Genomic DNA, 72,089 nt, shown 5'->3' with positions numbered 1-72,089 from the left:
GTGCCTGTGATGACTAACAATATAATAACTTTTTTTTTTTTTTTTAATCTTATTCGGATCAAACTTGGTTGATTTGAGGATCACCTAGAAGCTTGACATACCGATTTTTAAAATAAGTCGAAGGTCAAGGTCACATGGTGAGGTCGACTTAAATAGATTTTGCCCGATGAAGACTGATATCTATGGAGGGTTCAGGTTTAAATAAAGATAAAGTGATTTATGAAGCCAATCAGTCAAAGATCAACATCACAGGGAAAGTTAGCGATTAAGGTCACCGGGGCAAGTCAACTGTACCAGTGTTGATCTGAAATAAATCAAAGTTGGTGGAAGGGTCATGGTTTCGACAAAAATGAAGTAATTTGATTTTGAGAAAAATCTGTCGGATACCAAGGTCACAGGGTAAAGTTATACGAGTAGATATGGCCCTTAGCCTGAACAATGGTTGAGGATGTTGCACTCTCTGGGTTCTCTTTCTTGTCCTTATTATTGATTTTTTTTTTTTTTTTTTTTTTTGCAGAGAGAGAATTATCCTAATTTTCCTAAGACAGTGAAATACGGAGGCACCAAAATATTAAGAGATAATGAAAAACTGAGCTGTGTGCATTGAATTCAGATGAAAGACTGTTGAGTTGAGAGAAACTGGATTTCTGTCCCAAGCAGTTTAAATGAGATAAAAAAGAATCTTATGGCGACAGTGACTGGGAAGATGAAAGTACTGTAAGTGAGAGGACATAATCTTCACTAACACCACTGTTGATAATTTTGGAAGAGAAAAAGTGGCCATCAACTTCTGCAGCTATAGCATGATATAACACACAGAAAGAGGGATAGTAACTGTAGCAGACTGTTTTGATAATCATAGTTTGTGTCAAACTCTGCTGAAGGCCTTCATGGTGTATAAGACAACAGGAAAGGATTCATCAATAAAAAGATGGAATCATGAATGTAAGATCACCAGTGAAATATTCGTGACTGAACCAATAATGACTAAGAGAAAGAAATACGAGTATATGGAATGAAAAATGCCTCAATAATATCCTGAGCAGGAAAAATTAAAACACTTTTGAGACCCAGGATACTAAGTGGCTGGGAGATAAGAGGCTGGGATTGGTCACCCGTCTTTTTAACAGGCTACATGAAAGCACACTTCAGGCAACAAGAAAAGTTGCAAATTGACGGACAAAGGTGAGAGTGTATCTATGCAGGATGACAGCAAGCAAAGTGACGTTAGTGAGAACAACATGAGGGTCACCATCATGGCCATGCGCCTAAATAAGAGGACATTAAGGGCAAACAGTGTATCTACCTTACGAGCTTAATTTCTTAGCCTGCCCCATTGCTCCTTCTTCCTTTCCTTCTCATCTTCAATCCTTCATCCCTCCCTCTCTCCCTCCCTTCCCATCACCATGTCTTTTTTTTTTCTTTTTTTTTAATGTGTCCGACTCTGGGCATAAGCTTCACAGCCTGCTCCCAAGGCCCAGTAGTCCTCCTAAATACCATACACCTCTACATGTCATCATTTCGGCGCTAATATCCACCATCCATATTGAATACATGCCAGGGCTGTCTCGTACAGGACTGGTGTATTGGTATTAGTGGGGGTGTTTTTACGACATGTTGGCGGGTCCTCTGGTAGATCAGTAAAGTCTGTTTTTATTAAATTCAAAATCCCCTGCCCCAGCGGGGATTTGAACTTGGGTCCGGTAGGACTCCAGGCCACCTCTATACCGACTGAGCCACTGCCACCATCTCATTTCCTCTCTCTTCCTTTCCTGACCTATGTACTTTCCTCCCTGTTTTCATTCTTCCTACTTAACCCTCCGTGCCACTCCAAACCTGCTTTCCTCCCTCACTCCCTCTTCCTTCTTTCCCCCCTCCCTCATTCCTCTCCCCGTTGCTCGTATATATTCCCCAACCACTTTCGAACTCAACTGTCTCCCTTCCCTCCTCCCACGATCCTTAACCCGCCGCGTGCCAGACACCCCAGACATTAAATGGCACGCCAGTGTCGGCCAATTTTCGATTTTTTTTTTAAGTCTTAAATGATAGATTTTGATGTGAAAAAAAAAAAAAAAAAACGAATATGACCATTAAAAGACTCACCAAAGGCCACAAGTGTGTTTTCTGGAAGTCCCCGGTCCGCCCCTCAGGTGTGGTTTCCCAGAACTGCAGCGAAAGTGAGAGAAAACCTCGTTTTCTATGAAGGTAAACTCAGATATTCCGGCAAACGTTACTCTGGGAAGGTCTAGGAATTTTTTTTACACTTTTCAGTTCACTTCATATGCATAAATTTTTTTTTTTTTCACTGGATTTCATACAGAAAACATCATTTTTTCCCATATAAATCACTTAGCACTGCAACACCTGTCACCTGTCACATATTTCATTGTGCATCCTTCGTCTTACATTTACGGCAACTTACATACAACTTTACTTCACTATGTACTGCACTTACACTTACGGTAAATTATTTACAACATGCCTTTAGTATACACTGACACTGTAAGAGTATTTCTGAGTGTCTCAATGTGAGTATCTCACTGCACGCTCAAAGGCAGCAAAGGCGTTAGTTGGGGCAACAATTCTCAATACAAAGACCACATTAAAGAACTTTCTGAAGAAATCCACCCTACTTGAAGTTGGGGTTAGTTCAGGTGCAGTACACACAGCAACACACTCGTATGTGAACGGGTGTATTTCTGGAACAAAGTCACTCCCATCCTCCTACTCACTCGTCAGTTCCTCCTCATCACCATCATCACCTCTCGCATCCAAGGGTCGTGAGGAAGTGTGGGGAAGGAAGGAAAAGTCTCACTGGTGGTGCTGGGAAGTGTGGGGGATAGGGGAACACTTTCCCTCGATGTGCTGGGAAATGTAGCAAAAGGAGGAACACTTTCATGAGATGTGCTGGGTGTGGGAAATTGGGGAACACTTTCTGTGGATGTGCTGGGTGCGGGGAATGGTGGAACACTTTGTCCTGACGTGCTAGGGCTGGCTGGGTCACGTGGGTGCGAGGGATAGTGCGGGCGAGCTGACTCACCCATGTCCCCAGTCAGTGGAATATTCCCAAATCTCCCTCGCTTCCTCCTAACACTTCCAACTCCACGTGGGGAAATCCTCGACTTCCCGAGCCACCCAGGAATACTAGAAACCTCACCTTCCTCCTCTGAAACCTCCTCCTTGCCACGTAGGGCTAGGCGACGACGTGCTGTTGGCCTCATCCCTCGGGTACTAGCATACCCTGCATACCTGGATTTCCTTGGTGTGGGTGTTTCCTCCTCACTAGTACTTTCATCTTCTGGCTGCACATAATCCTTATCTTGCACGTCGTCGTCAACGTTGCTTTCACCAGTGCAGGGCACCTTCAGGAGCTCCTGAATCTCCTCGTCAGAGACCCCACGGTGAGACATGACTGTATAGTATGAGTGGTACAAGCAGAGTGTAGCAGAGCTAGGGCGATGACTCAGCGCGTGGGTGTATAGGCCTGAGCGCCTGAGGGAAGGTTGTGGAAGAGTTGACATACATCCTCATCAATTTTTGCACGCCTAGTTTGAAAATTGCGCTCTCCATAATTTTTGGGAAAAAATGATGTTATAAAATGGCACTGGCATGGGGCGGGTTAACTTCTTCTCTCCCATATCCTCTCTCTCCCCTTCCTTCACTCACGCACCTTCATTAATAATATCCTTATATCAGAGAGAGAGAGAGAGACAGAGAGGCAGTTCTCTCTTTTCATGCCACAAAAATCACGGTGACCAATCTCACTGTGATGCTATTTATCAGAAAAAATAAAGAGAAAGTAGGATCATATTTGAAGCATATGTTGCCAGTAAACAAACCTAACATTTTTCTTTCGGCAACAGCTACAACAAGAAGGTAGCAGTGCCAACAATTAACATACGCTGGACGGCATACTGACAGTAAAAATGAGATGGCTAAAATTATCAACACTTTCTTTGTTTCTATATTTACGTGAAAAAAAAAAAAATCCAGGGAAGGCAGTGGCTGCATCGGTAGAGAGGTGGTCCGCAGTCCTAACGGATCCAGGTTCGAATTCCGTCTGGGGAGAGGGAAGAGTTTAAGGATTTGAATTACATTAACTTTACTGATCTACCAGAAGACCGCCGACATGTAAAAATACCCCCACCAATACCAACACACCAGTCATGTATATGACAGCCCTAGCATGTATTCAATATGGACGGTGGGTGTCAGCACTGAAGTGTTGACATGTAGAGGTGTATGATATGTAGGAGGACTACTGGGTCTTGGGAGCAGGCTGTGAAGCCTATGCCCAGAATCGAGCACATAATATATATATATATATATATATATATATATATATATATGTATATACATATATATATATATATATATATATATATATATATATATATATATATATATATATATATATGTATATGATACAAAGAAACACGCATTTTGTAAAATATTCATATTTGCTGATGGGTGTAAATTGGAAACATTTTTAACATTGCAAGGAGTTCAGAGACCTGAACCGACTGATTTATTGGCCTATACATGCCAAGTACCTTTCAGTGTTAATAAATGCTGTGCTAAACACTGGCAACAGTAAACGAAAAAGCTATCTATTCTGTAAATTATATTCAGCATGATACTGTAAAGTACAATACAGGCTTAGGAATTATAACAGCATATATGAAACCAAAGAAATGCTGTATAGGGGATGTGAAAGAGCCAACAAATTTGATCTATAGGTAGAGTGTTAATATGTGCATGCATTTAGAACACTGTTTTGGTGTGACCAATTTTCTGAAAGAAAAAATGAAAGAGTACTGGGATGGGTGACAAAATTTAAACCTAGGCTGAGAAATAACCCATTATTGGAAAATTTAGATGAGATTAATCTGTTCACCTTGACTAAGCACAGATTACGAGGGCATAAAAAAAAAAAAAAATTCAAAAGTGGCTGACAGTACAGGTGTCGAATAAAGTATTTTATAGAGGACTTGATACAAATATAACAAATCTTCAGAGACCTAGAAAACTTTGCTTTCGAATAATACTTCTCACTAGATTGGTCGAATTATAGAGGAATAATGATCATATAAATTGTTGGCAAACAATTCTCGTCACATTAAACTAAGTATTTTTCAGTAGATTTGTAATTATGTGGAACAAATTACCTCCCAGTGTTGTAAACTGTGGTGCAATACTAACCTTTAACCCCTAAACCGCGGCGTTGTTTTGGCTCGACTTGCGTGTCCTGCTAGGATATTTGCGCTCCAACAGGCTTTGTAAAAATATTTGCCAAAAATCAGTAATTAGTCCTAGAATATTATTATTATTTTTTTCATATGGCACATACCTTTAGCTTTCTCCTGGGATGTTTGTTGAGCCTTCGTCGAGTACTGTAGGGCTTGTGGAGACTTCTGAATTTGGGTAACAAAGTCTCCACTTTACACTTCCCGACACCCCGTAATATGATTACCACAGCCTGATAATATCACTAGAAACATTATTCTATGATTTTCAAATAATTTGGAATCCATACTCCGAAAAAAAAAATACTGTGAAAGCAATGACTATGCTGATGATATGGTACTGATTTGCGGAAGTATTTGCGAGATGCAGAGGGTGCTTGATTGTCTGGTGGAGGAAGGAGAAAAAGTGGGATTGGTAATAAATTGTGGAAAACTGAAATTATTAATATGAACGTGGAGAACCAAATCGATTGTGTAATTGGGAATAATGTGGTGAAGAATGTAGAAAACTTTAAATATCTGGGAACGATTGTATCATCTACTGGATTATTAAACAATGAAATTAAGGAGAGGATTAGACAGGCTTGGCGAGCTGTTGGAATGTTAAAATCTGTTTGGAATAATAATATGCTTTCGGGACATACTAAAGTGAAAATTTACAAGTCCATGGTTAGACCAATTTTAATTTACGGGCATGAGTCATGGTACAGTACAATTGCAACAGATCAGAAAGTATTAGGATTTGAGAATAAAATACTGAGAAGGATTCTTTGGGTAATGTGGCAAGACAGAGTTACAAATGCAAGAGTAAGGGATATTACGAGAGTGGACCCAGTTAATGAATATGTGAGACTGTCTCGCTGGAAGTGGCTGTGGCACGTATACAGAAAAGAAGGTAGTTTAATACAGGATGTGCCAGAGTGGACTGCTAGAGGAAGAAGAGGTAGAGGTAGGCCGAGGGAAATCTGGTTGAGGACAATGAAAAAAGAAGCAGGAGAGGAGTGTTGGTGGGACCTGAAGGAGATGGCAAGAGACAAATATTGGTGGAGAGAGTTCATTGAGGCCCTATGCATCCTGTGGGGTGCCACAGGAAATGACTGATTGATTGACTGATTGAAAGCACTGACAAGTAGAAGCGCGTATGACATTCCCACTTGCTCTCGTTTGCCGCTGGTATTCTGTCATTTATTATTCATAATAACACTCACACTTTAAATTTCTGTTACTATATAACACTTATATATATCTGCAGTCTTTATCCATAAGTTTCCTTCAGTAATAGTAGTTTATTGTCACTGTAGACATTCAATTTCTCTTTCAGTAAAATAGGTAGCATTCACTTTCTCGTCCTGTATACTAGCGTTGAGAGCGAATGTGTCACTTTCACTTCCACTTTCATAACTCAGTGTGTTCATACATGCTAGAATGAAACTCACTTTCATTACTCCTAGTATATATACTCGTATTCTTATATTATTACTCATTGCCATTTCCATTTACATTCTCTATTTTATTTACATTATTTACATTTCTATTTTATTTACACTGTGTTATGCACTGTCACTTGCATTAACTTATCAAACTATTTTCCACTGTTCACTTATATTTACATTCGTTGCTTTCACTTGCTGTTTACACATTATTTACACATTATTTACATTTCCACTTGCACTGTTTTACTCGCCAGAAAGATCGTAGTCACTGTCCATCATTTTCATTGGTAAATTAGCCAGTTCACGTTCCACAGCAGTCACTTAGCCCTTTACCCCTTTCCACATGAGGTTTAGTACGGGTAGAGGTCACAGGTCCCTTTGCATGGTGCTAAAGAGCTGCGGAATTGGACAGGCGCGAATCCGACGTGGTTTCACCTTAAAAGACAACAGTAAACTGAATGGTGTGGTGGCCTAGGGGGAGTGCAATGCTACCAATGTCAGCGTGGTGACAGCTGCTAATATATACGCTATGAAATGATGGGCAGGAAATCTAGACAATACATAATAAATTAGGTAGTTCCAGGTGAATGTAAATATCACTTAGGCTTCTCCCTTCCTTTCTTATATATATTTTTATTACGAGAATAGATTATACGGCATATTTCAAGGGGAAATAAACAGTTAAAATTAGCAAACGAGTGCACGTGAGATATTGTCAGGTGATAATTAGCCAATTCCAGGTGTATGGCCCTATCACTTACCTTATTTCTTTTTTGTATATATTATTTGGTATAAGAATAGGGCATAGGGCTTCTGCAATGGATAAAATCAGTGGAAAATTCCGGGGAAGATTTACTTAACGCAGCGTGGCCGGGCAGGCTAGAGGAGAGGGTAATGGAGGGGAGGTAGGGAGGGGAGTCAAAAACGGGGAGAAATGGCTAAATTGTCAACAATGGATGGTAGTACAGATGAGATTAGGAGTGCTGATTAGTGTTGGACATTGGCAGTACTGATAGATGATACAAGCCACCACTTGAAAGGCCGGGCGAATTCAAAATAACACAGAATCACAAAAGTGACGCCCCGCGGTATGATTCCTTGCTCCCAAGCTTCACGAAAGTGACGCCCCACGGTTAAGGGGTTAAAAACTGCTTAGATAATTTTTTGGTCTTTTACTTGGCAGATAAATATGTTTTCTCTCAAATTATGTATTTCTATTGTATTTTTAACAGTTCAGAGCCGGAAAAGACAAGATTGGGGAACTGTCAAAGGCCGCCAGATGTCAAGATTATGTGGCCTTTATTTTGTTATAGAGAGAAAAGATGTATCATCCTGTCTGGTTGATTGAAGAGACCCAGGGAGAGAAAGAGTAAAAGTTGGAGATGTAGGACAACGTCAGGGTAGGTCGTCTCTTTCCTGTTATCCTCTTCATATTTTTAAGTGAAGGTGAGGTAATGAAATAGACGGACTGGGGCCGATGGAGTTTTATTGTGAGACAGTTGTTTGAAAAGTTTAAGAGTTTGATGTGACCCGTGTTTGGCTAGTAACAGTTTGTACTTGCTAACGTCTTCCCACTCTCTCTTTAGCTCCTACTCTCCTTGTTCTTCCATCTTCCCTGGCTATTTCTGGTGTCAATTTCTCTGGCTCTCTGAATCTCTTACATATGATTTCGGACTTATACCCTCTCCGAATCTCTTACATGTGATTTCGGACTTATTTCCTCCTTTGACTTTCATGTAAAGTGTGTGGGCGTACGTATGTGCGTGGGTGTGTGTGGGTCACGTTTCCAGCACCTGATCAGGTGTTTGGCATTCTTGATTAGTCTAAGCTAGAGGATGTGTAGTTGTCTCTTCCTGGAGAGCTTCAGGCATATCTGTTTCACATATTGTTACCTACAGCTATATAGTTACATAGTTACATATTACATACAGTATTGTGTCATAACATATTAATGCCTACATATCGCTTGGTCACGCCAAACTGTCGTACCCACGATGTCTGACTACATTATAATTTTACAAAGCTTATAGTGATATATTGTTACGTTCCCATCCCACACTGCCACACGCTCCAACAGCAGTATTTCAGTATAAGAAGGACATTGCCCAGTGAGTTGTTCTTCTTAGGCAGCCTTTAGGTTTACAACAACACAGATTCGCTCAGGCGTTGTAAACAAACACTGGCTTCTTAGGTTCATTGTCTTTATTTTCCAAATAATTACAATTAAATGCTTGCCAACTACACTGTTTTCACAAGTGCCAGAGCCATAGAGCCTTGACTAACTGCAATTACACTTAACTGACACTGAACTAAACTGAAACTGAACTGCACTGACACTGAAGCTGAAATGGCACTGAAAGTCCCTAGGCTCTTCCACCTCCTTTTAAAACCTTGCATTCTCCAACATTCTAGAATGTGCAGGTACCTAACAACAACTGTTGTCAAACTGGAGACATAAAAAATTTCAGGTTTTACCTTGCAGTACATAACACTCTAAATTAATCAGCATACAAAGTGAGATAAAATTACATAGTTTAACAAACAGCCACATAAATAAAGCCTGATAGAGAAAAAGAGCACAGAAATTAAGGTACAACTTACAAAATAACTCCGCTGACAAATAACAGGCCAATTGGCAACTCTGACACATAGTGAAAAAAATTGAAAAACGTCGGGAATACTACCTAAGTGGTAAATATCGCTACTAGACAATATGGTACAATGATCCAATCTGAGTTTTCTATGCTGCCAAATAGGGTTCTTTTAATCGTGGACACGTCAGCTGTAATTTCACTCATATCATGAGAAGTGTGTGTTTGTTTGATGAGATCTACGATTTTATGTAATTTTGGAGCTACCCCTGTTACATAATTTTTACCTCCAAAGATTTTTTTTGTGATTTCTGTTTTAAATTCATTATATGTCCCAGCTTGCAAGAGTTTATCAGATTTGAGCAAGATTCCAGCTGGACATCTTTCTCGATTAATTCTAGATGCAGAGCATGTTTTTTTTTCTCTCTCTCATGTTATACTTCTCTAACAAATAGCTGATCACACTCATTAATGACTGTTGACATCAATTCTAAGTGCCTGAAAATTAAAGAACTTTTGTCTCCGTGATACACATATATATTGGAAGTTGATTTCTATGTGGATTGGGTGGATTTTGTGAGGAATGCAAGTCAGTGTCACCTGTTGCACTACCCATTGTGTTTGTTTGTTTGTACAAGTTTACTTGAATTGTCGTGCTATTATAATATTGGACTATCATATTCATTTCAAGATCTGTGTACTCTGTTGTTTAAAATGTTTGGGTTTACTAAAATTTCATAATTAGGTAAGATTTGTCGATAATCATTGCTATCTAGAGGGGGAGGCAGTGGCTCAATCGGTAGAGAGGTGGCCTGCAGTCCTAACGGACCCAGGTTCAAATCCCGCTGTGGCAGGGAACAGTTTAAGAATTTGAATTTCATAGAAATCAGACTTTACTGATCTACCAGAAGACCCGCCGACATGTCGTAAAAATACCCCCGCTAATACCAATACACCAGTCCTGTATGAGACAGCCCTAGCATGAATTCAGTATGGACGGTGAGTGTTAGCGCCGAAGTGGTGACATGTAGAGGTGTACGGTACGTAGGAGGACTACTGGGCCTTGAAAGCAGGCTGTGAAGCCTATGCCCAGAGTTGAACACATTAAAAAAAAAAAAAATGGTCATGATATGTCATCCTCAATTACTCCTACGGGTGATGTGTTTGTTTCTTGATCACATGTTTGTGGATAGTTATGTGTGTTATTTCTGTTTTCCTCTCATTCTGCTAGCTGTGGGTCGTTATTTGCTTGTTGGGAATATATTACAGAAGTACTCATTCCCTCTAATTGTGTATTGTCTTAGGGTATCTCTAATGCTGTTTTTTTTTTTTTTTTAACATACCGTAATAATACTAATCACTAGATTTCCATAATAAGCACATATTGCTTATGAGTGTTGCCTAGGTATACTTGTAAAACATTTTTTTTTTTTTTTTAATGCTTGTGTCAAATGTATAATTGTGTATCGCTTATGCATAGGTAAGAATAAGATTTAATGTTTATATAAGCTGGGAATAAATGAATGATATAAAGTGTTGTACGTGTAGGTCGGATAAATAGCCTACTGGGAAGAACAAATGTAAAAGTTCATTCAGCTCACTGATGTCAGCAGATATGCATTGCATTGGCTCCTGTCGTCAGCAGATGTCATCATCAATTAGGCTGGAAAGTCTGTAGGCAGTCAGTCACGCACGCAGGCAGGAAGACAGGTGCAGGATGGCAGGATGGTGTTGTCAGGCTCTTGGAATGCTTGGTGTGTTGTGCTGCTTTTAGCAAATGATGACACTGCTGAGTCGCTGCGTCAATCTGATAGTTGTGGTGAAGATGGTGGTGGTGGGGAAAAGTGGTGGAGGTGGGGAAGAGTGGTGGAGATCGTGCTAGAAGGTGGAGGAGGTTAGAGGAGGAAGGAATGGTCTGTTGTGTTGATGCTTCTTCACCACGCTGGGTCAATACTATTCGCACGGTACAGACGCACTTCCTCGTTTCTCACTTTGCTTGTTGTTGCTTGTAGTTGCTCACTTCGTTTGTAGTTTTGTTCTCACTGTATTCACGTGTAGTTTGATGATTGCTACTTGTAGAGCACTTGTAGATTGTTTTGATTGTGAAGCTGACGTTTAATTTGTTCGTTGATTGTTGATAAAATCGTTAATTGGCCTCGTTTACTGCTTCCATATAAAGTCTTGAGGCAAAGATTGATGGGTCGCTTTTACCAAGTGTAGCTGCCAACAGTGTCAACGGACATAGCCAAGGGGTTTAATCAGATGGAGAGAGATATTGTAGATGTATCATAGATATACGGCGTCCCTCTATCACCAATAGTTAGGAACATGGGCGGCTGCCAGTAAAATGGTTGGCGTCGAGTAGAGTGAATAGATAGCTCTCTATCTCACTTTCCCTCTCTGTGTATTCTTTTATCATAAGTGAGGCGAGTTATAGTCACTTCTTGGGTTACGGTGTTTTATTGTACAGAAGTTATATAGAGATGTGACTGACGGCGTAACGTAACGTGACGACGAACCTCATGGCTGACCCTATCTCCTGCCTGGTGCCCCCCCCTCTCTCTCTCTCTCTCTCTCTCTTCTGCTCTCCTTGTCCTTCCTTCTTCCCTGGCCATCTCTGGTGTTGATCTCTCTGGCTCTCTGAATCTCCTACATGTCATTTCAGACTTATATCTCCCTCTGACTTCCGGCTAAAGTGTGTTAGCGTGTGTGTATGTATGAACGTGTGTGTGTGTGTGTGTGTCGGTCACGCTTCCAGCACCTGACCAGAAGGTTTTTGGCGTTCTTGATTATTCTAGGCTAGGGGATATATAGTTGTCTCTTCCTGGAGAACTTCAGACATAACTACCTGTTTAACATATTGTTACCTATAGTTAAATGCTTACACAGTTACATATTACATACAGTATTGTGTCATAACATATTAATGCCTACAGGACAACATCGATATAAAAGTGACTGACAACGATAATTTCACTTTAAGTAATGTTTGTGCAGAACACGATTCCTATTTCTCTTATCATATGTAAACTCCAAGACAACAATGTTGCATGGTAATCCATCTAAATATTGCTTGCCAGCTTCGGCCGGAGGGTTTGGAGAATTGAAGGGAGCCTTCCTGCCTTTCTGGCCTTGCTTTTAATTCATAGATCAGTTGCGTTAAGTATAACTTAAAGCATCACCATCAATGTGGCCATTTGGTGGAGAGTAGAGAAAGCAAATAGACAGATACATGTTATTGCATTTTAATGTGAATGTGACGGCTTCTAGAGTAGAATTTAGAACCACTTTCATTTGTGGGTGTGATTTGCATGCGTATATGGAAACTCTGATAAAAATAATTTCACCCATACTGAATGCTCTGAACTCTCCATCTTGAATTCTTCATGCTCCTGTGGGATCTTGACAGAAACTTTTCTGATAAATTTACCTCCTTATCCTTCCCTCCTCTTTTTCACTCTGATGGCTCTATAACTATGGCTTCTACTGATAAAGCAGGTTTCTTTCCTCAGACTTTCTCCTCCAGTTTCATCTTAGACGATTATGGTGCTGTTCCTCTGTCACTTCCCCCTTGTGACTTACTCTTAGCTGTTGTTCTCAAGAACTGTGCTTCGGTGCTTACACCCTGCCTAGGTAAGCTCTTTTGCCTTCGTCTATAAACATTTACCTTTCCTTCTTGCTGGAAGTTTGCTATCATAAAGCCAGTCCCAAAGAATGGTGATCATTCCCAACCCTCTAATTATCACCCAATAGCTTTAACATCCTGTATGGCAAAAGTTTTCTAGTCTAATTTTTAAGAAAAAAAAATTAAGCATATCTTCTATGACAACCTTCTTTCTGATAGTCAGCATGGGTTCTGTCAGGGACGCAACACTGGCAATCTTCTTACCTTCCTTACGGACTCGTGTTCACCCTCCTTTCGGGACTTCGCAAAAGAGTTGCCATTATATGACATCTCAAAGGCTTTCGATCGAGTCTGGCATAAATTTTTAATTTCCAAACTGCCGTCTTAAGGTTTCTATCCTTCCATCTGCACCTTCATCTCCAGCTTCCTTTTTGGTCGTTCTACAGCTGCTGTTGTAGGCGGCCATCATTCTTCTCCTAGATCTATCAGTAGTGGTGTTCCACAGGGCTCAGTTCTATCACCGACTCTCTTCCTTTAGTTCATCAATGATCTTCTAAGGTGTACATCTAACCATATTCACTCATAAGCCGATGATTCCAGCTTTCACCTTGCCATTCGCTTCCTGCAGCGTTCATCTCAGCAGTTACTCTGACAAACAAGGGATGAGGCTATGGCACACCCAATGTCTGGCTTGGCTTGTATTGCTGACTGGGGTGAAAGTAATACTTTTGTTTTTAATGCATCAAAAACTCAGTTCTAACATCTATCAACCCAACAAAATCTTCCACAGCAGTACCCCCTACTGCTAAATAATATCCAGCTCAATTATGTATCATCTTTAGACATACATGGGGTTTAATTCCCGCAGGATTAATCTTCGAAAGATCATATTACTTCTCTTCTAAAATCTTCTTCCAAGTCAGTAGGTGTGCAAAGCCGTCTCTGTACGTTCTTTACCCCTGCACAGTTGTTAACTTTATACATGGGTTTTATTGGCCCGAATACAACTCTCATGTGTGGGGAGGCTCCCCACATATGGTACAGCTCTTTTCAAAAAGGTAGAGTCAAAGGCTTTTTGTCTCATTAATTCTCCTCCTCTTACTGGCTCCCTTCAACGTCTGTTGAAGGATGCCGCATGCATCCTTATCTCTTTTCTATCACTACTTCAATGGTCACTACTCCTCTGAACTATCTGCTTGCCCCACTCCACCACTACAATGGGCACATAGCATCCATCTAGCAACAAACTTTCATCCCTCTTCTGTCCATCTCTCTAATGCAAGAGTTAACTGTTATTCTCAGTCCTTCATTTATGCAACAGGTAAACTATGAAACAGTCTCCCTCTGTCTGTATTTCCTACTTTCTATGATCTCCAGTCTCTCAAACACAGTGTGTCCAGGCATCTCGAAATGAACGGATCTTGAATTTGGCTCTCTATTGTATTGTTTTTGTTTTTTCTTAGAAGGAACGGTCTGCAGGCTCTGGCCTTTGGTTCCATGTTCGTTGCATTAAAAAAAAAAAAAAAAAAACTCAGTGACCATCATAATTATCTCCTTTGGTATGGTAGCGTTTGAATTGTGGAGGAACAGGGTGATCCTCCAAGCATGTCCTCTGTGAAGATTAATTTTAACTTCTGGCCTTTGATAGATAGCAATATTGCTCTATTTTGTGATTTATTACCGAGAACAATTCCTCTAAAACACAGTGAATGAGATGGTTTATGACTAACATGTGGGGCCAGCGTGCTTAGCACTTTTGTCGCCTACTCTCAGATAAGCGACCACAGGGAACTTTTTCTAGTGCTTGCAAGTGGAAACCTCCATTGTCTCATCAATAAGGAGGCAACCAGACTCCTCCAAGGAAGAACTACTTCTTCTCTCCCAAACTGGAGCAGGAACAGGTAAGACAATAGGATGTGGCCTGGGGGAAAAGTGGGTAACATTTACCTTATTTGACCTGGTAGACTTCTATTCCTGCTTAACTGAAGTGAAAGCAGCAACTTTGAAATAGGAAGAAACAACAAGGATATCAGTAAGAGAATTGAACTCACAAGGTAAGCAGACATTGTAGCACAGCAAGTTGTAAGAGTGATGCAGATAGGGTCAGTTTTCATCTCAACAGTGCACATCACGGGACGGGACATAACTGCTGATGCATAAGATACATTTGACTTGGCAGCGGCATGCAACTCCCTCCCCTTCTTCCTAGCATCATCATAGGACATGTCCTCCATTGTCTTCACCGTGCAGATCTCATTCTTCTCCTTCCACTTGGGATTATTCCTCCAGGAAATGGAATGAGCACACTTGCAATGAAAGCAACATTCATTTCTAGATGTACAGTTATCCTCATCGTTATCCACAGCAGTGCACTTTGCCTTGCACTAAGTTGTAGCCTGGCAAGACTTTTTCATTACATAAAATTGGCATTTGGAGAAGTGAAGTGGGTTTAGGGATATAAGGCCTTACATTTTTAGATTCATAACCAATTTTGACATGTTTACGAGGTGAAGTTTTGCCAAATGTCAAGACAATCATTATGGTCTTCTTCCTGTTGCTTTCTGAGAAACTAATAATAAATCTAGCATCTACAGCATCATGCTGAACAAGTTCACATATGATTTCATCCTCATTCTTAAACATGAGATCTCTCAAGATGACACTGCCTATTCAGGAATTCCGGGAATTCAGTGATCCTTGGCACAACATCATAACAGTGAAACTTATGCACCTTCAAGAAATCCTTAACCTAGGAGGAAGTGACAACCTTACCCCTTATCCACCTGAGATTTCCCGCCATTGTCCACTCCTCCTTACGGGGAATTTCAGAGATTTTTGCAAAAAAAACCCTTACTTCAAACCCTAATATCTGCCAAACTATTATACCTAGAGAGAGAGAGAAAAAAATTCCTTTTTCAAATGAAAGTATCCCGAGGTCTCAAGGTGATCGCGTCGATGACTAAGTTAAAGGTGACTGGTTTTCCATGTTTGGGTAGGCTAATCTAGTTGCACACCGCTGCCAGTGGCCTTGGACTCGCTGGCTAGCATTGACAGCACTGACCAGAGTGGTGATTGTAACACTGCCCTGCCTCTTAGAATATTACACTCATTTTTTCAACTTTTCTTTACTGACCATCGTAAGGGTGAGTCATCACCCTTTCCATGTGGCTCCCCATAGGGTTTTCCGCCCATTCCATAGCGCCACTATGCTCCATAGATGAATGGGAAAAGAACAGCTCTTTATTTTTTATTACTTCTTGCATTAATTATAATAATTCCCCTCCACTACGGCAGTTATATTTGCACTTGACATCACAATTACGGGTAATTGCACTTTGAGACGTAAATGCTCTGGCTGTTTCGTGTAGTATGGTTGGGTATGAGGTAATCACTTGTACAGAACTTGTGACTAATTTGTACGCTAATCCTAACATATTCAACATTATTTCTGAGTAATGAGGGAAAGAAGTTAGTTACAGCCAACCACATAATTTTCTTTCTCTCATGCGCTTATATATATATATATATATATATATATATATATATATATATATATCTATATATATATATATATATAAACAGTTCTTTGCATATCTGTTTACTATTTACAATTTCCCCTACAGCTGCTTAGTCACTGAGCCCTTTCCCCGGCGGTAAGGGCAGAACTTTTGTGGGGATCGATGATGCAACCAGCCCCGCATATGGAGGAACGGAATCGGACGAGGAGGATAAGGAAGACATCACTCTATACTCTACCAGTTCCGCTTACAGACTAACCGTGTATCAGTGGGGTACCTTGGGTACCCACCTACCCTATGGTTTTCGTAGACAATGGCCGCAAATGCAAAGGGTGGCGGGAAGGTGTTTGTGGCATATCCCATCAACCGGCGGCGTTCCACACCCTGAATCATGGCAGCTGTACACATCAGCCGGCGTGTAGGGGTTAATCAAGAGATCTCCATTCGTAAGTCCTTTTTCCTTGCCCTACCTCACCAGCAAAGACATAATCATCATCTTGATGATAAAGGAGTAAGACTGAACAGGCAAATAGAACCAACAGCTTGAAAAAGTACAAATGCATCATTATCTACATTAATGTCATGCTTGGCTTGAGTCTGGCGTTAGTCAGTCTGGGTGTTAGTTTGCGTCAAGAGGTTGTCAGAGCCACACCCTCCCTAAGGGAGGGAGGAGAAGAAGGAGAGGTGAACATTGAAATACACACCTCCGCCGCCGCCGGACCAACCACCCTGCCACCCCCCACCCTACCACCTCACCACCACCTCACCACCACCCCAAGAGTGCCACTCCCCACCCTACCACCGAGCCACCGCCTCACCACCACCCCAGGAGGACACCACGGCAGGCTGGGTCACTGGGAGACTGACCTGGAGTAAGAAGGGCGCCGGGCCTCCCCTGTCCTAAGTCCCTCTTCCACCCACCCGGTCCGACAGCGACCACGCAGGAAAATGACATGACCCTGCAGGTGGGGCAGCCTTCACCAGGTTCGGGGTGGGACTGAGCCAGATTCAGTACCAATCAACACCGCGGTACGGCCACCGTACGTGCCGGGGAGGGTACGGACACTGTATGCCCCTCAGTTGCTTTCCCTCTGTAGCGCCGCCACAATGGCCACTGTACATGTGGGGGAAGGTACGGCCACTGTACGCCCTTCAGCTACAGCCACATCTGGAGACGGCCTCGGAGTGTTAGCTATTGAGCGCACTCCGACTGGCAAAGAAAGGAGGAGTAGAACCACGATAACAGCCACTGTACGTGTCGAGGAGGGTACGGCCACTGTACACCCCTTATCCACTACCTCCTCCTACAGGAGTAACACCACCGGAGTGTTAGCTACTGAGCGCACTCCGGCTGGCAAAGGAAGTAGGAGTGGAACCGCGATAACGGCCACTGTACATGTTGGGGAGAGTACGGCCACTGTACACCCCTCATCTACTACCTCTTCCTCCTACGGGAGTAACACCGCAGTAATGGCCACTGTACGTGCTGGGGAAGGAGTGGCCACTGTACGCCCTTCAGTTACTTCCCGTGGGGCAGGCGGACCCACGGTAACGGCCACTGTACATGCCAGGGAGGGAGCAGCCACTGTGTGCCCTTCATCTGCCTCTTCCTCCTTCGGGAGCAGCACCGCCACAACGGCCACTGTACATGTGGGGGAAGGAATTGCCACTGTACGCCCTACAGCTGTGGACCCTGTGGATTAAGGAACTGCCACAACGGCCACTGTACGTGTGGGGGAAGGAGCGGCCACTGTACGCCTTTTATCTGTGACTCCTGAGGTCCTCCCGGAGAAGGAGGTCCCTTGTGCGGCCGGTCTTTCACCTCTCGGCTGCGTGGGACGCCCCTCTCTTACTCCCTCCAGGTGTGGTTCCATGGAGGTGCTGCCGGAGTGGTGGCACGGCCCTGTGTCAGTCCTGTCGCATACCCCTGGTCGGCCCCGGTCCCTGACGGATGCCAGACAGAAGAGGTGCCGCAGTCTGCCCCTGACAGCACCCCTCCCTACAGGCGACCGCAGCACCCAGGCTCCCAGACCGGACCGGCGGGCCCCAGAGCCAAGCTATTTGGTCTCCACTCCCCCACGGCTCTCCGCCCGGAATAAGAGGCGACAGGCCTGTCTCCTGCAGCTGTTCAGCCTCAGTCCCGAGGGCCGCCCTTCAGGTCGAGGCCCCCAGGTCAGAGGGCCTCCCTGCACCCCACTGACGAGGCTCCAGCATGAGGGCCTCTCAGGTCGAGGCCCCTAAACAGGAGAGCCTCCCTGCACCCCCCTGACGAAGAACGCCCGGGCAGTGACACCCCTACGGGTAGTGCACTGTCTCCTGCAGGAGGGCTCCCCAGTAGAGCCCCCTCCCACGCCCAGGCGCCTCCTGTGTTAAGCCCAGGAAACAAGGGCAATTAATGACTTTAACGCATTTCGTGTGCCTTGGAAAACCACAGAGACAGGAGTGAACAGTAACAGTGAAAGAGTGAGGCTAGAATAATATAAGTGACACACAGTGAGACAAATACCCAGGCAGAACAGAAAAGACTAGTGAGCAAGAACATAGAGCCATATGAGAATGGCAAGAGCGCGAGGAAAAGCCAAAAGCCTGTGAACAATTTCTCTGCGACTAAGTAACTATCCCGAGTGTCGCATCTCGCGCTCTGACAAGTTATAGTAATATTCACTCTCTCGACCCCTGGCCCTCTTTACCCCTAATGGATCTGGTTGAGACTATTAAATACTAATTCTGCCTATGGACACAATACGGGTATATAGAACTTACAACTCACCATCAAGGTATAATCGCAGAACTCCACTCTCTGCCTGTGCTGTGTGATACAGTATATTGGGGAGCTAACTCTGTAAACCTGTCTCCATCATATCCTGTAACTCTTTGTTTTTATATTGTAACAGTGTATTGAAATAAGCCAATAGATGTGTTAAGGTGTACTGCCTAGTTTTTATGCCCTGTTCCTTTGTAAGTGTTCTATTTCCGGTCCGGAAAGATGACCCTGCTCAGTCGCAGGCGTTTTTAGCACGAGAAGTCGGGCTAAAAACATCCCGCATAACACTGGTGGCCAGTGGTGGTTCTGGATCCGAGTAAAGCACAGAGGAAGATAAAAGGGAAACTTGCACAATGGCAGCCAAACCTCACATCCAGTTGCCAAAGTTCAGTCTTGAACAATATGACATTGACATTAACTTGGATATGATAAAACCCCTCCTAGACATTGGGTTTGACAACGACAGAGAGAAAATAGCTGTCACACTACCCAACCTGGGCAACATAATCGTTACTGTAGCTCCGAAAATCGTCCCGAGACTAAAATGGGATCAATTCAAACAAATTGTGAAACAGGCAGTGATGTCATCTCTGGGCACAGTTGTAGCCTTATTGCAACTAGACGCTCTCACATACAACGCAAGCCTCGATTACACATTCATCCAGGCTAGGCGGCTCGTCACCGCTGCATACCTGGACACAGATGCAAAATCTCGGGAACAACTTATATTCCACAAACTCCTCAGGATCCTCCCCGGTTTCATTAAAGAACATTTTATAGTACATGAACTGACGAGAGACCTGGATAAAGAAATCAATTTAATAAGGTGCCTTCTAGCCATCCACTCCACCCCCCAATGCATCGGCGAAATCAAGCAATTCCCCACGGATCTCATCGCCGTAAACCCGTGGGAATTTTCTCCTTGCTGCCCTGAGTGCCCAATCCATGACATCCATGAGCAGCTAAAAGCTGCCCGGTGCAGCAAAACAACACAAGAGCACCTACAAGCCTCCCCACCATACGCCGATTGCCCCAAGCCTCAAAGAAGGAAAATAAGATGAGGAAGGCACAGAAGGTGCCCTCCCACTGCCCCTGCATCCCACTGTAATGACGGGGGCCACCTCACATCTCCCCCAATCTACGACAGGGGGAAACGTCATGTCTCCTTTTCCTCTCCTCTCACTATCTCTTCTAGTTTGCCTTCCCCTGTTCCTACCCCTATTCCTAACCTTCCCACCTCACACACCACGTTCTCCACCACTATCGCCTCCCCCCTTCCTATTCCTCCACAACACAAAGCCTGCCTCCCCCATCACAGGCCTCCTAGAACCCTTACCTCATCTTCCCCTAACCTACTTCCCAAAACCACTTCCTCCTATCTACTTCCTTCCACCTACCACCCCACACCACCCACCACCATCACTTCCCCACCACTCATTTTCCCCGCCAACACGGCCAACTCTTTCGTCTTCCCTATCACACCCTCCTCCTCCTCACTCTCACCCGCCTCTCTTTCCTCACTCACATCCCCCACCCCACCCTCAACCTCACCATACCCATGAACCCCCTCCCCCACTTCACCTTCACTTGATCCACCACCACCTTCCTCCGATTCTGATCCTTCACCAACCTCACCTCCACCTACATCTCCTACGACTACCCCACCTCCTCCAAACAACCACTCCCAATCACCACCCACTATGCCCACCACCAACATCGCACCACACAACCCAGCACCAACTCCCACCTTCACCACAGCGGAAACAACCACCACCACCATACCACCACAACTCCCAACCCACCCCACCCACACCCCACCACGCACCGACCCACGCAACACATCACCCACCAACCCCCCACGTGCACCAACCCCACCTGCCACCCACTCCACCCACTCATCCACTCCTGGCCACCCATAACCCACCGACCACGCCCACTACACATGACACCCCACACCACCAACAACAACCGCCCACAACCATGACGGGAAGCCCAAGCCATCATGTGCCTCCCCACCTTGACCACCAACACCAATTTCCACTACCACGACCACAAGATCAGGACACCTCTCCTGCTATCCGGCCCACTAGACATCCACCATCAGCACATACTACCTCGAGTCACGGGGCCGTGACTTTTTGACTGCGGAAAGTGGTGAAATACACACCTCTGCCGCCGCCGGACCGATCACCCCGCCACTCCCTACCCTACCACCGAGCCACCACCTCACCACCACCCCAAGAGCGCCACCCACCACCCTACCACCGAGCCACCGCCTCACCACCACCCCAGGAGGACACCACGGCAGGCCGGTCATTGGGAGACTGACCCGGAGTAAGAAGGGCGCCGGGGCTTCCCTGTCCTAAGTCCCTCTTCCACCCACCCGGTCCGACAGCGACCACGCAGGAAAATGACAAGACCCTGCGGGTGGGGAAGCCTTCACCAGGTTCAGGGTGGGACTGAGCCAGATTCAGTCCTAAGCAACACCGCGGTACGACCACTGTATGTGCTGGGGAGGGTACGGCCACTGTATGCCCCTCAGTTGCTTTCCCCCTGTAGCGCCGCCACAACGGCCACTGTACGTGTGGGGGAAGGTATGGCCACTGTACACCCTTCAGCTACAGCCACATCTGGAGACGGCCTCGGAGTGTTAGCTATTGAGCGCACTCCGACTGGCAAAGAAAGGAAGAGTGGAACCGCGATAATGGCCACTGTACGTGTCAGTGAGGGTACCGCCACTGTACGCCCCTCATCCACTACCTCCTCCTCCTACGGAAGTAACACCACCGGAGTGTTAGCTATTGAGCGCACTCCGGCTGGCAAAGGAAGCAGGAGTGGAACCGCGATAACGGCCACTGTACGTGTCGGGGAGGGTACGGCCACTGTACGCCCCTCATCCACTACCTCCTCCTCCTACGGGAGTAACACCACCAGAGTGTTAGCTATTGAGCGCACTCCAGCTGGCAAAGGAAGCAGGAGTGGAACCGCGATAACGGCCACCATACGTGTCGGGAAGGGTACGGCCACTGTACGCTCCTCATCCACTACCTCTTCCTCCTACGGGAGTAAAACCGCGGTAACAGCCACTGTATGTGCCGGGGAGGGAACGGCCACTGTGTGCCCCTCATCTGTCTCTTCCTCCTTCGGGAGCAGCACCGCCACAACGGCCAAAGTATGTGTGGGGGAAGGAGCGGCCATTGTATGCCCTTCAGCTGTGGACCCTGGGGATTACAGAACCGCCACAACGGCCACTGTACATGTGGGGGAAGGAGCAGCGACTGTACGCCCTTCATCCGTGACTTCTGAGGTCCTCCCAGAGAAGGAGGTCCCTTGCGCGGCCGGTCTTTCACCTCTCGGCTGCGTGGGATGCCCCTTTCTTACTCCCTCCAGATGTGGTTCCCTGGAGGTGCTGCCGGAGTGGCGGCACAGCCCTGTGTCGGTCCTGCTGCCTACCCCTGGTCGGCCCTGGTCCCTGACGGATGCTAGACAGAAGAAGTGCCGCAGTCTGCCCCTGACAGCACCCCTCCCTACAGGCGACCGTGCACCCAGGCTCCCAGACCGGACTGGCGGGCCCCAGAGCCAAGCTGTTTGGGCTCCACTCCACCATGGCTCTCCGAGGTCCTCCCTGCACCCCACGGACGAGACTCCAGCATGAAGGCCTCTCAGGTCAAGGCCCCAAAACAGGAGAGCCTCCCTGCACCCCCTGACGAAGAAAGCCCGGGCGGTGACACTCCTACGGGTAGTGCATTGTCTCCTGCAGGAGGGCTCCCCAGTAGAGCCCCTCCCATGCCTGGGCGCCTCCTGTGTTAAGCCCAGGAAACAAGGGCAAGTAGTGACTTTAACGCATCTTGTGTGCCTAGGAAAACCACAGAGACGGGAGTGAACAGTGACAGTGAAAGAGTGAGGCCAGAATAATATAAGTGACACACAGTGAGACAAATACCCAGGCAGAACAGAAAAGACTAGTGAGCACGGACATAGAGCCACATGGAAACGGCAAGAGCGCGAGGAAAAGTCAAAAGCCTGTGAACAGTGTCTCCGCAACTAAGTAACTATCCCAAGTGTCGCGACTCGCACTCTGACAAGTTATAGTAATATTCACTCTCTCGACCCCTGGCCCTCTTTACCCCTAATGCATCTGGTTGAGACTATTAAATACTAATTCTGCCTATGGACATAATACGGGTATATAGAACTTACAACTCACCATCGAGGTATAATTGCAGAACTCCACTCTCTGCCTGTGCTGTGTGTGATACACTATACTGGGGAGCTGACTCAATAAACCTGTCTCCATCATATCCTGTAACTCTGTTTTTATACTGTAACAGTGTATTGAAATAAGCCAATAGATGTGTTAAGGTGTACTGCCTAGTTTTTATGCCCTGTTCCTTTGTAAGTGTTTTATTTCCGGTCCGGAAAGAGGACCTCGCTCAGTCGCGGGCGTTTTTAGCACGAGAAGTCGGGCTAAAAACATCCCGCATAACAAACATAGTAACCACTTTCCCCTCTGCGCGGAGTGGGAAGAAAAAGAAATGCGAACAAGGGAATGTAAACCAGACGGTGCTTTCCGATATTCCTTTGCGAAGACTTGCTTGTCTTCTTCTAGTGGTGTTGTTTAGGTTCTTGCCACCTTCTTTTGTTAAATTTCAAGTACTTTATAATGATGATCTATGCATTCTCAACAGTTTTTTTAATGTTGATAAAATTTGCATCAATAAATAAAACAAAATGCAAAAGTAATGTAACAGAGAACACTAGTAAATCATACCTGATATAAAGTCTCATTAAGATGAATAGAATATGACCCCTAGCAGACAGCATTGTCACGTTTCACAAGATTTGACTAACCTTAATCCAGTGAGAGTGATAGTCCTCATTTGAGACTTACCAGAGTCGAAAGCAATAGGCCTCAAATGAGTGCGATTTTCAAAGGTGTACCAAAACCGCGCCACGAGGAGTAGGTGGTTGAAATTTGTATGGAAAATAAGAGCAGGTAGCAACTCTTGATACCACCCGTGCACTGCCACATATACGCTCAGAATACGCGCGCGCGCGCGGACACCATCGAGCGCACACTAATTTTTCTCCTGAGACGCCGCCAACCTCGCACCAGGCACTAGAGGATCTACACACACACACACACACACACACACACACACACACACACACACACATGAGAGAGAGAGAGAGGGAGAGAGAGAAACAGGATCTGCACGCACGTGCACACACACACACACACACACACACACACACACACACTGTAAAGACATAGAGGAACATAAAAGATTAGGGAAATACGAGAGAAGCAAGTCAAGACCCCTAAAGGTAACCTTCCAGAGTGTAAACACCATGGAGGAGATACTAAAAAATGCAAAGAATCTTATGGAAAAAGAGGAGTTCAAAAATGTATGGATAAAAAGATGCCTAACACAAGAGGAACTGGAACTACTGAAAGAGAAGAGGGAGGAAGTAAAACCAAAGAATGGGGGAAGATCAGAGGAGGAAAAGAATACATTTTTTTTTACAAGGTAAATACATTGCAGGTACAAAAGTGGTACATAAACAGGAGGGAATAAAAAGGAGGAAGGTAGCAGAACCAAGTCATGACAAGTATAATAAACAATATAAGTAGATGTACTCAAATGTGGATAGAATGGTATCTGTATTATTAGAGATGAATGAATGAATATGTCACAGAAAATGAACCACATATAATATGCCTAACTGAAACAAAATTAACACCAAGGATATCAAATGACATCCTAAACTTAGAGGAATATAATATATGGAGAAGAGACAGGAACTTAAAAAAAGGAGGAGGAATTATAATATTAACTAAGAAAAATCTAAAGTCAAAGAAACAGAACTAGATATACCCTCACAAGTAGAACTGATTGCAGTAGAGATCAATACATCTGAAGGGAAAGTAATTGTAGCCAATTTGTACATGCCACCCAGATCGAACACATGGGAAAGAGACGAATTTGAGGACCTGGCAGGGAGTACAAGTCAGAGTTTAAGAGCATTACTACATAAAATGGAAGAGAAATCGGAAATAATTATACTAACTGGAGATTTTAATACAAATATAAATTAAAATACTATAGATATAATAAGCCAAGAATGTTGTTGGGACCAAAAGCTCCTGGATGTCGTGCAAGAGTTTTTCCTAACACAACATGTAAGGGAAACCACCAGAAAAAGATGACTCGATGTACCCCCAGTGCTAGATCTTATATTTACTAGGCAAGAAAACGATATTGACAATTTAATATATCACCCTTCATTCGGCAAAAGCGGCCATGCAGTACTATATTGCAACTTCAGGATTGCATATGACATAGTTAACAGCAATGAAAGTTACAAAAAGAGCCTAAACTATAAAAAGGGAAAGTATCATGACCTAAAGAAGTATTTCTTAGAAATTGATTGGGAAAAAGAGCTTAGAGTACAAGACTTAAAGGCTAAATACAAAAAATTCTGTGAACTTTATGAAATAGGAGTCCAGAAGTACATCCCACAGCACAAAGAAGCAGAAAAGAAAATAAAGAAATGGGTCAATAGAGAATGTAAGAAATCAAAAGAAAAAAGAGATTTGTTGTGGAATAGATACAGACGACACAATGGTGAAAGGGCATAATTACAAACAGGCAAGAAACGATTATACAAGAATAAGGAGGGAAGCCCAAAAACAGTTTGAGGAAGATATCATAAATAAAAGTAGTGATCAACCGAAGCCATTTTACAACTACATCAGAAGCAAACCCAAGGTAAAAGATAAAATACAATCCATTACGGACGAGGGAATCAGCTATACACAAGGGAAGGATATTTGTGAAGCATTAAACAAGAATTTCCAATCAGTTCTTAACAGAGGAAAAAAATTTTGAGAGGGATTATGTGGCACATGCATGCCCACACATACTACCAGATATACAAACATCAGAAGAAATAATACAGGAGGAGCTAAGTAAATTAGACAAAGGAAAAGCAAATGGTCCTGATGAAATTTCATGTTGGGTGCTACGTGAATGTGCAAAGGAGCTAAGTAAACCATTATTTTTGATGGTTTACTTAACCCGCCCCATCCCAGAGACGTGAATTCACGTCCTCACATGATGTGCACTCATACCTTCGAGACGTAAATTAACGCGGCATCATTGCAAGGACATTGCAAGGTCCCTAATTTGCACAATTTTCAATTTTCGTGAGTGATTTTTGGCACGTATACACGGGACACCTTCCTCTACAAGATGCCAGGCAGGAACTATGCCTTACCCAGCATGACCTCCTCCCCCCCCCTGGATGACCTTTTCTCAGCAATTCACCTGTTATCAGTGACTTGGCCAGTAATGGTACGAAATTCAGGGCCAGAGTGATTCCCCAATCGATAACAATGTGGAGGACAATCATTAGAGGAAGAAACAGTCAGAAATGATGATCAGGTAATGTGGCAAAAAAAAGGTTAGGAATGGTAATGAGTTAGTGAGTAAAACAATGCTTATAATGCCTATATTACCGTTTGAAAACCAATATACTCTCGTACTACATATAAATTCGTACCAAATGAATAAATAAATACCGTTTATGAGTGGTGTAGAATAGTTATCCTCCCATAGAACTCGTTTTCTTTTCAGCCAGCCTGATAGAAAACCCTGTAAGGTAAGGAGGTACTCCTACCTGGATCGAGTATTTTAAACCTCAGGTGAGCGATTTCTCTATGAATTTTCGATGTTTCTCACCAAAAGCGGATGTTTGAGAGAGGAAAAAAAAAAAAGGTCCAAAAATGTTGGGACTGGGGAGTACCACTGACCAGAAAACGTCGGGATGGGGCGGGTTAAAATCCTTTGATTCAAGGTAAACTACCTGATATTTAGAAGAAAGCAAACATTGTTCCCTTATTCAAGAAAGGGAATAGACAAAATCCACTCAACTACCGACCAGTATCACTAACCAGTGTTGTAAGCAAGGTATTAGAAAAGCTTATAAGAAAAGTTTGGGTAAATCATCTAGAAGAACACAATATGATAACAGAAAGACAGTTTGGTTTCAGAAAAGGAAAATCATGTGTTACTAATCTGTTGAGCTACTATGACAGAGTAACAGACACATTACAGGAAAGAGAAGAATGGGTGGACAGTATCTATTTAGATTTCAAGAAAGCATTTGACACAGTACCACACCAAAAGACTTTTATGGAAACTGTACCATCAGGAAGGAATTCGAGGTAAACTGTATTGTTGGATGCAAGATTTTCTCATAAAAAGAGAAATGAGAACAGTACTAAGGGGAAATTACTCATCATGGAAAGAAGTGACCAGTCGAGTACCACAGGGCTCAGTGCTGGCACCAATCATGTTTTTTGTGTATATAAATGATTCAGACAGTAATACTGGAAATGAAAGCTATCTAAATATGTTTGCAGATGATGCAAAAATACAAAGGAGAATTACTAACACAGACTCTTGTAAAGAGCTACAAGAAGAATTAAATATACTTCATGAATGGAGTAATACATGGCAAATGGAATTCAATGTGGACAAGTGTCATGTAATCAAGTTTGATAAAAGTGGAAAAAGACCTGATTGGGATTATACGTTAGGAAATAAAACCCTACACACATCAGAAAGAGAGAAGGACCTAGGTGTGATTATCAATAACAGACTATCTCAGGCTGACCACATCAGTGAGAAGGTACAGTAAGTATATACACTGCTTGCAAATATGAGAATAGCGTTAACATACATACATGAAGACATGCTAAGAAAGATAATAACATCATTCATAAGACCAACCTTGGATTATGCATCAGTAGTCTGGAGTCCTTATCTCAAAAAACACATAGATAAGATTGAGAAAGTTCAAAGGACCGCTACAAGACGGGTACCAAGCTTAAGGGATCTAAGCTACGAAGAAAGACTAAATAAACTGAATCTACCAACACTACAGGAGAGAAGGAAAAGAGGTGACATGATTATGCTCTATAAATGCATATCACGGAAGGAGAAAATAGACATAAATGATTACTTAACCTATGGGGAAGCATCAGCAAGAGGACTCTGCAAAAAAACTGCATAAGAAGATAGGTGATAAATCGTAAGGAAATTTAATTTCCCAAAAAGAGCAATTGATCAGTTGAATGCACTACCGAATGAAATAATGTGTGCCAAAACAATTCACAAATTTGAGGATATGTACGATAAATATGGTTTAAGACACGGGTCAGTACGAGCTTGACTCATTCCTGTTAAGATACAATTAGGTAAACACACACACACACACACACACACGCAACCCAAAGTTCGTCAGAGATTCAGTAGATATCAACAAATCTATAGTAATCACTGGTATAGAAGAGGAAGAAGTAAAAAACAAGATCACAAGAGACAAAAAGGAGATGGCAAATGTAATGAGCTTACTGAAAAAAGTATCAGAGGAAATCTGTAGTAAAGACATAGAGGAACACAAAAGGTTAGGGAAATACGAGAAAAGCAAGACAAGACCTCTAAAGGTGACTTTCCAGAGTGTAAACACTGTGGAGGAGATACTAAAAAATGCAAAGAATCTTATGGAAAAAGAGAAGTTCAAAAATGTATGGATAAAAAGATGCCTAACACAAGAGGAACTGAAATTACTGAAAGAGAAGAGGGAGGAAGCAAAAACAAAACATGAGGGAAGATCAGAAGAGGGGAAGAACACATTTTTTTTTTTTTTACAAAGTAATAGGATTGCAGGTAGGAAAGTGGTACACAAACAGGAGGGAATAAAAAGGAGGAAGGTAGTAGAACCGTGTCATGACAAGTATATAAACAAGATAATAAAAGTTGATGTACTCAAATGTGGATAGAATGGTATCTAAATTACTAGAGATGAATGATTATGTCAGAGAAAATGAACCACAAATAATATGCCTAACTAAAACAAAATTAACACCAAGGATATCCAATGACATACTAAACTTAGAGGAATACAATATATGAAGAAGAGACAGAAATATAAAAAAAAGGAGGAGGAATTATAATATTAACTAAGAAAAATCTAAAAGTCAATGAAATAAAACTAGATATACCCTCACAAGTAGAACTGATTGCAGTAGAGATCAACACATCTGAAGGGAAAGTAATTTTTGCCAACTTGTACATGCCACCCAGATCAAAAACATGGGAAAGAGACGAATATGAGGACCTGGCAGAGAGTACAATTCAAAGTTTAAGATCATTACTACATAAAATGGAAGAGAAGTCGGAAAGAATTATACTAACTGGAGATTTTAATACAAATAAAAATTGGCATACTCTAGATTTAATTTGCCAAGAAAGCTGTTGGGACCAAGAGCTCCTGGATGTCGTGCAAGAGTTTTTCCTAACGCAACATGTGAGGGAAACCACCAGAAAAAGAGGACTCGATGTACCTTCAATGCTAGATCTAATATTTAATAGGCAAGAAAATTATATTGACAGTTTAATATATCACCCTCCACTCAGCAAAAGCGATCATGCAGTACTAAATCACAACTTCAGGATAGCATATGACATAGTTAACAGCAATGAAAGTTACAAAAAGAGCCTAAACTATAAAAAGGGAAATTATCAAGACCTAAAGAAGTATTTCTTAGAAGTTGATTGGGAAAATGAGCTTAGAGGACAAGATTTAAATGCTGTATATAAAAAATTTTGTGAATCTTATGAAATAGGAGTCCAGAAGTACATTCCACAGCACAAAGAAGCAGATAAGAAAATACAGAAATGGTTCAATACAGAAGGTAAAAAATTAAAAGAAAGAAGAGATTTGTTGTGGAATAGATACAGAAGACACAATAGTGAAAGGGCGTATAATAATTACAAACAGGCAAGAAACGATTATACAAGAATAAGGAGGGAAGCTCAAAAACAGTTTGAGGAGGATATAATAAATAAAAGTAGTGATCAACCAGTGTTGTTGAACAGCTACATCAGAAGCAAAGCCAAAGTAAAAGATATAATACAATCCATTACGGATGAGGGAATCACTATACGCAAGAGAAAGATATTTGTGAAGTGCTAAATAAGAATTTCCAATTAGTTTTTACAGAAGAAAAAAAATTTGAGAGGGACTATGTGGAACATGTATGCCCACACATACTACCAGATATACAAATAGTAGAAAAAGTAATACAGGAGGAGTTAAGTAAATTAGACAGAGGAAAAGCAAGTGGTCCTGATGAAATTTCATGTTGGGTACTACGAGAATGTGCAAAGGAGTTGAGTAAACCATTATTTTTAATTTTCAAGAAATCCTTGAGTCAAGGTAAACTACCTAATATTTGGAAGAAAGCAAATATTGTTCCCTTATTCAAGAAAGGAAATAGACAAAATCCACTCAACTACCGACCAGTATCACTGACCAGTGTTGTAAGCAAGGTATTAGAAAAGCTTATAAGAAAAGTTTGGGTAAATCATCTAGAAGAACACAATATGATAACAGAAAGACAGTTTGGTTTCAGAAAAGGAAAATCATGTTACTAATATGTTGAGCTACTATGACAGAGTAACATACACAATACAGGAAAGAGAAGGATGGGTGGACAGTATCTATTTAGATTTCAAGAAAGCATTTGACACAGTACCACACCAAAGACTTTTATGGAAACTGTACCATCAAGGAGGAATTCGAGGCAAACTGTTTTGTTGGATGCAAGATTTTCTCATAAAAAGGGAAATGAGAACAGTACTAAGAGGAAACTACTCATCATGGAAAGAAGTGACTAGTAGAGTACCACAGAGTTCAGTGCTGGCACCAATCATGTTTTTAGTGTATATAAATGATATAAACAGTAACACTGGAAATGGAAGCTATCTGAATATGTTTCCAGATGATGCAAAAATACAAAGGAGAATTACTAACACAGACTCTTGTAAAGAGCTACAAGAAGAATTAAATAAACTTCATGAATGGAGTAATACATGGCAAATGGAATTCAGTGTGGACAAGTGTCATGTAATCAAGTTTGGTAAAAGTGGAAAAAGACCTGATTGAGATTATACGTTAGGAAATAAAACCTTATACACATCAGAAAGAGAGAAGGACCTAGGTGTGATTATCAATAACAGACTATCTCAGGCTGACCACATCTACGAGAAGGTACGGAACATGTATACACTGCTTTTTTTTTTTTATGCGAGGAAGAAGGAACCAAAGGCCATGAGCCCGCAGTAACAGTTCCCTCCAAGAAAAAAACATAATACAATAGAGAGCCAAATTCAAGATCCGATCATTTTGAGATGCCTGGACACACTGCGTTTGAAAGACTGGAGATCATAGGCAGCAGGAAATACAGACAGAGGGAGACAGTTCCAGAGCTGACCTGTTGCATAAATGAAAGACTGGGAGTAATGGTTAACTCTTGCATTAGAGAGTTGGACAGAAAAGGGATGAGAGTTTGCTGCCAGACGGGTGCTATGCTCCCGTCGTAGAGGTGGAGGAGTGCAAGCAGACAGTTCAGAGGAGCAGTGACCATTAAAGTAGAGATAGAAAAGAGATAAAGATGCAACAGTGCGGCGAAGAGACAGAGTTTGAAGGGAGTCAGTAAGAGGAGGAGAGTTAATGAGACGAAAAGCCTTTGACTCCACCCTATTGAGAAAAGCTGTATGTGGGGAGCCTCCCCACACATGAGAGTTGTACTCCACACACGGGCGGATAAAGCCCCTGTATAGAGTCAACAATTGTGCAGGGGTAAAGAAAGAGCGGAGTCGGCTTAGCACACCCAATCTCTTGGAAGCAGATTTTACAAGAGATGTAATATGATCTTTCCAAGATAAGTCCCGAGTAAATGAAACCCCAAGCATGTTCAAGGATGATGCAGGATTAAGCTGAATATTATTAAACATTAGTGGGTATACCTGTGGAAGATTTTGTCGGGTTGATAGGTGTAAAAACTGAGGCTTAGATGCATTAAAAACAACCATATTATTTTTACCTCAGACAGAGATACGAGCTAAGTCAGACATTAGGTGTGCCATAGCCTCATCCCTTGTTTGTTGAAGTAACTTTTGAGATGGGTGTTGCGGGAACCGAATGGAAAGGTGAAGGGTGGAGTCATCAGCGTATGAGTGGATAGGGTTAGATGTACAGCTTAGAAGATCACTGATGAATAAAAGGAAGAGAGTTGGTGATAGGACAGAGCCCTGAGGAACAGCACTGTTGATAGATCTAGGAGAAGAACGATGGCCGTCTACAACAGCTGCTATAGAATGACCAGAAAGGAAGCTAGCAATGAAGACACAGACAGAAGGATAGAAACCGTAGGGGGGCAGTTTGGAAATTAAAGATTTATGCCAGACTCAATCGAAAGCCTTTGAAATGTCAAGTGCAATGGCAAAGCTTTCGCTAAAGTCTCGAAAGGAGGATGACCAGGAGTCTGAAAGGTAGGTGAGAAGATCGCCAGTGGAGCGTCCCTGCTGACGATCGGAAAGAAGGTTGTGATAGGAAAGATGCCTTAAAATTTTTCTATTGAGAATTGACTCGAAAACTTTTAAAATACAGGACGTTAAAGCAATTGGACGATAGTTGGAGGGTTGGAAGTAGTCACCCTTCTTTGGGACTGGCTGAATGAGAGCAAACTTCCAGCAAGAAGGAAAGGTACAAGTTGACAGACAAAGGCGAAAGAGTTTGCCTAGGCAGGGTGTAAGCACAGAATCACAATTCTTGAGAACAACAGGAGGGACTCCATCAGGCCCATATGCCTTGTTAGTACTGAGGCCAGTGATGGCAGAAAATATATCAACTGAAGAAATTTTAATGTCAGCCATTAGGAAGTCAGAGGGAAGAGATGGAGGAACAGCACCGGAATCGTCTAAGGTGGAATTGGAGGAGAAAGTCTGTGCGAAGAGATCTGCTTTATCAGTAGAAGAAATAGCTACAGAACCATCAGAGTAGAAAAGAGGAGGGAAGGATTATGAGGTAAAGTTGTTAGAAAGATTTTTGGCAAGGTGCCAGAAGGAGTGGGAAGAATTCGAGTTGGAGAGTTGAGAGCATTTAGTATGGATGAAATTATTTTTAGTAGAGCGAAGAACAGACTTAGCACGATTCCGGGCAGAAACGTAAAGATGATGTGATTAAGGGGTGGGTTGGCTCCCGTACCTTTTGTAGGCCCTCTCCTTGTTGCAGACAGCATTAGAACAAGCGTGATTAAACCAAGGCTTTCTTGTGTTAGTCAAAGGATATGAGAAAGGAATGTATGCTTCCATGCCCAAGAGAATAACCTCCGTAATGCGCAAGGCACACTCAGATGGCTCACGGCCATGGATGCAATAATCATTCCAGGGAAAATCAAAGAAGTACTGCCTGAGGACCTCCCAGTCCGCGGCTCCAAAATGCCACAGACGACGTTTCCCTGGAGGGTCTACAGGCCGTACCGGAGTGATAGTACAGGTTAAGGTAATAAGGTTGTGATTGGAGGAGCCCAGCGGAGAGAAAAGATTAACAGAGTAAGCAGAAGGATTAGTTGTGAGGAAGAGGTCAAGTATGTTGGAGCTCTCTCCAAGGCGGTCAGGGATACAGGTAGGATGCAGTACAAGCTGCTCTAGGTCATTAAGGATAGAAAAGATGTTGGCTTGTTCACCAGGTGGATCCGTGAAAGGAGAGGAGAGCCAAAGGTGGTGGTGAACATTGAAATCTCCTAGAATGGAGATTTCAGAGAAAGGAGAAATGGATAGAATGTGTTCCATCGTAGAAGTAAGATAGTCAAAGAATTTTTGATAGTAGAATTAGGGGATAAGTAAACAGCACAGATATATTTAGTCAGAGAATGACACGAAAGCTGAAGCCAGAGTGTAGAGAATTCAGAAGAATCGAGTTCAGGAACACGAGAGCAAGATAAGTCGTTGCGTATATATACACAAGAGCCACCTTTGGCTTTGAAATGAGTATAGAGAAAGTAGGAGGATACAGAAAAGGGTTTGCTGTCAGTTGCCTCAGACAGCTGAGTCTTCGTTAGAAAAAGGTGAGGTTTAGAGGAGGAGAGGTGGTGCTCAACAGAGCAAAAGTTAGAGGAAAGGAAGCGAATGCTGCAGAAATGAGGAAGAAGAGAGTCAGACAGTGGTTCCAGGCACCTCGAGTTGTCACCGGGAGAGGGGCGGATGGTTGGGGGATTTATGTTCCCCCCCCCCCGAGGACTCCGAGGCTTGGTGAAGAGACGCCATTTTAGTTGAATTTGAATAGGAAGTGTAGTGTGTACTGTGCATGTAGATTGGTGTAGATAGAGAAATTTGTACTGGAGAGCATGCTGGCCTACTCTCTGTGTAACTGAGACACTGAAAATGTTCAGCAAAGGGGGATGGTCAGGAACTAGTCCTGAGGGCTGATGAAACGGGAGCTCCAGCACTCCCTGTCATCAGGTTTCCATCCACCTCGGGAGTACTGCCCTGCTCGACTGGTGCTATAGTCTACTTCTCAATTATGAGAATAGCTTGCAAATATGAGAATAGCATTCACATCCATAAATGAAGACATGCTAAGAAGGATAATAACATCATTCATTAGACCAACCCTGGAATATGCATCAATAGTCTGGAGTCCTCATCTCAAAAAACACATAGACAAGATTGAAAAAGTTCAAAGGGCCGCTACAAGATGGATACCAAGCTTAAGGGACCTAAGCTACGAAGAAAGACTCAGTAAACTGAATCTACCAACACTACAGGAGAGAAGGAAAAGAGGTGACATGATAATGCTATACAAGTGCATATCAGGGAAGGAGAAAATAGACATAAATGATTACTTAACATATGGAGAAGCATCAGCAAGAGGACACTGCAAAAAAACTGCATAAGAAGAGAGGTGATAAAGACGTAAGGAAATTCAGTTTCCCAAACAGAGCAATTGATCAATGGAATGCACTACCGAATGAAATAGTGTGTGCCAAAACAATTCACAAATTTAAGGATATGTACGATAAATATGGTTTAAGACACGGGACAGTACGAGCTTGACTCATTCCTGTAAAGCTACAATTAGGTAAGAACAATTAGGTAAGAACACACACACACACACACACACACACATACACACACACACACAAACGAGAGAGAGAGAGAGAGAGAGAGAGAGAGAGAGAGAGAGAGAGAGAGAGAGAGAGAGAGAATAAATACTGGAATGGCAAAGGAGTCCCTTTGAGTGAGGAAATAAGGCATAAACGTCGTCCCTCTTCTCTCTCTGATTCTCCATTACCTCCCTCCTCTCTTATTCTCCATTCCCTCCCTCCTCTGTCGAAGAGAGAGAGAGAGAGAGAGAGAGAGAGAGAGAGAGAGAGAGAGAGAGAGAGAGAGAGAGAGTGTTAGAGTTGATACAGTAATCACGTGATCTTTGCCAATGCCTTAGTAAATATAAGCTGTTTTTCCCGGGCAGTGACCTACCTCAATCACCGCGGGTGGTTGGCGGGTTGCTTGAGCCACCAGCTGTTCATCTTCTGACCATTTTATCTCACCACCACGTGACTTTATGTGGTCATATATATATATATATATATATACTGCCAGATGCGCGCGAACATGTCATTCAGTTCTGTAAGACTCGAAATTTCAGCCAAATCGTCGCTTGGTGCCCAGTACCTACGGAAGCATGGTCACTCTCCACGGGTTACTTTTCGAAGAAGCACGGAGTGAGGAAGATTCACACACACACACACAAACTGTGTGTGTGTGAGAGAGAGAGAGAGAGAGAGAGAGAGAGAGAGAGAGAGAGAGAGAGAGAGAGAGAGAGAGAGAGAGGGGGGAGTGGGAGAGGGGGGACCCTACTTCCTTGTGTGAGCCTCTTTTCGGTGTTACAATTTTGGTGGATTTTCTGCTATATCTTGCGGTTTCGGGCCCCCATCTGGTCGCTAATTTTGCTATATATATATATATTTTCGGGCCTACGATGACCATGGCAGTTTTTTCTTTGTAAACATACCCATATAATTTGTGTACACTTAGATCTATAGGTTATTAAATGAACTTGGTTTTTGTACTAGGCAATGTAAGATTTTATTTTTAATTAAAAATTTTTCATGCTTAAATTGCTACGCTGTGTCCTATCTGACTGGTCACGAGGCACGATTGTAGGGACTAGTCTATGAACACTCGTCTTTAGTGGTGGATATACGTAAGATTCCCAATACAACGTGAATATGCCTAAGTCACAATGAACAAAGAAATTTTGAAAACAGTTGTTGGAGTACCATTCATTAAAGGACTGGTTGGTTAAAAAAAAAAGTTGTGGTACAGTTCTACCAGAGTAGGTTTTATTAGTCTCAACCCAAAACCAAGCGATTTGAACGCAAGAAACACCAAGTTAATGAAAAAACTATGAATTCTAGGTGATTGGAGATTTCATATCTCTTATCAGCTTATATATATATATATATATATATATATATATATATATATATATATATATATATATATAGAGAGAGAGAGAGAGAGAGAGAGAGAGAGAGAGAGAGAGAGAGAATGTCTGCGTGTGTGCTGGTCATTGGGTGGTAATTCAAGCGGTTTTTGCAAATCCTAGAATATCTAAATCTGATATACATGTGTACACAATTACTATGTTCAGTGAATGCCAAAGGAATATGAATCTTGCGGATTAAGGGGTAAATCTAGCGGAATTTGGAAGCTGATCTGGCGGAATTGTAACTTTGTGGTTGGCAGCAGCTGCAGCACTGCAGGCTCTACTGATCTACTTCAGTCTTCGTGCAGTAACGTTCTTAAGCTGAACCGCTCACATCGCTCCAGCCAAACCACTCTCGCAGGTGAATATTTTCTGCGTGGTGACAATTGGCCTATCTTTGCTGGTGGACTTTGTGGTGATTAATATTGTGTTGTGTGGTAATGCTTGTCTTTGTGCTTTTGTGGTGATGATGTATGTGGGAATGTACAGACGTCGGAATAAGTTCGTTTCCATTTCCGTGTTTTTAACACCGCTCGATGGAGATCTATCCCCTCCTCCTCCCCTCCTCATAGTCCCACACTCCAGCCGAACCCCCCCAATTTTCTCTCCGACCCTATAACCCCACCTGGTACCCTCCATACTCTCGTTCACAGCCAGCTAGGGGTTTCTGTACTTCAAGCACCTCTCTGATTATGTGTAGTCCGAACAAATAATGAAGGAATAGTACTGTATATATCATAAACCAAGTTAGGAAAAGGTTTACTACACTGTGTGTGTGTGTGTGTGTGTGTGTGAGAGAGAGAGAGAGAGAGAGTTACAGGGAAATGTTAGAATCTTAATGACTATACAGCCCATACCGTGGAGATACTTCTTGTTTGCCTGGGAATGTATATCTAATTCACATTTATTCTAGTGTAAGATCCTGACGATGAATCCCTTAAACTTCTCTACTGTAGTGTTAACAACGTCCATGATGAGCAAGGTCCATGTGGAGCAGATCTTGCACGTGAAATAGTTTTCAGGTAATTCCGCCGGTAAATTTTTTCATTTACAGCTTCCAGTCATGGTTGTGTGCCGAGTCCGTATTAAGAGTAAGCAACTTTGTATGTAATGACTGTGAAACCCATTCAGATTTTAAACACTTTAATGAGCTGACCTCGTAGTCTACGAGTTTCTACTAAAAATGTCCCACAGCCCTCAGGCGAACCTGTTATTTAGTCTCCTGAACTCTTTTTAAGTCGACGTATGTCTTTTTCAAGTGACCAAAATTCCACAGCAACTCAGGAAGTGGTCGTATTAAGGAGATATATACTATGAGAACAATCTCTTTTTACCGAGAGAGAGAGAGAGAGAGAGAGAGAGAGAGAGAGAATGATGTAAGACGGGGAAGAGAAAGAGAGGTGGAAAGAAGAGTGAGAAGGAAAGGAGGGGAAGAAGAGAACACTGCTAGAGAGAGAGAGAGAGAGAGAGAGAGACTTGGAATGATAAAAACAATCAGGAGAAATACTGATAAAAAACTGTGAGTGAGAGAAGAAACTGAAGGAGAGAGGAAAAAACACGCAGGTGAAAAAATGGAACAGTGTTATAGGTGTGACACAGGGAAGGGAAGCACACACACACACACACACACACACACACACACACACACACACACACACACACTTTCTGAATATTTGTCGACCTATCTGTCTGTGCCTGTCTGTGTACTGCCCCCCTCTCTCTCTCTCTGGATCCTTTGTCTCATCCCCAGTTTCCTTTCCCCTCCTTCCCCTTTCTTTATAGCTATCTGCTCAGTTCCTACCTTCCTCCCTCTCTCTTTCCTTTCCTTCGTCTCTCTCCCCCTCTGTCACTCCCTCCTTACCTCACTCATCTTTTCTTTCTCCCTCCCTGTGTCACAACTTTGTCATACTATTTTCATCTGTCACATATCTTACCTTTTTTTCTCCATTACTCTTTCCCTATTTCTTTACTTGTATTAAATCCATTTCCTTCACTGCTTTCTTCCCCCAGTAATAACTGCATGCTCTTTTTCTCTCTCCTCTCTCCGTCTTTCTCTGTCACCCAAAATCTCTTCTTTCATTCCGCTCTTCCCACTGTCGTTCCCTCCCTCTCTCCCTCTTCCTCCCTTTGTCTTCCGTTCTTAACATCCCCCTTCTCTTTCTTGCCCCCCAAATTAACCTATTTTCTTCCCACCCTTAATCCCTACTTTCTCTCCTCAAATTTCTCTGTTTCTCTCCCTCCCTTTTTACTTGAATGTTACATTCGTTCTACTCAGCCTCAATGCTTTCGTCTTATCCGGCTTAGTTCTTTCCCTGTGTCCGTGCCAGAATAACACACTTTCTTCCCTCTGCCTTTTACCTTGCCTCCTTTTCTAATTTTTCTCATTATCGTTCTCAGTATTCCATTCCGTAGCTCTCTTTCCCACTTTCTTCTTTTGTTATCCCTATTTCTATGTTTGCTCCATTCCCCTTTTCACTCAACTGTCTCCTCTTTTGTCTCTGCTTCCCTGACTCCTGGTCTTTGTATTCACAGCCCCCTTTTCTCTTTCCCTTTCACACTGCTTGTATCTCATTTCACCTCTCACTGTCTCTTCTCCTCACTCTCTGTCTCTTTTCTTAGCTCTCGTTGTTCTCTCCTTGCCTCTCCTCTTTTTTTTTTTCTCCGTAACTGTCCTCTTATTACTCATTTTTCCACTTGCTCTCCCTCTCCGCAAGTCTCCCCCAGTCTTTTAACTCTCTCTCTCTCTTTCTCTCTCTCTCTCTCTCTCTCTCTCTCTCTCTCACACACACACACAGACACACACACACACACAGTGTAGTAAACCTTTTCCTAACTTGGTTTATGATATATACTGTACTATTCCTTTATTAGTTGTTCGGAGTTCACGTAAATAGAGAGGTGCTTGACGTACAGAAACCCCTAGCTGGCTGTGAGCGAGAGTATGGAGGGCATCAGGTGGGGTAATGGGGTCGGGGAGAAGAGTGGGGGGGTTGGGTGGGAGTGTGGGACTATGAGGAAGGGAGGAGGAGGGGATAGCTCTCCACCGAGCAGTGTTACAAACATCTTAGTCCACGGAAAAGGAAACGAACTTATTCCGACGTCTGTACATTATTATTATTACCTCATCCAGACGGAATCTGACGAAGTATTGTTTTTGGTCGTTTGTTTGTTTGTTGGATACATTACGGAAAAACGGCTGAATGAATTTAAGTGAAACTTTCAGGATATGTGGGCATTGCTTCCCCCCAAAAGTGATTAAATTTTGGGGGTAATCGAGTGAGCCTGAAAGGTCAAAATCAATGTCATGGATTTTCCCAGGACTATAACTTGAAAACGGTTGAAGATAGAGATATTTACTATTAGGAACATACAGGAACTCGTAATATGGGCTTTCATTCTGCACCAAGACCTTTGACCTTGAAAGACCTTGAGAGGTCAAACTCAAGGTTGCAGATATTCAGCAGGGCTATAACTTGAAAATGGTTGAAGACAGAGAAATATCTACTCTTATCAACATACAGGAAATCCCATATGGGTTTTTAGTTGGTACCTTGACCTTTGTAAGTGACCTTGAAAGGTCAAACTCAATGTCACGGATATTCAGGCGGTTATAACTCGAAACTCGTTGAAGATACATATATTAACTATTGCCAAGATATAGGAAGTCTCACATGGCTTTCATTTGGCAGCATGACCTTTGACCCTGAGTGACCTTGAAAGGTCAAAGGCAAGATCACAGATTTTCAAAGGGTATAATCTTATAAAAATTTGCACCATTACCCTAGACTTTAACTGTGCACTGAAACCAAATGGCAGAAACGAGTCAGTATTTAACAGCAATAAAATAACTGTTGTTGGGGGAGGTTTCTTGCGCCTGCCACCACCTGATATTATTATTATTATTATCATTATAAATATTATGTGATTTAGATGGAAGGGAAGAGGAAAGGGAGATGAAGGATGAGGTGGAGAGATGGAATGGAGAGATATAGGAGAGACTTGGAATGAGCTGGAGAGGAACCAAATGGCAGAGGACAAGACAACGTGGAGGCGATTTGTTTGTGGACACCCCTTACGGGATTGAGGAGTCTGCCAATAGCTAGCTTGACAGAAATAGATTAACAACAACAATAATAATAATAATAATAATAATATTATTATTATTATTATTATTATTATCATTATTATTTCTATCATTTTTATTATATGAGTTACAGGAGTCAGGGGAAAAGCTGTTGAGGTCCGAAACTTAACTCTGGGACCTTGACTTTCCCAGTGCTGAGTAAAATCTGTTATCAGTCCCAGTTAATACAGAGAAGTCATCCCATATGGTTTAACCCGTCCCATCCCGACCACTTTTCCACCACTGACTCCCCCCAATCTCAACCATTTTTGGAATTTTTTTTTTTTTTTTCTCAAACCTCCGCTTTTGGTGAGAAACATCGAAAATTCATAGAGAAATCGCTCACCTGAGGTTTAAAATACTCGGTACAGGTAGGGGTACCTCCTTACCTTACTGGGTTTTCTAACAGGCTGGCACCAAAGAAAACGAGTTCTATGGGAGGATACACACCACTCATAAACGGTATTTATTTATTTATTTGGTATGAATTTATATGTAGTACGAGAGTATATTGGTTTTCAAGCAGTAATATAGGCATTATAAGCATTGTTTCACTCACTAACTCATCACCATACCTGACCTTTTTTTGCCACATTACCTGATCATCATTTCTGACTGTTTCTTCCTCTAATGCTATGTAAAGTTTGTCCTCCACATTGTCATTGATTGGGGAATCACTCTGGCCCTGAATTTCGTACCGTGGCATGACATGACTTTACTGGCCAGGTCACTGATAACAGGTGAATTGTTGAGACAATGGCATGCAGGGGAGGGGAGGAGGTCATGCTGGGTAAGGCATTGTCCCTGCCTGGCATCTTGTAGAGGAAGGTGTCGTGTATACGTATCAAAAATCACTAGCGAAAATTGAAAATGGTGCAAATTAGGGACCTTGCAATTGATTCGCATTTATGTATGTTGACGGGATTGGCAGTGACAAAATGTGTGGACGTTAAAGAACGTCGATGGGATGCCACAGGTTAAGGGTCCCAGGCAGATGCCCAGCCTAAGCCTTTAGTGGCATTACACGATCAAGAATTCATCAGCATCCTGTCTCGATTCTGGCTTTCTGGGGGCCCGAAGCAGTTAATATTTGGGGGCTAGCTAATGTACCCTACCTACATTTTACCTAATGGCAGTTAAAAACATATACTCGTAAACAGTACACTAATGTTTATAGCATTTATTGCATACACTATAGACAGGTACGATATCACTTAGGTATTTGGTCATGCCTGCTGTATAAAAAACTGCATGTGATTATCTTTGCTAATTCACAACAGTTGATTCACTGAGCTAATATTGTGATACAGTAGTTTTTTTGTTTTTTTTTATGTGACCGACTCTGGGTATAAGCTTCATAGCCTGCTTTCAAGGCCCAGTAGTCCTCCTACGTACCGCACACCTCTACATGTCACCATTTCGGTGCTAACACCCACCGTCCATACTGAATACATGCTAGGGTATCTCATACAGGACTGGTGTATTGGTATTAGCGGGGGTATTTTTACATGTCGGCGGGTCTTCTGGTAGATCAGTAAAGTCTGGTATTTATGAAATTCAAATCCTTAAACTGTTTCCTGGCCCAGTGGGATTTGAACCCGGGTCCGTTAGGACTGCAGGCCAACTCTCTACTGATTAAGCCTGCCCCCCCCCCACTCTCCTCAGAGACAGAGGGGGACCCAGGCTCTCTCTTCTACTGCTTGTTCCTTGAAACGGCTTTGCTAGATTCTTCTCAGAGTTTTTAAGGTAAGGTTGTCACGACAAATAATTGTCAGCATGCATCTTTTGTCATTTTTCGAAGGGATCATATTTCTTTTCTTTTCTTGAATCTGTATTTTTAAATCATTGTTCTCCTCTTCCTTCATATGAGAGTTCGTTGACACGGCCTCACGCTGTTATTTTTGAGTCTTTTGGCTCGAAAATTACTGTTCACGTAGTGTACTCTGGGTCAAGAAAGTATTGGTGTCTACGCCACGCTAAACAATCTGACACTACAGCCGATAGCTACTGCAAAGTCCCAGATAAATGTATTCTACGTTGACACTACTGGTTTGTTAAGGATGGCATATATATATATATATATATATATATATATATATATATATATATATCACTTGTTTGACATTTCCTTATATGTATTGTTGGCAGACGTTTTTTTTACATGATAACAGATATATTAACTTGGAACCCATCATCCCCTCGCTCGATGTAGTGCTACCCACTTCTGCCTTTACCTTTATCATTAAATTTCTGTGTGTCTGCCCTCCTGTCTCTCTATATCTCCCATTTTTCCTGTCGCTTTACATTACTCTGCGTCCTTTTCAGGTGGCTTTACCCTGAGGGACAAGCCTAAAGGTTTCCTGTAAGCCAGGAAACCATTCACAGCGCCGGGTAATAGCCATACAACCAACCCATGCGTGTTCCCTACGTGTAAACAAGCGAGCTGGCTATGGTCAGTGCCCCTCCCCATAAAACAACTAACCAAAAGTCAAACGGCCACCCCATACGAGATTATGGTGTCAGGCTACAGATAAAAATATAAAACATCATCACTTATATTGCAACCATCTTCTTCCACACTTATATTTTTTAATCAATTATATCCAGTGAACTTGTGTTCGATATCCTCAAACACCTGTGTCATATGATGGATTAAGGCACATAAAATAATATTGTAGTACAAAAAGGGTACCAGAATTTAGGCAAGTAATCACCAAAAGTGGTGGGCATGACCACCGGACGTCTTGGTTAGGATTCTCAGACATTTCAGATTGACTCCCTGACACAAATTTGTTATGTTTACAGTAAAAAGGAAGAACTAGACAAAGGATGATTTTTCTCTCTTTTGCTCGATTTTCTTGCACAAAACAGTTATAATCCACAGTAATTTTCGTCTCATTACTAAGATTTATTTATGAAGTTAGATCGGGAGAAAGAGGAGGATTCAACAGTCTGCTTAATCTTTCTCGAAACTGACCTCCGAGTTATGACAGGGAACTGGTCCTAAGTACGTCTGTGTATCCACGACCTGAACAACTGCCCTAATAAAGACGCGTGTTCCATTCGGTTTGGAATGCTGCTACTGTTTCGAGGTTAGGTCGAATCAAATGGACCATATTGCATGTTTGATCTGATTTTTTTTTTTTTTATGGAAAGGAGGAACCAAAGGCCAAAAGCCTGCCAGATTGTTCCCTCCAAGAAAAAAGAAATAAGAGAGCCAAATTCAAGTTCCGTTCACTTCGAGATGCGTGGAGACACATGCGTTTAAAAGACTGAATATAATAGGTAGTGCGAAATGCAGAGGAAAACAGGTCCAGGGTGACCTGTTGCATACATGAAGGACTGGGACTAATGGCTACATCTTGCACTAGACAGTTGGACAGAAAGGGTATGACAGTTTGATGTTAGGCTGGTTTTGCGCACCCGCCGTAATGGTGAAGAGATGCAAGCAGACAGTTCAGAGGAGCAGTGACCATTGAAGTAGTGACAGAAAATTGATAATGATGCAGCAATGCGGCGAAGAGGCAAAGGCTGAAGGGAGCCAGTAGGAGGAGAGTTCATGAAACGAAAAGTCTTTGACCCCACCTTGTTGAGAAGAGCTGCATGTGGGGAGCCTGCCCACACATGTTTGTACTCTGCCCAGGGGCGAGTAAAACCCTTGTATAAAGTCATCAACTGTGCAGGGATAAAGGCATGGAGTCGAGTTAGGCCACCGAATCACTTGGAAGCAGATTTTACAAGACATAATGTTCGAAGATAAATTCCATGGAAATGAAACCCCAAGTACATTAAAAGTTGATGCAAGATTGAGTTTGTTTTTCTTAACACGTAGAAGATACTCTTGCAGAACATTCTGATGGGTCATAGGTATATGAACTGAATTCTTGACGCATTAAAAACTGAATGATCACGTTTACCCCAATCACAAATATGAGCCAAGTCAGACATTACATATGCCATAGTCTCATCCCTTGTTTGTTGGAATAATTACTGAGATGGATGCTACAAGAAGTGAATGGACAGGAAGGGATGGAGTCATCAGCGTATAAGTGGATAGGGTTAGATATGCAGCTTAGAAAGTAATTGATGAATAGTAGGATGAGAGTTGGTGACTGGATAGAGCCGTGAGGAACACCATTGTTAATAGCTCTAGGAGAAAAACAGTGGCCATCTATAACGCAGCTATCGAACAACCAGAAAGGAAGCTAGAGATGAAGCACATATAGAAGCATAGAAACAGTAAGAGGACACTTTGGAAAATAAAGATATATGCCAGACTTGATTAAAAGCCTTTAACCTCTCAGCTTCCAGAGTTCCTGTGTGAGGGATTATGCTGGAAGGGTGCAAGGGGTACTGCCCACCGCCAGTTGGCTCATATTTGCGAAGCTCCTAGGTCCCTACCCCGGGGTTCCCTTCATTATTAAATTTTGATAATGCCCAGTTCCGTCCCATAATGAGGACACAGAGCACAAAGGGGTTAAGATGTCATATCTGATGGGAAAGTATTCGCCAAAGCCATGAAAGAAGGATGACCAGGAGTCTGAATGGAAGTTGAGAAGATCGCTAGTGAAGCGTCCCTGGAGGAATCCATCCTGGCAATTGGGAAGAAGGTTCTGGTAGGAAAGGTGCTTTAAAATACTTTTGTTAACATTAGATTTTAAAACTTTAGAAAGTCAGGATGTTAAAGCGATGGTTAGAAGGTTGGGAATGGTCGCCCTTCTTTGGTACAGGCTGAATGAGAGCAAACTTTTCTCAAGAAGGAATGGTACATGTCGACAGACAAAGGTGAAAGAGCTTACCTATGAAGGGTGTAAGCTCAGAAGGAGGGACACCATCAGGGCTATATGCCTTGTTAATACTAAGGACAGAGAGGGCAAAAAGTATATCAAATGAAGAAAATTTAATGTTAGTCATGAGGAAGTCAGAAGGGGGGGTGACTGAGCACCGGAATCGTCTAAGGTGGAGTTGTAGGAGAAAATCTGAGCAAAGAGGCCTGCTTTTTCAGTAGAAGAAACAGCTACAGGGTGAAAGGAGGAGGGAAGGTTGAAGTAAAGTTGTTAGAAAGGTTTTTGGCGAGATGCCAGGAGAAGCGGCAACAGTTTGAGTCAGAAATACAGAGCATTTAATAGGAATGAAAATATTCTTAGCAGAGTGTAGAACAGACTTAGCATGGTAAGAGATGAGATCCAGAAGTGGGTGGTTCGGGTACCTTCTGTAGGTCTTCTGGTTGCTTTAGATGGATTACAAATACAAGCAGATATATGAATTTGCATGTATCAGCCAAACTTTGGGAAGTAACAGGTACTGTGCTAGCAGATTTTCCCTCATTCAGTCTCCCAGTATTTTCTTTGTGCTGTTCTCCTTCGTCGAAACTACCTTTTTTTGCCATGGTCTTACGACTTTGTTACTGGGCCTTCTGCCTTGATAATTACAGTCAGTCATGAAAGAAACAACCCCCTTTCCCCATCCTACCGAGATGCCTTATAAGTAGTGGCACATCAATGTAGGGAACGGTGGAAATGACGTCAGATGAGGGTGAGGGGGAGGGTGTGGGGCGGCTGGTCTGGTTGGTACACTGACTCAGCTCATGTTTTGCATCACAGACAGCTCACATAAAGGCACTGTATCACTGCATTAACACGTATCATTTTTATTGTAAGGTCTTTTTAACATTAGTGTATAAAACAGCATAGGAACATTTTTTTTAACACAAGGAAAAAATAATTATATTCATCAATGAGTGCTAACATTTTAGAAGAGAAATGTGTAGAAACAAGAATGAAAAAACAAAAACAAAAACAAGAAAGCATTTAGGATGGGAGGATACTGATATTCAGTTCTATTCCCATTACTACATTCCACCAGCTACAGATGTTTTGTTAGTTCGTGTGGAATGTAGTAACGGTTACAGAACTCCCAAATGCTCTCTTGTTTATGCAGGGAAAGAGTGGGTGGGTGGTGGTCGGGATGGACGTTGCTAGTAATAATGAAAAAGAAAGAACTGGTAAGGGAGGTGGGGCCAAGCTAACGCAGGTGTGTACCTGCAATTTATGACGAGTTATTTTCAGTGTGTGTGTGTGTGTTGTTATCATCTCTGGCATATGCGAGTGTGCATGTGAGCATGTGCTGTAATAAGTGCATCTCTCTCTCTCTCTCTCTCATGTGTGTGTGCGTGTGTTCTTACCTATTTGTTCTTACCTAATGGTATCTTTACAGGAATGAGTGAAGCTCATACTGTCCCGTGTATTAAACCATTTTTATCGTACATATCCTTAAATTTGTGAATAGTTTTGGCACACTGCTTCATTTGGTAGTGCATTCCACTGATCAATTGCCCTATTTGGGAAACTGAATTGCCTTACGTCTTTATCACCTCTCTTTTTCTGTAGTTTTTTGCAGTGTCCTCTTGCTGATGCTTCCTCATAGGTTATACATTTATATATGTCTATTTTCTCTTTCCCTCAGATGCATTTATATAGCATAATCTTGTCTCCTCTTTTCCTTCTCTCCTGTAGTGTTGGCAGATTCATTTTTTCTAGTCTTTCTTCATAGCTTAGATCTCTTAAGCTTGGTACCCATCTTGTAGCTGCCCTTTGTAATTTTTCAATCTTATATATGTGTTTTTTGAGATGAGGATTCCATACTACTGATGCATACTCCTGGGTTCGTCAGATGAATGATGTTATTATCTTTCTCAGCATGTCTTCATTTATGTATGTTAATGCTATTCTCATATCTCTGGTAGCGCATGAGAATAATCTCAAGGTCGTGAGTTCGACTCTCACCCGACGGCATTACCTTTAAAGTATTAGCCTACTGTACCACGTTGAGTACACCGCTTCCCGTCCGATCAGCGAAGTTAAGCAACGTTGGGTCTGGTTAGTACTTGGATGGGTGACCCCCTGGGAACACCAGATGCTGTTGGCATCCCTACGTGTCAAGTGGGTTGGTGGAGGATTAGTGCCCCTCCCTGTAAAACAATTAACTCTAAGCCCTTGGCCACCCCGTCTGGGATACATGGCATCTGGCAATGAATGAATGAAAAAATTTACATGGGGGAGGTGGTGGCTCAATCGGTAGAGAGTTGGCCTGCAGTCCTAACGGACCTGGGTTCAAATCCCCCTGGGGCAGGGAACAGTTTAAGGATTTGAATTTCATAAGAATCAGACTTTACTAATCTACCAGAAGACCCGCCGACATGTCGTAAAAATACCCCCGCTAATACCAATACACCAGTCCTGTATGAGACAGCCCTAGCATGTACTCAATATGGACGGTGGGTGTTAGCGCCGAAGTGGTGACATGTAGAGGTGTACGGTATGTAGGAGGACTATTGGGCCTTGAAAGCAGGCTGTGAAGCCTATGCCCAGAGTTGGTAACATAAAATAAAAAAATAATAATAATAATGTTACGCACCTTCTTAACCCTCTCAGGGTCACTCACGCAATTTGTGTTTCATGTGGATTGTTCTAAAGATGTTCAGTCACTCGAATTGTGTTCCTAAGCACCAAAAAATTCGCCAAAAATTAAGTTTCTGGCGGATTCACGTCAAATTTTGAAGCATCGTAGTGAGTGCAGCGCTTTCTAATGGTAAGGCATTGGTAATACTGAGCTGCCTCACGGGGCCCAGCACGTAACAATAAACTTCAGTCTCTTCCAAGCAGCCAGGCAGTGCGGTTGCGTCGCGTGTACTGTCCCTTTAAATTCCTACTAATTCTCCCCCTCCTGCCCGAGCCAAAGCCCCCATGGACTCAGTGTGATAATCCAGTATTTGTGGGCATATTTGTATGTGATATTGTCGATGAAACAGATATATGTCACGAAAAGGAATAGTGTTCATTAGTAATCATTAGGCTTAGAGGCGATATGCATTTTCACTGTTGCAGGGTTTTGCCTCTCGCCTTCTTCAAGGCCCTATGGCGTGATTACAAATACGTATATAATGAAGTCAATGCCTAAACTGTTTTTTGTGTGAAAGATATTGTGGCTGGCTTGGTGAAATTATGGAACTAGTTAGCATTATGGAACACCATGAACCATTGTGTGGAATGGGGCAGGCATCACGTACAGTTTTTATAGTCGGGAAGGGAGAATTAGAGGTGTTTAGGGATGGAATTATTGTGATTCTAGTAGTGAAAATGCATATGGAATTGTGTGAAATATACGTCAAACATGCTGCGGGTGTTCATGAAGGAGTGTGGTGTGTGCCAATAAAATAGAGTTGCATTGTACTCTCCCGGTGAAGGATGCTGCATCACAGTCACGTTGAACCGTAGTAAGGAAGTGAATAATTGTGGAGGTTAGGGTGGAATCATTGTGGTAGTCATGTATTTGCGTATGATATTGTGTCAAGTGTAAGTGAAATGTGCCACGTATTCTCATGATGGCATAAATTATGGTGCGTGGCGTAGGTGAGCGATACTTTAGCGGCAGGTGTGCTGTGAAAGGTAACGATGGCAAGGAACGAGGGATGTCATTGAACAGGTACTGTACCTTGGTCTGACATTTATTGATAAATTATCCTTTATGTAAAATACATGTGAGCTGTGCCGAGAGTGTTAGTTTAGGTGCGTGGCGTAGGTGAGCGGTACTTTAGCGGCAGGTGTGCTGTGAAAGGTAACGATGGCAAGGAACGAGGGACATCATTGAACAGGTACTGTACCTTGGTTTGACATTTAGTGATAAATTATGCTTTATGTAAAATAGACGTGAACTGGGCTGCGAGTGTTCATTTAGGTGCGTGGCGTAGGTGAGCGATACTTTAGCAGCAGGTGTGCAGTGAAAGGTAACGATGGCAAGGAACGAGGGACGTCATTGAACAGGTACTGTACCTTGGTCTGACAGTGATAAGTTATACTTTATGTAAAATATATGTGAACCGTCCCGCGAGTGTTCGTTTAGGTGCGTAGCGTAAGTGAGACATACTTTAGCAGCAGGTGTGCTGTGAAAGGTAACGATGGCAAAGAACGAGGGACATCACTGAACAGGTACTGTACCTTGGTCTAACATTTAGTGATAAATTATGCTTTATGTAAAATATAAGTGAACTGTGCCGTGAGTGTTAGTTTAGGTGCATGGCGTAGGTGAGCGATACTTTAGCAGCAGGTGTGCTGTGAAAGGTAACGATGGCAAGGAACGAGGGACGTCATTGAACAGGTACTGTGCCTTGGTCTAACATTTAGTGATATATTATAATTTATGTAAAATATACGTGAACTGTGCCGCGAGTTTTCGTTTAGATGCGTGGTGTAGGTGAGCGATACTTTAGAGGCAGGTGTGCTGTGAAAGGTAACGATGGCAAGGAACGAGGGACGTCATTGACCAGGTACTGTACGTTGCAACGCCGGGCAACCACGGACGTCAGTGGACAGATAGTGTACCATTCAAAAACAATTGTTGAAATTTGTGATTCTCATCTAAAATGTTTGTGATATATGCCACGAGTGTTCGTAGAAAATATTGTATCATGTGTTGGGGAAACGTTTTGGGAAGGAAGGGAAAATATATATATATATATATATATATATATATATATATATATATATATATATGTGTGTGTGTGTGTGTGTGTGTGTGTGTGTGTGGGTGTATATGTACATATAAATATATATATATATATATATATATATATATATATATATATATATATATATATATATATATATGTGTGTGTGTGTGTGTGTGTGTGTGTGTGTGTGTGTGTGAGAGACAGAGAGAGAGTATATCATGTCTGGGGGGAACCTTTTAGTGTATATATATATATATATATATATATATATATATATATATATATATATATATATATATATATATATATATATATATGGCACACACCCACGGACGCCAGTGAACAGTTATGAGACCGTTAGAAGACACTGAAAAGTTATCCTTTATATGAACTGTTCGTAAAAGGTTCGCAATTTGCTGTACAGAAAGATATAACATGACATGTGTAGTGCTACTCTCAGTGGAAGGTGTTGCGTGACTGAATAATATCTCTTCCTTTTCAGCAGAGAACCTAAAAAGCTCATACTTGACTTTCTGTGTCAGTGCTTGCCAAGATGGAAAAGAAAGGTCTGTCTTCTGACCAGTGGCAAAAGGTTCTTTTTCAGGAGGAGACCGAGAGCGAAGTAGAGGACGAGCTGAGCGATGTTCCAAGTGAGGAGGAATGGGACAAGGTCCTGGTGGATTCCCCTCAGGTGGCAGTGCCCACGCGTGAAGAACGATGGGAGCAGACACCACCACCACCAGTGTCAGGACTATCGGCCCAATCATCGTCTTCACATGGATGACAGACATAGCCTTGGCTTTGACCTCTCGGTCCTACAGCCATCGTGGTCTCTCCACCTCAAGCCTCTAGTTCCCTCTTGGCCGAGCCTATGTCACCGAAAGCAGGGCCTAGTTACATGACACTGGCACCTGCACGGCGCGCATTGTCTGCGGCGCAACTGGTGCAGGAGGTGACTGTGTCGCCGTCCCCTACCCAGTCGACAAGGGTGCTGTCTCCAACAGTGATCATCCCCTCCGACGTTTTCCAGTAGCAGGAGACAGTCTCGTCCTCCTTATCATCGGAACCCTCACCACCTCGACGAGGCCGGCGTGGTCCATGGTCTGGCTATGGGGGGCGGCCAAGGGGTGTCCAAAGAGGAACAAGGTTGTCGGTACGCCGATCCACTGCAGCTACTGCGGGAGGTGTTGCCGCATTGGATCCAGGATGGAGCAGTGGCCCTTTCGCACCAGCTAATGGGCCCTTCACAGGATCCCCAGGAATGAAGGTGGACCCGCCAACAACTCCTCTCCAGTTCTTCCAGCTGTTCTTCATGAGGGAGTTGTTGACTTATTTCACCCACGAGACCAACAGCTATGCATCATATCTGGGGACTGCATTGGATGCATGGTTCATCTGCAATGAAGAGGAGACGTCCAAGTTCCTGGGGCTTTACTTTTTCATGGAGGTGTTAAATCTCCCGAGCATCTGACACTACTGGATGAGATCCCGCATCCACAACTACCCCCTCTTTACACAGGTGATGAGTGGAAGGCATTTCAGGGCGAACCTGAAACACTTCCATGTGTTCAATTCACTTGCGATACCCCAGGACAATGAAGACCGGCTCATCAGGGTTCTCACAGTGATGGAGTACCTCCTTCAGCGGTTCCAGAACACCTACTTACCCGAGGAGCACCTCATCCTGGACGAGGGCTCATTGCCGTGGAAGGGGCGCCTAAGCTTCTGCATCTACAACCCAATGAAACCCTCAAAGTATTCCATCAAGCTGTATATCCTGGCTGAGGCTTCCTCGGGTTACATCTGGAATTTCGAGGTGTATATGGGGCAGAAGAGGGCTCTGGAGACCACCGTGTGGAGCCTCGTAGAACCGCTGAAGGATCAGGGATACAGAGTGTACATGGACAACTATTTTAACTCTGTATCCCTGTGCGAACGCCTCTTCAGTGCAGGAACCTATGTGTGTGGGCCCCTATGCCTGGCAAGAGGAGCACCAAAGCAGCTGCAGGACATCGCCAGGACCACGAACCTGCCAGTGGGGGGAATGACAGCGATGCATAAGGACAACGTGATCGTGTTGCTGTGGAGGGACAAGCGCATTGTGAACATGGTCTCCACCTTCCACAGCACAAGCACCATCCAGAAGCAGGTTCGAAGGAAGACCAGGGCTCCTGACGGGAGGACAACCTATGTCCAGAAGACCGTGGACAAGTCTGTCGTGATGGATGACTATAATCAACACATGGGTGGGGTGGACCACTTCGACCAGCGGCGGACCATGAAATGGACCAAGAAAATCACCTTCTACTTCATTCACATGGCCATTTTCAACGCGTTCGCTCTGTACAAGAAGTGCTCACGTGGGTCAGTCAGTCTGCTTGAATTCGTGGAGGAGATATGGACAAGCTCCTCAACTTTGATGAAGCAGAGTGGCCCGCATCAGGGCACGTCATCCACCATGCCCCTGACCTTCCAATCCGACGGCCAGCAGGACATCAAGCACCTGTGTCACCTGCTGCAGCGCCAGCACAGGTGCCATCACCACCGGCTCCTGCACTAACACCACCATCTCCAGGAGGAGGGCCAGGACAGGAGTCGGCACCACCATTACCTGCAGGACCAGCACAGGTGCTGAGAGAACCTTCACCGGTTCCTGGTCCATCGGGAGAACCTGCTGCCGCTGCCATGCCCAGGCCTGCAGCTGCATCTGCAGGACAACAGGACCAGGGAACGCCAGGAGGACATCCAGCCAAGCATCGTCGTTTCATCAATGACAGTGCGGCTGGATAAGACCCTGGGCCACCGACGGGAGAGGATCCCCAACCGGAGGAGGCTGCGGTGCACCCTGTGTTCCCCGGTGAAGATGAGGAAGGATACAAGTCACATGTGTCCTGTTTGTGATGTGGCACTGTGCGTGGGTGATTGCTTCGAATGGTTCCATGCCGAGCGAAGTATTCCCTAGTGCAGTGTACACACACACACACACACACACACACACACACACACACACACACACTAACACAGGCACTCAAACACACACTACCACACTTACACACACACTAACACAGACACACACACACACTCACACACACACTAACACACACTAACACAGACACTCACACACACACTAACACACACTAACACAGACACTCACACACGCACTCACACACACACTACCACTCACACACACACTAACACACTTACACACACACTAACACAGACACTCACACACACACACACACACACACACACAAACATTACCACACTTACACACACACACACACACACACACACACACACACACACACACACACACACACACATACTACATACCTCCTCATCTTCCAATCCCACATAGTCCTACAACTCAAGCAACACCCCTGGAGGAAGTGAGTTCTCCAAATTTTGTTGATATGTATATTGACCTATTATCATTGCCCATATAATTTTCAGTCAAATAACCGTCTTCTCCTACATATTAAACATATGACAGAAAGTAAAGCTTCATTAGCAGTAACTTGGAAAAAGTAGTGTTCATGTGTAGTAGGTTACAACCATAAAAAAACAACCTTGGAAGATTTTACAGTCTGTACATAAAAAAAAAAAAAAAAAAACTTTGAGAGCATAGTCTTTAGGCAAAGGGGGAGAAAACATTTTTTTTTTTCCACTTGCGGCCAGAGAAAGGGATGGGGGATGGAGTTATCCCCGTACCCTGAAGATTGGGTCTATGAATGTGCGTGGATGTAGTACGATTGAGGCTAAAAGGGAGGAGATTGGGAGAATGTTTGTGAGAAGAAAGTTGGATGTGTTAGCTTTGAGTGAAACGAAGATGAAAGGGAAGGGGGAATCTATGTTTGGAAGTGTGAATGGAAGATTGTCAGGTGTTGATAGAGGAAGGGCAAGAGAAGGTGTGGCCTTGTTAGTGAGTCCGGAAGTTCAGCAATGTGTGATTAAATGGAAGGAGGTGTCATCGAGACTGATGTGGGTGAAAGCGAAATTTGAACGTGAGTTGTGGGTGTTTGTGAGTGCATATGGGCCTGGTAGTGAAAGGGATGAACAAGAGAGGGAGTCTTTCTGGAATGATGTTGATGAGTGTCTGCAGAGTTTTGAAGCGAATGTGAATGTGGTAATGATGGGAGATCTGAATGCTAGAGTGGGAAATGTAGCAGTTGAAGGTGTAGTTGGTATGCACCGTGTGCCTGGAAGAAGTGAAAATGGGGAACGAATGATAGCGATGTGTGTTGAGCGAGAGATGGTGATTGGGAATACGCTGTTTGAGAAGAAAGATATTTATAAGTATACATGGGTAAGACAGGAGGGTGGAAGGGTTGTTGATAGAGCCTTGATGGACTATGTGGTTGTGTCTAGGAATGTAATAGGAAGATTGTTGGATGTGAGAGTTCTGAGAGGGGAGGGTGGAGGTATGTCTGACCACTACCTGGTGGAGGGAAAGTTAAGAGTAGGTAAGAGATGGATGAGAGCTAGGAGGGTTAGGTGTGGCAGGGAGGTTTTGAAAGTGAGTGAGTTGGATAAAAGAGAGAAAAAGATAGAGTATCAGGAGAAATTGAAAGATGAGTGGAATGCAGTGAAAGATCGGGAAAATGGCAGCGTGGAGGAGGAATGGCAGTTGTTTAAGAGTGCTGTGGTGGGGCATGCAGAAGAGGTGTGTGGTGTGAGACGTGTGGGTGGTGGTGTAAGAAAAGGAAGTGAATGGTGGTGCGAGGAAGTAAGTATGGCTGTGGCTGAGAAGAGACGTGCATATGAAGTGTGGCTGCAGAGGAAGGATGAGATGTCATATGAAAGGTATAAGGAGAAGAGGAATAGAGCGAGAAGGGCTGTGCGTGATGCTAAAGTGGCAGCAGATGAGAGGTGGGGTAGGCGGCTGACAGAGAATTTTCAGCAGAATAAGAAAATGTTTTGGAAGGAGGTGAAAAGGGTGCGAAAGGGAGAGTCTGGGAAGGAAGAACGAGTAAAAGCAGAGGATGGAAGGATGTTAATTGAGATGGATGCAGTAAGGAAGAGATGGGCAGAGTATTTTGAAAGATTGTTAAATGTAGAGGAGGAAAGGGTGGCTGAGATTGTGGCGGATGGAAGGGTGCAAGGAATAAATGTGTTGGGAGAGTTGAATGATTCTTTGATCACGAGGGAGGAAGTGGAGAAGGCAGTAAAGGAGATGAAAACAGGGAAAGCTGCAGGTATGGATGGGTGTGCTGTGGAATGCCTGAAGGGTGGTGGAGTGACTATTGTTGACTGGTTAGTAAGATTGTTGAATGTGTGCTTTGAGAAAGGTATGGTGCCAATTGACTGGGCAAGTGCTTGTGTGGTCCCGTTGTATAAAGGCAAGGGTGATAAGTATGAATGTACTAGCTTTAGGGGTATAAGTCTGTTGAGTGTTGTAGGTAAGGTGTACAGTATGGTAGAGTGTTAATTATAAGAGTTAGAGAGGGTACAGAGGGAGTGATTAGTGATGAGCAGTGTGGCTTTAGGAGAGGGAGGGGATGCGTTGATCAGGTGTTTCCTGTGAGACAAGTGTGTGAAAAGTATTTAGCGAAAGGCAAGGATGTGTTTTGGGCATTTATGGATTTAGAGAAAGCGTATGATAGAATTGATAGGGAGGCTTTGTGGACTGTTTTAAGATTGTATGGACTTGATGGTAGGTTACTAAAAGGGGTGAAAAGTTTTTATGTAAATAGTAGAGCGTGCGTAAGAGTGGGAAATGCTGTGAGTGATTGGTTTCCCGTGAGAGTGGGGCTGCGACAGGGATGTGTGATGTCGCCTTGGTTGTATAATATTTACATGGATGGTGTTGTAAGGGAGGTGAATGCAAGAGTTTTAGGTGGTCTGAGTCTGGTAAATGTTGATGGAGGAGAGTGGAATCTGAAGCAGCTGCTGTTTGCAGATGATACTGCACTGGTGACTGATTCAGAGGAGAGATTGAGACAGTTGGTAGAGGAGTTTGGAAGGGTGTGTGAAAGGAGGAAATTGAAAGTAAATGAGAATAAGAGTAAAGTGATGAAGTGTACGAGGTTGATAGATGGTAGGGGGATGAATATAGTTTTGAATGATGAGTTGCTTGAGGAGGTAGATTGTTTTAAATATCTAGGGTCACATGTTGCTGTGGATGGAGGAATAGATGCAGAAGTGAAGTTTAGAATAAATGAAGTAGGAAAGGTGCTGGGAGGAATGGAAAAAGTGTTTAAATGTCGTTCGCTTAGAATGGATGTAAAGAGAAGGCTGTATGAGGGTGTTGTGGTACCGACTGCATTATATGGGGCTGAAACATGGAATATGGGTGTAGCAGAGAGGAAAAGTTTGAATGTAATGGAGATGAGATGTCTGAGGAGTATGTGTGGAGTGACGCGTATGGATCGGGTGCGAAATGATGAAGTGCGAAGGAGAAATGGAGTTGTTCGGGAGATGGCTGGTAGAGTTGAGCAGAGGGTGTTGCAATGGTTTGGGCATATGGAGAGAATGGATAATGAGCGACTGGTGAAAAAGATAACTAGATCTGATGTGAGAGGTGTAAGGCTGAGAGGAAGACCACGAATAGGATGGATGGACAGTGTGAAGAGAGCGCTGGATGCGAGAGGGATGTCTGTTGAGCAAGGAAGAGTGGCTGTGCGTGACAGAAATAAATGGAGAGAAATTGTGAATGAATAAGTGATGATGCAGCCCTGAGGGGATATTCTCCCGCATTTGGTCTGATCAGCTGGTCAGGTCAGGTGCGGGTAAGGGGATAGGTCTGTTATGATGTGGCAGGTGTAAACCAGTTCTGCTGTCGGGCCCTGCTGCGGATGTCACTGATTGCATTGCCCAGTTGACCCTTGTGCGGTGTGGTGCGGTGAGGATCTGTCCGTTCTCCCCTTTGGGGCTAAGATGCGAATGAATGTGTTTGAATGGATGAGTAAATGGAGAGTGAGTCGTCCTGTCTCGGCTACCTCCCTTTCCTTGGGGGAAGCAGCCTAGGTATATAGATAGATAGACTTGCGGTAAAAGTACAGTAGGTACCGACCAGAAGAGTAATCTACCTTTGTCGTCCTATTACTCGAAAACTAGTGGGCGTATCGACTTCCTGTAAGAACCATGATAAAGAGCAGTAAATTCTAGGTATGTTCATTTGCAGAATATAAGCCTTTGGGAGCATTTTCTGTTGGAAAAGTTGGGGGAACAGACTTGGTTTTTTTCCTTGCTAGCAGTAAACTTGGAAGCGCATGGAGGAGCAATCTCACTTTGTCGGCCAATTACTTGAAAACTATTGGACGTATCGATTTTCTGTACAAACCAAGATAAAGAGCAGTAAATTCTACGTATGTTCATTTACAGAATATAAGCCTTTGGGAGCATTTTCTGTTGGAAAAGTTGGGGGAACAGACTTGGTTTTTTTCCTTGCTAGCGGTAAACTCGGAAGCGCTCGGAGGAGTAATCTCACTTTGTCGGCCAATTACTCTAAAACTATTGGACGTATCGATTTCCTGTACGAACCATGATAAAGAGCAGTAAATTCTACGTATGTACAAGACATAACAGTGTAATATCTGTGATAAGAATTCGTTGTTACGTAGGCGGGAATATTGCGTATGCTATGCGCACATCATGAAAGTGACATACGGACGTGAGTTCCCCGTCGTATTTGGCGATTTACTCGAAAACTATTGGGCGTATCGAAATAATTTTTAGGTCATTAGAAAGCTGGTGAAATTCTGCATAACATTATGCAATAAAGGCATAACATGTGCGAGAAAATTTCAGAGTTTGAGCTCCTTGAATTTTTTTCAAAAATGGCTTTCAATTTTTGGCTATTTTCTCGATAACTACAAATCATATCACAACCGTATTTGTCTCTTTAGAAAGCTGATGAAATTCTCTATAAAAATTTCTAATAACATTTTCCTTTATCATTCGAATGGTGATGTTGGGAACTGAACGTGACTTGGCAAAATGTTTATTCACGGCCTCCTAATGTTGTTTTATTAGGGTTTTCCTCTTTTTTTGTGGTGCTTATCAGGTAGAACAAACATCGTCGAATAAGATGACATAGGTTTCATGGCAGTATACTGACGTTTGGGTGGCAAAAATAAGGAGAGAATACGTGTTATTTGCCGCGCGGGCAGCCAGGCTGGGCGGCTTCGCAGATAAAGTCGTGCACTGGAAAACTTACTGAAACTTACCATGCGCGACAGAGTTAATGATGTGGTCATCTAAAGACAGTCTGTTATGATAATTACTCCTAGTTCCTTCTCTCTTTCCGATGTGTGTAGGGTTGATCTTCCTAACTTATAATCCCAATCTAGTCTTTTCTCACTTTTACCAAATTTAAATAAAAGACACTTGTCCACACTGAATTCCATTTACTCCATTCATGAAGCTCGTTTAATTCCTCTTGCAGCTCTTTGCACGAATCTGTGTTAGTAATTTTCCTTTGAATTTTTGCATCATCCACATACATATTTAGACAGCATGCATTTCCAGTGTTACTGTCTATGTCATTAATATATACTAAAAACATAATTGGTGCAAGCACTGAGCCCTGTGGAACTCTGCTGGTCATTTCCCTCAATGATGAGTAATTTCCCCTTAATATGTTCTCATTTCCTTTTTTCTGAGAAACTCCTGCATCCAACAGTACAGATAGCCTTGGATACCTCCTTGTTGGTACAGTTTCTATAAAAGTCTTTGGTGTGGTAGTCTGTCAAATTCATTCATTCATTCATTGCCAGACGCCATGTATCCCAAACGGGGTGGCCAACGGCTTAGAGTTAATTGTTTTACAGGGAGGGGCACTAATCCTCCACCAACCCCACTTGACACGTAGGGATGCCAACAGCATCTGGTGTTCCCAGGCGGTCACCCATCCAAGTAATAACCAGACCCAACGTTGCTTAACTTCGCTGATCGGACGGGAAGCAGTGTACTCAACGTGTTAAAATCTTAATGGATACTGTCCACCCATCATTCTCTTTTCTGTAGTTTTTCAGTAACTCTGTCATAGTAAATTAACCTCTTACCAGAATGGATGGCTGGACCGTGCCGTGCCCCTCCCATGGGATAGCAGGAAATCTAGACAATACATGATAAATTGACTATTTCCAGGTCAATGGAAGTATCACTTAGCCATTTCCCTTTATATATATATATATATATATATATATATATATATATATATATATATATATATATATATATATATATGAATAGGTCATAAGGGACATTTCAGTGGGTAATGGACAGGGAAAATTAGTGACCAAGTGCACGTGGGGTGTTGCCAGGTGATAAATTAGCTACTTCATGGCCAATGACAGTATCAATTAGGCTTTTCCTTTTTTTTTATTTTTTTTTTATTTTTAGTATGAGAATAGGGCATAGGGCACATTTCAATGGAAAAAGCAAATGGAAAAAAATGACCGCGAGTTGTGTTGCACGGCCAGGTTAGGCAGGGGAGGGAGTAAGGGACGGGAGGTGGGGAGGCGAGGCAGACACAGAAAAATGGCTAAATTGGTAACACTGGATGTGAGTATACTAGCGATATTAGCAGCACTGCCTATAGCTACACACTGGCAGTACTGATAGATGATAGAAGACCACACTTGAAAACCTGGGCGATTACAAAAATCCCTGGATCACAGAAGTGACGCCCCGCGGTATGGTACTTATGTAGCAAGCATCACGGTAGTGACGGCCCATGGGTAAAGGGTAAATAGATTAGTAACACATGATTTTCCCTTTCTAAAACCAAACTGCCTCTCTGTTATCATATCGTGTTCTAGACGATTTACCCAAACTTTCTTTATCAGCTTTTCAACTCTAGTAACTTACAACACTGGTCAGTGATACTCGTTGGTAGTTGAGTGGATTTTGTCTATTGCCTTTCTTTAATAGGGGAACAATGTTTGTTTTCTTCCAAATATCAGGTAGTTTATCTTGACCTAAGGATTCCTTGACTGTTAAATACAATGGTCTGCTTAACTCTTCTGCACATTCATGTAGCACCCAACCTGAAATTCTGTCCAGACCATTTGCTTTTTCTCAATCTGTGTAACTCTTCCTGTACTTCTTTTTCTGATATTTGTATATCTGGTAATACGTGTGGGCATGCATGTTCCATAACACCTTTATCAAAATTTCTTTCTTTTGTAAAAACTGATTGGAAGTTATTATTTAGTGTTTCACAAATATCTTTCTCTTGTGTATAGAGATCCAGTTATCTGTAATGGAGTGTATTTTATCTTTAACTTTGGTTTTGCATCGGATGTAGCTGTAAAAAAGCTTTGGCTGAGCACTACATTTATTTATAATATCCTCCTCAAACTTACTCTGATCCTCCCTGTATCATCGTTTCTTGCCTGTTTATAGTTGTTATATGCACTCTCACTATTGTGCCTTCTGTATCTATTCCACATCATCTCTCTTTTGTTTTGAATTTTTACATTCTGTATTAAACCATTTCATTATTTCTGTTTATGTTGCTTTCTGCTGTGTGATGTAATTTTGGACTCCTATTTCGTAAGGATCACAAAATTTTCTATATGTAATATTTATATCTTGTCCTCTATGTTCTTTTCCCCAATCTGTTTCTAAGATGTAGTTCTTCAGGTCATGATAGTTGCTCTGTTTGTAATTTAGACTCTTTTTGTAACTCTCATTGCTGGTAACGTCATATGCAATCCTGAAGTTACAGTTTAATGCTGCATAGTCGCTTTTGCTGAATGGGGGATGATACATAATATTGTCAGTTTCGTTTTCTTGCCTGGTAAATATAAGATCTAGTACTGATGGATCATCAAGTCCTCTTTTTCTGGTGTGTTCCTTTACATGCTGTGTTAGGAAAAACTGCACACGATCTAAAGGCTTTTGATCCCAACACCTTTCATGGCTTTTTACATGTAGAGTATACCAATTTATATTTGAATTGAAGTCTCCAGTTAATATAATTCTTTCAGATTTCTCTTCCATTCTATGAAGTAATCTTCTTAAACTTTGAATTGTATTTTCTGCCAGGTCTTCATATTCGCCTCTTTCCCAAATGTTTGTTTTGGGTGGTATGTATAAATTTGCCACAATTAATTTCCCTTTAGATGTGTTAACTTCAAATGCAGTTAGTTCTACCTGTGAGGGTATATCTAGTTTTATTCCTTTGACTTGTAGATTTTTCTTTGTTAAGATCATAATTCCTCCTCCCTTGCTTAAATTACTGTCTCTTCTCCATATATTGTATTCCTCTAAGTTTTGGGTATTGTTTGATTTTTGGGGGGTTAATTTTGTTTCAGTTAGGCAAATGATGTGTGGTTCCATTTCTTTGATGTAGTCTTCTGCCTCTAATAATTTAGACACCATTCCATTTACATTTGAGTACATTGACCTAACTATCTTGTTTACATACTTGCCATTACTTAAGTCTCCTACCTTCCTCCTTTTTGTTCTCTGTTAGTTATGTACCACTTTCGTACTTGCAATGCAATTACTGTGTAAAAAAAAAAAAAGTAATCTTCCTCCGATCTTCCCTTCTTCTTTGTTTTTGTCTCCTCCCACTTCTCTTGTAGTATTGCCAATTCCTCTTGAGTTAAGCATATTATTATCTATACTTTTTTAAATTCCTATTTTTCCATGAGTTTGATTTTATTATTGCCTCCACAGTGTTTACACTCTGGAAAGTTACTTTTAGAGGCCTTGACTTACTTCTCTCATATTTCCCTAGGCTTATGTGTTGCTCTAAGTCTTTATTACAGATTTCCTCTGATACTTCCTTCAATATGTTCATTATATTTGCCATCTCATGTTTGTCTCTCGAAATTTTGTTTTTTATTTCTTCCCCCTCTATACCAGTGATTACTATAGATTTATTGATATCTGCTGAGTCTTTGACCAACTTTGGGTTGTTTTGGTTTATTTTTCTCACTTCCTTTCTAATGCTTTTTTCTTCAACACTTGTTTCTAAGTCTTTCCTTACTTTCACCATTCCAGCATATGTACTTTCCGAATCACCTTTATAACTTTGCATCACTTCATTCACCTGGGTTATCTTCTCTTCATTATCACTGTTTTGGTCTGTCAGACTACTTGCTTGCCTAGCTTACTCTATATCATTTCTGAACTCCTCTATAATACTCTCATGGTTGACAACTGCACTTGCCATTTCACCAATCTTCCTTTTAAGTGAACCCACCTCAACTGACGGCTCATCTATTGTTGTGTCTTTCTTGTTTAATTCCCTTACTAATTTTTCATTTTCCTCCTTCTGCATGCACCATTGCTTCTTAATTTCATCCATTTCACTCTGAAATGACCTTACCAATCTGTTTACCCTTTCTACTGATTTGTTGAATATTTTCATTTCAACCAATTCCTGTTAGAAATCATTCTATTATCTACCCCTTTCCCTCTTCTGAACTCCTTCCATATTTGCTTCACTTAATTTGGTAGGTGAGGGGCGCCCATCATCCACCCACTTAGTTTGGTGATACCCTGTATTGGGGTAGCTCTGCATTGGGTGGCAAGCCAAATGTTTTCCTGTAAACAGGAAAGCATTTACAGTGCTGGGTGGTAACCTTATAACCAACCAACAGGTGTTCCCTACGTGACAACAAGTGGGTTGGCGGAGGGTTGTTCCCATCCCCGGAAAACAGCTAACAAAAATACGAACAAGAAGCCTCGGACCAGGACTGACCAAAAGTTGGCGACTAAGGACCGAACAAAGGACTTGGTACGGATAGCTACATGGAATGTAAGGGGTGCAAATGATGAGATGAGAGAGAGATTGTCCAGGTGCTTGAGGGTGCGCAAGTGGATGTATGTGGATTAAGTGAAACTAAATGGAGAGGTGAGAGTGTGAGACAATGGGAGTATGGATGGGGTATATGCGTGGGAGTAGGGGAGAATGAGAGGGCAAAAAAAGAAGTGGTGTTGTGACTAACAGATGGAAGGAGAATATATGAGTGTATGGATAAGTTGGCTCTAGGATTGTGTAGGTAAGAGTGAAAGTGGACTACAAATGTGGGCGATTGTGTGCATGTATGCGCCAATGCAAGATCGTGCAAGTAAAGTGAGAGAAGAGTTGTGGACAAATGTGGAGGCATGCTTGGAAAAGTTTGAAAGGAATAAGAGAGTGTCTTTGATTGGAGATATGAATGGAAAAGTAGGTAATGTGAAGGTAGATGGAGTAGTTGGTGAGTGGGGTGTGCCTGCAGAGATGGATGATAATGGCAGTGCTTAAGTGGACATTTGTGGCGGGAGGGGGTTTGTGATAGGTAATATCTTCTTCAGGCACAATATGATCCATACATATACGTGGCAAGTAATGAGAAGGGTGGATGGTGAACTGAATGAACAGAAGGCAATGATTATGTGTGTGGATGAAAGGTTAAGAATGTGTGTAATGGATTCAAGAGTATATAGAGGCTGGGGGAGTGGACTTTCCGACCATCACTTGGTGGTGGTCGAAATCAAAGTCCACACAAAATGGAGAAATAGAAGGGAAGGGCAGGAGGAGGTAGTTCTTACAAAGAGGGTAAAAATGTTACAAGAGGAGGGAAACAAGGCAGATTATAAGAGGGAAGTGGAGGAGCAATTGGATAAATAGGGATTAATGCAGATGTGGAAGGTGTGTGCAAGGTATTTACAGAAGAAATCTGTGCAGCATGTGAGGTGGTGTGTGGGGTGAAGAGAAGATGAAAGGGGATGCAGAGAACATGGTGGATGAGACTGAAGAGATGAGAGAGGCTGTGGCACAAAAGAAGAAAGCATATATATAGTGAGTGGATGAGAAACATGGGTATCGAAGAAACTGAGAGAAGGAAAAGAGAGTTATATGAAGAGAGGAAGAGAGAGGTGAAAAGAGTAGTAGGAGAGAATAAGAAGAGAGTGGATGAGGAATTTTGGAAGGAATTTGAGTGTAAAGTGGAGGGATTGTTGTTAGACAGGGTGCCCAAAAAAGTTAGTTCGGGAATGAAAGATAAAAATGGTAGATAACTAATGGAGAAGGGAGAAAAAGTGAGCAGCTGGAGAGAACACATTAATGAAGTGTTAAACATAGAGAATGAAAGTAATGCAAGTACAGCTACCACAGACTGACTATGGACCTCCCCCCACAAGGTATTAAAAAACAAAGAAATTATAGTATATCACAATGTTTGCTCATGAAATGCCATTCATTAATGTGAAATCATGTTTCCTTTGTTTTTCAGGACCAGTTGGATGCGTTTTGGCATGGAATCACTTAGATCTCTAAAGAAATCTAAGGATATTTCTTTGCACCAAATATTTGTCAGTTCAGTCTTGAGGTTGTCCAGCTTGGGTGTCTTATTCTCTGCCTTTTTTTTTTTTTTTTTTTTATAATGAGTGGAGGAAGGAAAAAGAAAGGAAAAAAAATAAGTCCATGTGCCTACAGGCATCCTCCATTCATAAAATATTTATAACAACTCGATGTGAATTGAAATGGATTAAATGTTTGTGGGAAACAACTCCCAGGAAGTGAATCCAGAGAGTAGTAGTTCTGGGGATAAATGAATTTTGATAAGCAGAGGTTCTGCACTGCGGGGGAGAGAGTGTGAGTTCTTGGGCGCTCCCAGCTGCCCGAGCATTTCGGGAGAAAATATGAAGCAGAGGCACAATTGAGGCCAGTTCGTCAGAGCACTTACGGTAAAAATATCGATAAAATAACATCTGTACGTACTGATAGTGGAGGAAGGTCCTGCGTAATGGTATGATTATTGATTAATGGCTTTATTTTGAATTTTGTCCAATTGCCTCAATGTAACCGCTCCACATCCACTCCACAGTGGTGAGCAGTATTCGATCTGAGAACGCTCATGATTTTGTATATTGTGGCCATCTGCTCATCAGTGAAGAACTCACGAACTCTGTACATAAGTCCCAGTTTTTTGGTAGCATTTTTAGCAAGGGATTTAACATAAGCTGTCCAACTTGGGTTGGGGTTTAGAGTAATACCTAGGATATCAATTGTAGTGGATATGGGAATACTGACATCATTTAAAATTATGTGAGAGTCTTAGGGATTCTTTCTATTGGAGAAATTAATGTATTTATTTTTCTAAGCATTAAATGAGACCAGATTTGTTTGTCCCCATTAAGTTTAGAAAGGTCCTGGTTCAGAGAAATTGCTGTATTTATTTGGGAATTTATACTATCAAATTATGTAAAGGAGGCACTGAATGTGAAAGAACTATGGAGGGTCGAATCATCAGCATAAGAGTGTATTGGGTTGTGAGTGACAGATAGGAGGTCATTTATATGAATGAGAAAGAGGGTTAGCGCCAAAACTGATCCCTGAAATACGCCAGCATTTATGGAATGAAACTGAGAATAAATTCCATCTACCATGACCCGTATTTTTCTAGCATGAAGGAAAGAAGAAATTAGAGGAACCAGTGATGCAAGGCCATAGTGTGACAACTTAGACAATAAGGCCCGGTGCCATACTCTGTCAAATGCTTTTGATATATCAAGTGCTATTGAGTGTGTTTCACCGTGTTAGTCTATTGTTTTGTTAATATGATGGGTAAGAAGGCAAAGAATGTCTACAGCTGAACGTTCATGTCTAAACCCATACTGCCGATCATTGATTAATTTATTGATCTCCAGATGCTTGATTATGTGTTTGATTATTAGTGTCTCAAAAACTTTACCGAGAATGAAAGTTATTGCCATTGGTCTATAGTTTGATGGATTAGAAGTTGCCCCCTTTTTAGGAACAGGATGGATATTTGCTTCTTTCCAAGAGACTGGAAAACTTGAGGTATGGATGCATAAGCGGAAAATTTTTGCCAATACAGAAGCCAACACTTAGGAGCAAATTTGAAGGAATTTCATCTGAACCAGTAGCTTTGTCTGCTGAGAGATTCTGTAATACACCCTGTACGTATCTGGTGTTAATCATGAAAGGAGGTATTCGAGGGGAATCAAAATCAAGTACAGGAATGTTGTGATTTTCTGTATTTAGGGTTAAGTTTGTTAACAAAATGTCAACAAGAAGTTTGGCTTTTCCACGTGGGTCACTTATTAGATTTCCATTGGGGGACTGTAAAAGTGGAATGGTAGAGGTGTTAGTGAAGTTAGTTTTGAATGAATTAAGGGTTGACCAGAATATTTTGTCATCATTTGGGTTGTTTAGTAGTTTGTTAGCCTGACTAAGTAGAAAGTTTGATGTAGAAAGATTGATAATAATTTTGGCATGGTTTCTGATATTTCTATAATAGTGAAAGGCTTCTTTGGTTTTCTTCATCTTTGCCCAGCAGTTTTCTATCAGATTTTTATCCGGACTGTTGCCAGGCCAGTGGAAGACCTCAATCCGATTATCCTGAAGCTTTTTTGTCACCTTTCTTGACTTGTGACATGGAGCTTAATCATGCATGAAAAAGTTGCATCCATGAATAGCAAAAAAGTTTAACAAATGATCTTTCAGAACTTAAATGTACCGGCCATCATTCATCATCAAGTTCCTAGGAAGAAAGTAGAGGCCTCCCCTTACCATTTCACCTGAGAAACACCCCCATACCATTACTGACTGTGGGTGCTTAACAGTCAGCACCGTGTAAGCAGAGTCATATCGACTCCGGGAGGCAGGGTGACGAACCTTGGCAGGATGCACCTGGAACACTTGAAATGTGATTTCATCAGAAAATATAACTTTTCTCCACTCATCCAATATCCAGTGTGCATACTTCTTGACAAACTGAATGCATTGCTTCTTCATGCGGTCAGTGAGAAGCGGTTTCTTGGCTGCAGTGCGGCTTGGCAAACCCAGCTCCTTCTGCAAGCAGTGTTGGATAGTTCGAACTGAGATGTCTTGTAACAGCTGGGGGATGCATTTTCTTCAGTTCTGCTACTGTCAGTCAAAGATTCTTGAGTACTTCCCTCTTCAGAAGCGTATCTGTACCTCTGGAAGTCGTCATCTTCTTTCCATGATCGTGCTCATGCTCTGGTACAACGTCAATTGGCAGGCCATGTGCTACAGCAAGAATCTTCATGACGGTCGACTTTGTGCATCCAGTACGTTCACAAATCGTGTTGATAGGGACATTATCCTGCCTCCATGCAATGTTACGGACCCTGTCATCCCTTGAGCAGTACTTTCCAGGCATGACAACTCAACTTTAAGAAAATAACAGGGCAAACAGTAATGCATACGAAAAAAGAGAGAGGTGCAAGCTCGAAGAGACGGGAACATATACTCCCACTCTCGCCCCTGGGCAAGTACTGACGTGCTGAGTGTTTCACCATCTCCCGCCAACACCAGAGGAGCTACCAGTTGTATCTTGCCCAAAAAATTCCCTTGTAGTCCAGGAGTATTAGGGTCAAAGGTGGAATAAATTAGTAACAAGCTGAAAATTTGCACAGAGGTCCAGGAAAGTGTTCTAAATAACATACTGAAAGTCCCCATGAATCGCAATTGAGGAATTTTTGTAATTCAAGATGGCGTCCAATATGGCCGCCAACATGAATTTTTGCTATCTCCACAAATATAAATAAAAATGACACACATAATCTGCCTTAATATAGGTTTTAAGGCACAAGGAATTCAATTAAACCATTATTCATATAATTGCAACGTTCTAATTTGTCATACAATTAATATTTAAGCAATTAATATAGCGTTTTTTGTTGTTTCAGATATAGAATAATGGATCTTTGCATACTGTGCAAAAACCTCTTGGTACAGCTAATGTAGCAACAGTTGTAGGCAAGGGCCGGTCTACTCTTGTAGCATCAAGTATCAAACGGGAGGATGGACTTCAAGAGATGCTTGAAACCTTGTCACCTCTGAGAGTTCACGTTAACAGTCGCAAAGAATACACACGGGAGACGTCAATACGAGCCCAGAAGAGAAAACTGCTAGACATACAACAGGACACTACACCTCAGCTGCGCAGATCTGCTTTGGCATTTGATTTCAAACTGTACTGTCCGTTTTGTTCAGAACCAATCAATTTGGATGAGAGAAACCCACAAAGGAAAGACTATAGCAATGTAGAAACTCTAGAATTTCAAGAAACTGTTCTGATTCAAGCCAATGAAAGAGGAGATGACTGGGGGAGTGCTGTTGCGAATCGTTGGTAGCAGCTGAGGCAAAATATCACAGACGTTGTGCACAAACTTTTCATAAGAAGCATGCAAAGAAAGTTGCTGCTGGTAGACCATCAGGTGAAAATAGACAAGGAGCTTTTGGAAAACTTTGTGAGTATGTTGATGACAATGACGAGTGCCAATACTCTGTACCAGATCTCATGGAATACATGGAACAATTTCTTGATGGGGAAGAAGGATACTCCATGAAATGGTTGAAGCAAAAGTTGACAGCTCGCTATGAAGATGACATTACAGTCACAAATATATCGGGAAAACCAAGTATTGTAAGTTTCCGTGACTCTGCAAACAAGATACTCCATGAAAAGTGGTTTACTGACAAGGTGAATGCAGCTGGTGAAAAGGAGAAAATAATTGACATGGCTGCCTCAATAATTCTAGACGAGATTCGGATGACAGTGTATGACTGCGAGGAATATCCAACAATGGAAAGCACAGATAATGGTCGTACCATGATACCTGATTCCTTGCAACGTTTTCTGCACAACTTGATTGACAGGAAGGGTAAACACTCCACTGTTGCTAGCAGGAGATGCACAGCTCTTGCACATGGAATAATAGCAGCATGCAGGCCAAGGTCTTTCGTCTCACCACTTTTGCCTGGAATAGCCGAGTATATCCACCGGAAATATGCATCCCGAGAACTCATAGACATATTGAGTTCCATGGCATTCGCAGATGACTACAAAGAGGTGCAACGATTTGAACAGGCTCTAATGTCATGTAAGGAATGATCTTATGGCTTGGGTGGTTTTACACAGTTTGTTTTTGACAATGCAGACTTCAATGTGGCAACAGTTACCGGCCACAACACATTTCACAGCATGGATGGCATAGCCTGTGTTACTCCACCTGGAAGTGTAGATAGTATAGCACTGAAAAGGAAAGTCAATCTCCAGTCAGCTGATGAAACGGGATCTTTTGGACAGATTCCTATAAAGATATACCATAAACCTGCTGTTCCAGGACTTCATTCAGTAACGATGAAACCACTCAAGACTACTAACCCAGAACTTGAAACTGTGAGGTCACTGGCTGCACTAGATGCTCTTTGGTCTATTAGTTTTGTCTTGAGACTGTCGCCTTGTCCTTAGTGGAGTGGATTTATGAAACTCGCAGTAAACAGTGACAGGTTTGAGAGAACCAGGGTAGAAACATTACCCTTCATCAATATAGGGTACTTCACAATTCGTAGAGCTAATCAGTTCTGAGGAGGAAACTTTACTGATCAGACCATCGAACAGTTCCTGATGAGGATGCTGAAAACCTCTGGAGGGATGACACATGGCCGGAGCATCACAGACAGCACCCCGAGCAAGTGGGTTCATGCTCTACCTCATTGCGTCCCTATCTGCAATGCTCTAGAACAATTTACGGGCATCCACACTGTCACCTCGGAGCAGCACAAAGACCTTCGGTCAAGTAGCCAGTCACGGGATCAGAAAGACCAAGCCACATTTGTGCAGTAGCTCCAAGCGCATTCACCTTTTGCTGGATATCAACTAGATCGCTTGGTATGTCTGTCATCAGGAATTATTGCTGACAGAACCGTCAACTGTGATGATGCTGTATCAGTTGGCTTTTGTGGGAGCAGCTCAAATTGATGGAAAGCCATTCACAAAGATAAGGCTTCGAAGGAATGACCGAGTAAAGACAGTGGGTGATAAGGATACATCTGTCAATGTCAAAGGGCAAACCTCAGTTATAAATCCCAGTCTCTTGTTCAAAAGGATTACATGTGTTTTGAATAATAGTTCTGACATGGCAGAATTCTTGACACATGAGCTTGCTCCTCAGCCACCTTCACCCTTCAAAGATGGTCAAATGCGCAAGGCCACAAAGAGCACTTTGGGTAACATTCTGAAATCACACAGTACTCTGCATTCCAGTGTGCCACAAACTAGTATCTTTGTTGTAGATGGTGGTCATCTGCTCCATAGTGTTACTTGGCCACAGCAATCCACCTACAAGGACATTTGCCAAAGGTACATTACATACGTGCTGAAGCACTTTGGTGTTGGATCCACAGTCGTATTTGATGATTACAACAGTAGTATATCCACAAAGGCATGTGAGCAGAGGCGCAGAGCACAAAAGTCAACATCTCGTGACATTATGGTTGAGGAAAACATGACTACAACCACCACCCAAGCAGCATTTTTGGCAAATAGTAATAACAAAAACATACTAATTCAGTTTGTGCGTGAATGTATGCTCTCAGCTGGAATTCGTGTAAAGCAGGCTGAGACAGATGCAGATTCACTCATCATCACAACAGCACTCACTATCGCTGAACATGAAGAGTTACCAGTTGTAGTTGTTGGAACAGACACGGATCTGCTAGTCATGACGGTTGCCCAGGCACAACCTTCAGAGGATATCTACATGTTATGTTCACTTAATCCAGTCATGCTTTATGATGTAAATGAAATTCAGCAAGCAACTGGAGACACCAGTAAACACATTATGCTTCTCCATGCTATAACAGGGTGTGACACGGTGTCTGCCATCTACCGTCAAGGCAAACAAAAGGCATTCAATCTAATTCACAAGAATAAACAGTGCCAGAATTTAGATACTTTCACAAACCCTCAAAGTAAGCATGAAGAAGTGAAGTCAACTGGAGAACATTTTTTGTTGAACCTGTATGGTGCTGCCAAGTATGAATCTCTGGACAAGTATCGCCACATCGCATACAAGAGGACAATCAGTAAGGCTTCCCTGTCATCAACATTTGAACTTGCACGTCTACCTCCGACTAGTGCAGCTGCAAAGCAGCATGTATATCGCACATATCATACCATTCAAGAATGGCTTGGCAATCACTTGCCTCCAGAAGAATGGGGCTGGAAATCACAAGATGGTATTCTAATACCAGTGGAAACTGAAAAGCCCATAGCACCAGATTCCCTTCTTCATGTAGTATGGTGTGGCTGTAAGGAAGACGCTTGTGGTGGAATGGCATGTAGATGCAGGAAACTTGGTCTGTTTTGTAGCTCAATATGTAGCAAATGCTATGGCCTTACATGCAGAAACACAACACCAACACAAACTGAAGGTAATATTGATGATGACCTTGTTGATTATTTTCACTAGCAAGACTAAGGTGTCATCCCATTGTTTGTATCATTTAGAATGTTGCCTTTGTGCCACTGTCATTATTGGGAATCTAGGTACAATATGACTGTTTTTATTTTATTATTGAGATATTAGATACATGAAGTGTTATAGCTTAGAGTACAGGAGAACGAAACATATATTCTTTCAGTCATAAAATATTCAGTTATGGTTTATATAGTGCTTATTTTTTTGTAATTTTTCACTTGCTTGCTTGAAATCATCATATATATGTTTCTATCGTATTAACTGACTAAAATGTCGAATTGTGACAGTATCTGTGTCTGAATTATTCTTATTTGTAAGGATCCTATCGAAACGTGATATCGGCAGCCGTATTGGACGCCATCTTGAATTGTAAAAATTCCTCAAGCAGGATCACTGGGGACTTTTAGTATGTTATTTAGGACACTTTCCTGGTCCTCTGCGCAAATTTTCAGCTTGTTACTAATTTATTCCACCTTTGACCTATATTAGAGCTAATGCTCTTGGACTATTGGTAGGTGTGGAAACACAAAGCAAAGACAGACAACTCTCCCATAACAATTCTGTGTGTAGGTCCTAAATCAATTTGCGGTGGATGTATAAGAGGCCGTGGAATGGCTGGGAAAAGGAGGGATGTAAGAAGAGAGGAAGAAATCAGTAAGATGGAAGTTGTGGAA

The 72,089-nt window shown here is 42.5% G+C and overlaps 2 pseudogenes; one reads left to right on the top strand and one right to left on the bottom strand.

The window, feature by feature from the left end:
• Window positions 1-47,517: 47,517 nt before the first annotated feature.
• On the top strand, window positions 47,518-47,633 carry LOC145396971 (5S ribosomal RNA; annotated as a pseudogene).
• Window positions 47,634-59,029: 11,396 nt separating this feature from the next.
• Window positions 59,030-59,150, bottom strand: LOC145397132 (5S ribosomal RNA; annotated as a pseudogene).
• Between the last annotated feature and the right edge of the window lie 12,939 nt (window positions 59,151-72,089).

The sequence above is a fragment of the Coenobita brevimanus genome, chromosome 4, assembly GCF_032717465.1.
Source record: "Coenobita brevimanus isolate Jiangsu-jjx chromosome 4, ASM3271746v2, whole genome shotgun sequence".
Lineage (NCBI taxonomy): Eukaryota > Metazoa > Arthropoda > Malacostraca > Decapoda > Coenobitidae > Coenobita > Coenobita brevimanus.
The sequence above is the reverse complement of the archived record's forward strand: the minus strand, read 5'-3'. Positions and strand labels throughout refer to the sequence as shown.